General features: G+C 51.6%; 1 protein-coding gene and 1 long non-coding RNA gene across 3 annotated transcripts in view; both read left to right on the top strand.

The window, feature by feature from the left end:
• The window catches only part of LOC108634134, a 4,323-nt gene extending 863 nt beyond the window's left edge, over positions 1 to 3,460 (top strand). The window contains exon 2 of the long non-coding RNA XR_001917386.1: positions 3,035 to 3,460. This is a non-coding gene — a long non-coding RNA (uncharacterized LOC108634134). The remainder of the gene's footprint in view (positions 1 to 3,034) is intronic.
• On the top strand, positions 19,045 to 49,444 carry C28H10orf71 (chromosome 28 C10orf71 homolog). 2 transcript variants are annotated; one of them, XM_018042594.1, is made up of 3 exons: positions 19,045 to 21,890; positions 39,402 to 39,504; positions 44,336 to 49,444. In XM_018042594.1, exon 3 carries the CDS (start codon positions 44,480 to 44,482, stop codon positions 48,767 to 48,769), a length of 4,290 nt encoding a protein of 1,429 aa, XP_017898083.1. In that variant the 5' UTR covers positions 19,045 to 21,890; positions 39,402 to 39,504; positions 44,336 to 44,479; the 3' UTR covers positions 48,770 to 49,444. The 2 variants fall into 2 exon arrangements, with proteins under 2 accessions (XP_017898083.1, XP_017898082.1); XM_018042593.1 differs by lacking the exon at positions 19,045 to 21,890 and adding an exon at positions 23,924 to 24,166.

Here is a 70,880-nt window from a genome sequence, read left to right as displayed (position 1 = left end):
GCATCTTCTTCTTGCTGTGTTATCCTGGACAAGTCACTTGACCTCTCTGAGCCTCATCTCCTAGTCTGTAATGTGGACATAGCCCAGCCTATTTTGCTGAACTGCTGGGGAGGTTAGATGAGACAGTATGTGTGACGCTCCCATCTCCATCCACAGAGCCTGGGCTCATTTCCCAGGACTTTGAACATCTTTTCCGTTTAACCTTTCCCACTGAGAAAGTCTGTTGGAGCTTCAGAGTTCCATCCACTCCAGCCGGGCACCTGGTCACATGGAGTGGTCAGCACAGCCCCATGCTGTCACGGGGACACTCACGCAACCCACGAGGGACTTAAGGGCTCTGGTACCTGCAGCCCACAGACTCCTCCTCTACCTCCCTCCCCTGACTCTGGACTCTGGCCCAGCTGCTCATGGTCAGAACATTCAGATTCCAAGCCTGAAACCAAACCTGTATCCTTTTCATTCACTTGTCAAGCCCTGTCTTTCCTGCAGAAGCCTGCCTATGACCTTCTCAGGGTTAAGCTTATACTAAAGTAGAAACAGAACCAGCATGTGGTAGGGATAGTCTGTGGAAAAGGACTCACCGCCTCCACTACGGAGGCAAGGGGTGCTGGTCCCTGCTGCTGATGTGACCTTGGACAAGTCATTTTTTTCTTTCCGTTTCCTCATCTTTAAAATGGGTATGTGCTGTGCTTAGTCACTCAGTTGTGTCCGACTCTTTGCAAACCCGTGGACTCTAGCCCGCCAGGCTCCTCTCTCCATGGGGATTCTCCCAGCAAGAATACTGGAGTGGATTACCATGCCCTCCTCCAGGGGATCTTCCCAGCCCAGGGAGAGAACCCAGGTCTCCCGCATTGCAGGTGGATGCTTTACTGTCTGAGCTACCAGGGAAGACCTAAAATGGGTATAATTTTACCTAAGTCTCAGAATGACTGTAGCTGATCGTCAACCACCTGGCCTTGCCCCTGTCGTGTATGAGGTGCCCCCCCTCCTCTTGCCCTGAGCCCCAGTTTGCATGAGGACAGCAGTTGGCTCCATCCCCAGGTACAGAAGCAGGCTGGCTCAGGGAGGGCCCAAGACTCAGGAGACCCAGGAATAATAAGGGGCATGACCTCCCCTTCCTGGGTGCTGACAGTCCTCCCAGAGGCTCACCAGAGGGATCTTGCCCCCAAGAGGGGGATTACTAGGGCGACTACTCAGGCCCCCAGCAGGAAATGGGGATGAGTCAACTCAGGACCCCTGAGAGGAGCCTTCTCTGACTTCATATCCATTCCCAGGAAACCCGCAAACCGTTCTTTTGCGTTAATCAGATTTGCAAAGCCGTGGACAACATGGCAACATCACCTTTAGGAAACTCACTTGAGCCTCTTAGCTGCTCTGGCCACAGCGGGAGGTCAAGGGTGCTGTAGGGAGTTGTGTCCCCCAGGCTGCAGTGAGGGGGCAGGGCAGACCTGCTTGAGGGTCTCCTTGGGAAAGGCGAGACGCTGAGGGTGGTCACTGGGTCCACCAGCGCTGTTGAAACCTGTAGCATCTGATGGAGAGGACGCTGGGCTCAGACAGCAGGAGACCCTCAGGGCAGATGGCCGGCACCGGCCTCACTGCGTGCCAGCTCCCTTCTCTCCCGCCCGACTGGCAAGGACGGATCAGATGATGGGGTCTGTGGGGCCTGTCCCCAACGGCGACTGGGCCCGGCAAGTACAGAGAGGAGAGAGCCAGGGTCCTCAGACAAGGAGGCCATTAAAACCAAACATTTAAAATATGACTTCACATATATAAAAAGATATTCAGGCAAATTAAATGCATTTAGGCCAGATGCCTGAGACAGAATCCCAGCTCCACTACCTGGAAGCCCTGTGACCCTGGACTTCTTTAAGCCCTGGTTTCCTGGCTTCTCTGGACTGGATGGTGGCCCCCAAAAGATATGTCAACATTCTAACCCCAGAGCTTGGGACTGTGACCTTTTTTGGGAGGAATCTCTGCAGACATAATGAAGTTAAGAATATAGAGATGAGGAGATCGTCCTAATTACCCAGGGGGGGGGTCTAAATCCAGGGACAAAGTCTCTGACAAGTCTCCTTTTAGAAGCACTCAGAGGAGACAGACAGACACACAGAAAAGAGAAGGCCATCAGAAGACAGAAGCAGAGATTGGAGGGATGCGGCCACAAGCTCAGAACACCTGGAGCCGCCAGAGGCTGGCCAGGCGCTCGAAGGCAGCTCAGCCCTGCCGGCACCTTGAGCCCAGATTTCTGTCCTCCAGGACTGTGAGTGAAGAAGCATCTATGAACCCTCTCTCACCACCAGCTTGTTACAGTGGCCGCAGGAAGTATTCTTCAAAGAAGGAAGACAAAGATCTGACAAGAGAGGTCGACATAGATCGTGTGCATTGTTCCAGACAGTAAGAATCGTGTGCAGTCACGCAAAGAAGCTGTGGACAGTCATTAGGGTGAAGCTGGTGTTGGGAATATCAAGCCGGAAAAGCAGAGTACCAGAATATTCATTTGTAAATGTTTAGGAATCGAATTTTGTTTTTAAAAGCATGCCAAAAAAGGGAAAATAACGATCACCTCCAGGCCATATTATACCATTTCCTTTATTTTCTTCTTTGCTATTTTCTATATTTTCCAAATTTCCTCTCAATGAGTACATGCAGGGTGCTGTGCTGAGTCACTTCAGTCATATCTGACTCTTTGCCACCCTGTGAACTGTAGCCCACCAGGCTCCTCTGTCCACGGGATTCTCCAGGCAAGAATACTGGAGTGGGTTGCCATTCCCTTCTCCAGGGGATCTTCCTGGAACCCACCTCCCTTAAGTCTCCTGCCTTGAAAAGCAGCTTCTTTACCATTAGCGCCACCTGGGAAGCCCCTCAATGAGTATTATTTTACTGTCAGAAAATACAGAGCCATTCTAAAACCTTCTTCCGCAAATGTGACTTAGTTGTGCAAGAGCCCCCGAAGGCCCACTTTCTTTCCACCTATAATCTCATGAGAACCTTACAACAGCCCCACCATAAACTCACCTGTGATTCCATTTTGTAGGTGAGAAAACTATGCTTCAAGAGGTAAACAGTGACTGCAGAGCCAGCCTATGGCCAGAGTTGGGAAAGGAACACAGTCGACCGGTCTTCTGAGCCTTGTGTGAGAAGCCACACTCCCCTAACCCATAGAGACAGCCACTGCTCTGCACTCAGCTCCCTCTCATGACCACAGCCAGGATCTGGCCTGTCCTTCAAGTCAGAATGACTGATCAAAGTCTCAAGTGCCCTCCAGGCAGAGATAAATAACAGAGAGGTAGATCCTGGGATTCTGGTTTTGTATTTTTAAATGGAAGGAGAGATAAATCATTTCTGCTAACTGTTTTTACCTGGCTGCAGGAAATGATGCATCACCATCTTTTAAAAGAAAATTAAGCCTTTAATTCCATGGCACATGTAATAAAATGATACTTCAGCTCTCTGCCTTGAATATATGGCCCGTCGTGTCCTAATTTACTATTTCAATGCTGCCTGAAATGTCCTGAAGTTATTAATGTGGCAATATATTCAAGCACCTAACCTGGCCTTCAAATGCTGTTCAAGCACTCAGTTAACACAATGGATGGCCAGGCGGGAGCCAAAGGGGTCATATCGAGAGGTAGGCCATGCGGGTGGGGTGCACGGCTGACCCTGCTATAGAGGGCTACTGTGAGCCAGAGCCCCATTTTCTTCCTCTTGGAGGTGGAGATTATGATGCCTCCTTCACAGGCGCAAGGGGCCAGGTACAGATCTGTACCTGAGCCCCCAGCTGCACCCAGCGCCCCCAATGCCACTCTCTTTATTCTGATTCTCTCGTGGTCCACAGGAGAGCTGTGGTGCTTCCACACGCATACCAATGCTTAGCATGTGTGCACAAACTCACACGTGGGACAATTCATCCCAAGACTCTGAGCAGGCACATCCCACTGCGCTTAGAAGAACAGGCCTTTATGACCAGGGAACTGCCCAGTGATCCATGCAAAGACATACTGGGGTGAAGTTTCAATGTAAGATAAAGGGCAGGGGCCTGGGGGCTCCAAGGCCCGCGCCGTTCACCTTGTGCGCCTCTCTCCTCTCCTGTGAGTGTGTGATGCTGACCACGTGCTAACGTCAGCTGCCCTCACAAGCCCTCCCCACTGGCACGTGGAGCAGCCGCTGCACGCAGGTGTCTAGGTGGGGCCGCTTGAGTGAGAGCGCTCTTGTTCTGCAGAAACTCCCAGATGGGCTCAAAAGACACTGCTGGGGTCTCTGGGGTCAGGGACTTCAGGTCTTTCAGTGGGCCCCTCAGCAGGGGCGCCGGACCCCCTGGGAGGTTCAGTGCAGCCCCACATCCTCTCCAGGGTAAATCTCATCTGTTTCAGAGACAGAGAGTTGGGACAGTTCATTTAGCTTTTAGCAAACTCACAAGGGGAATAATTGCAGTCCTCTGTCTAAAGGGGAAGATATACATGAAATTCTCCAGTGTGGACCAGATCCCTCAGCAGTGGGCAAAAACCAAGCTCCCTCTGATACCCAGAGCTGGAGGCCTGAGGGAGAGATGACAGCTATAGCTGAGACTGATTTTCTGGAGGAATCAGGATGCTTGGGCAACCAGACAAGTGAGTTGAGCAAACTATTTAGACAACAGTAGCACCTCTCTTGGACTTCCCTGGGGGCTCAGACAGTAAAGAATCCACCTGCAATGAGGGAGACCTGGGTTCAATCCCTGGGTTGGGAAGATCCCCTGGAGGAGGCCATGGCAACCCACTCCAGTATGCTTGCCTGGAGAATCCCCATGGACAGAGGAGCCTGGTGGGCTGCAGTCCGTGGGGTCGCAGAATTGGACACAACTGAATGACTAAGAGTAACATAGCACAGCACCTCTGTCTTGTAAGACTGCTGTGACTGTTAAAATGAATCGATATTGCGATCAGTCACACAGACGCGCTCCTGTTAGCGGTGGAAACCAGCCCACTGCACAGTGGCTTCCTAAAGCTTACGCTGCCCCATCTGAGGCAGACAGTGTGAGTGAGCACTCGACGCCGGGAGTCCCGCTGGGGTCTCCTCTTCCGCATCACTCATAGTCAAGTGCCCAGAGCCAAATTCTACCCCAAATAACCTCCCCACTCTCCTCTCTTCTCTGACCTTCCAGGCCACCTTCTCCCCTCTGAACACCTACAATGTCCTTCGACTGGCCCTGCCCCATCTCATCCTACAACGTTCCCTTTTCCATGCTGCAGTCAGAGAAATCTTTCTTAAATGTATTTATTTTTTCATTGAAGTATAGTTGATGTATAATATTATATAAGGTAAAGGTATACAATAAAGTAATTCACAATTTTAAAGGGTATACTCTATTCATAGTCACTAAAACATACTGGCTACACTGCCCGTGTTGCACAATACTTCCCTGTAGCTTATCTCATGCCTCAGTTTGTGCCTCTTAATCCTCCGCCCCTACATTGCCCCTCCTCCCTTCCCTCCCCCTACTGTAACCGCTAGTCTAGCCTCTATGCCTGTGAGTCTCCTTTTTGGTTATACTCACCAGTTTATTGTATTTTTTATATTCTACAGATAAGTGGTACCATACAGGGCTTGTCTTTTCCTGTCTGGCTTGTCTCATTTAGCATAATACCCTCCAAGTGCATTCACGTTGCTGCAAAAGGCAAGGTTTCATCTTTTATTGCTGAGCAGTGTTCCTGTGTGTGTGTGTGTGTGTGTGTGTGTATGCCACTTCTTTATCCATTCATCTGTTGATGCACACCTACCTTGCTTCCATATCTTAGCAATTGTACATAATGCCGTTATGAAAGCTTCTTCAAATGTTTATCAGATCCTATTGGACCTGTGACTAAACCCACCATTGGCTTCCTATAACACTGAATAAAATGCAAACTCCATGTCCCTGGCCAGCAAGGCTCCACATGGCCTGGTGCTGTCCGCTCTCTACCCTCATCTAGAAATCCCCACCCTCAAGCCCCAAGTGTAAGTTCCATGAAAGCAGAGATCCTGTCTTGTTCACAGCTGTATCCCATTGCCTGACCCGTAGTATTTACCAAACAAATGCTTCTAGAATAAATGGAAGATTCAAAGCCAGACAAACTACCTACAGTGCATTGTACCACTGGATAGGGGAAAATAGACACTAATAAAATAAACCCCTTCAGTTAAGCAAATTTCAGTCCCTCCTCCTAAACTGGGAGCCTGTGGAGCTCAGAAGGCTGGAGAAAAAGTTTGAACACACCCAGCCTGTATCTTCCAGGGGCCAAGGCAGCCTTGGGAGAAAGTGACCCTACAGGGACCACTGTATTCAGCTGCACGGGCTAAGGGTGGCACAAATCCAGGGATGGCACTGACATAGAATGATGCTCCTAGGGTTTTCAGATGGATCGGTGCAGCAGTCCCGGGCCCCCTAACCTGCTCCATCAGGAAGGAGCCGCCTTTGAGTTCCCTCCCTCAGCCCTGCCTCTCTATCCTCAGCTGGCCTCCTCCTTGAGAATTCGCAGACCAGTAAAGCAGAGAACAGCACAAGTGGCGTCCCTGGGCGAGAAGGGAGGGTGGCGCATCAGATGCGTGTCTTCCTGTCTCTGCTGTGTCCTGTCTGTGTGCCCTTGAGCTCATTAATTTTTGGAGCTTCAAGCTCCCAGCACACAGAGATGCTTAGAACAGTTTGTCTGGGCCGAACCAGATACCTGCATGGCAGGGCCGATGGAGAGAGGGCAAAGCCTGTATCGTGTGGCAGAGTCTAGTTGCACCAGAGTGAGGAGCTTCAACAGAAAGCACTCTGTTTTCCTTTATTCGCTATAGCAGCGGCATAAGGTTACCATGACTCTCTCCTACGCATGAGGCCAGTGTGGCTCAGAGGGTCAACGGTTGTCCAAGTGCCCACACTGCCGGCGATGAGCCAGTGACTTACCCTGGCCCTAAAGATGGGCCCAACAGCGCCTGTGAGGCAGCCGTGTTCCCAAGGCTGTTGGGCATAGGAACCCAAGACTCAGGTCTCAAGGACTCAGCTTGCTGCCACGCTCAGGTCTGCAGGTCCAGGCGCTCTTTGCCCCCATCCGACTTCCCCTGCCTTCTAGTCGGCCCTACGGGGTCTGTCCCTGGGTCTACAGTTTAAGGGGAGGAGGGGAGGACTTCTGAAAACAAGATCCCTGGCCCCCATGACTGAGTTTAACTGAGAAGTTCCAGTCTGAAAACTTTGGACACGGTCCTGACAGTCCCGATGACAGCCCAGCTGGGAGGGCGGCTATATTTAGCCACATGCTTGACCTACCGTGTTATCGGGAGCAGAACCAAAAGGCTGGGGAGGGGGGTAGCAGAGAGCGCCTCCACCCCGTACCGCCCCAGCCGCGCAGCCTTAACGATCTGCTCAGCAAAGTTTCCTCTTTCTGAACACATGTTTTCCCCAATGCTGGGAGATTTGTGACTTGCCCGGTGCTTTGGGCCTGGAGGTAGAGGCCAAAAGCAATCAGCTCCGTTTGCAGCAGGAGGAATTTCTGCACAAGGTAGCTAAGAAGCATGTTGGTTGTGGGTTACAAAGCCAAGCTTTCCTCCTGCACCCCCGGGTGCCTGCAACGATAGGAGGGAGTCTGTGCAGACGGCGCTTGGGCCCGGGGAAGAGGGACTGAACTGTGAGCAGGTGAATCTTCATCCCACGTAATCGTGCTCCCCACCTCGTGGAGCTTCTGAAAAGAGCAAATGAAGCAGAACGTGAAAGGCACACAGCGCAGCAAGCTCTGTGCCTCCCCCTCCCCTTCCCCTGACCCTCACACCAGCGAGCTGAGATTCAGCCGATGTATCCCCATTCTACAGACAAAGAAACTGAATGGAACACGCAGAGAAGGGGTTGCCTAAATGCTCAACGGGGGACTCAGCAATAGCTGTGTTGCAGACACATCGGTATTTCCCATCTCTGAATTTGACCTGTGTGTTCAATGGTCCAAGGAAACCAAGGTTGGGGGCAGGTGTGATGGTGCTTACTCCCCAGAAGCAGTCTTACCTCTGCTCTTTGAAGCATCACAAAACTGGCTGGAAGCTGCTCCCGTCAGCAGCACTGCACGAGGCTGCTGAAAGCACTTTTAGCACCTGATTAAAAAGGAGCCTTATTTTCCTGAGCAATTACCAGGCTCGACTCTCATGATCTCATCCCAAAGACAAGGAAGAAAAATGATGCGAGGCTGGCCTCAAGACACTCACCCCACAGAACACTAAATGGCCTGGCCTCCCCCATGTGTGGGGTATGCCAGGCACAGCGTGGGCAGCGACGTCCGGAGCTGCAGGGCAGCAAGCAGGGCTCGCCACAGGGGTGGGCTCTGTCCTTTCCAGCTCCAATGGAGACACTGCACTGGCCTGCAGCCGGCTGTGACCTGACTCCTGGGGGATCTGGGAGTGAAGCAGAAAGAAGAAAGGGACTTGCCTTTCTCGAAGTTCTCTTGTGGGAAGTTATCCCTTTATATCCCCAAACAGCTGTTCCTGGGAGCCCTCTAGTCTCGAGATATATATTAAAGAAAGCAGAGACGTAGGAGGTAACTTTGTGCCCAAAAGCACACAGCCAATAGTTTAGAGAAAAAATGGATTCAAGCCCACGCAGAGCTCTAAACAGCCCCTTGCATTAGACCGTGCTGTCTCGTAGCACCCCCGGGCTGCCTTAAAGAGCAGCTTGGGCCCTGCGCTCACCTAGGCTTCCTCCCTCTGCTCCCAGCATGGGTAACAGGAAGGCTGCCTCACCCTGCGCCTGGCTGAGAACCCTGCCCCATTTGCCCTGTAATTGTGTCACCCCAAGGGCACTGTACACCTGGTCTAAGTTATAACCAAGGTTGTCTCTTACAGCCCATAGTAGCAAGGAGCCATAAAAAGCAAATACCCTATGCTGCCAAAGACGTGGTCAAACAGGCGGGCTTACTCATCACTGGTGGCAGTGGAAAGCAATTTGGCAAGATGTACGCATACAGGGCTTGATAATGTGAATCTCTTCAATCCAATAATCACACATCTGCAAATACATCTTGAGACAATAAATCCAAATAAAAACATCTTGCCTATAAACCTCTTCATTGTAGCATTTCCTAAGGAGCCATATATATTGAAATTCCATAATTTGGAATATCAAGCCATTTAAAATAATATTTCATCTTGGATTGCAAGGACTACATTGTCAAAATGGCCATACAACCCAAAGCGATCTATAGGTTTTATGTAATCCCTATCAAATTACCCATGACATCTTTCGCAGGACTGGAATAAATAACTCTAAAAATTATATGGAGTCACAGAAGATTCCAAATTGCCAAAGCAATCCTGAGGAAAATGAACAAAGCCGGAGACATAATCTTCCCAGACTTCAGAAAATACTGCAAATCTATAGTGATCAAAACAACGTGCTCTTGACACAAAAACAGGCATAAGGATCGATGGAGCCGAACAGAGAGCCCGAGAGTCAACCCGCGTGCCGGCGGTCAGTTACCCTCCAACAGAGGAGGCAAGAATGAAAGACGGAGAAGAGACAGCGTCTTCACCAAGTGGTGTTGGGCAGGCTGGACAGCTACACGGAAATCAATGACGTGAGAGCACCATACACGCCACACACAAAAATAAACCCCAAATGGCTTAAAGACTCACATACAAGACAGGACGCTATAAAGCTCCTGGAAGAGAACGTAGGCAGACACTCTCTGACATAAACAATAGCAGTGCTCTCTTAGGTCAGCCTCCCAAAGCGTTAGAAATAAAAAGCAAAAATAAACAAGTGGGACCTAATCAAACATAAACTTTTGTACAGTAAAGGAAACCATAAATAAGATGCAAAAACAGTCTATGGACTGAGAGAAAATATTCACAAATGATGTGACTGAACAAATATATAAACAGCTCATACAACTCAAACAAACAAAAAAAAACCAACAAATAAATCAAATTGAAAAAAGGGCAGAAGACTTAAATAGACATTTTTTTCCAAAGAAGACATACAGATGGCAACGTGCACATGAGAAGATGCTCAACATCACTAAGTATTAGAGAAATGCAAATTAAACCACAGTGAGGTATCACCTTACACAGCAGTCAGAACAGCCCTCATTGAAAAGCCCACAAGCAATGCATGCTGGGCAGGATGTGGTGAAAAGGGAACCGTCCAGCGCTCTTGGTGGGAAGGCAACCTGGTGCGGCCACTGTGGAAAACAGTATGGAAGGTCCTTAAAAAGCTAGAGTTGCCACATGACCCAGCAACCCCACTTCTGGGCACACACCTGGGAAACAACTCTAGTCTGAAAAGATACATGCACCCAGTTGAATGCGCAGCACTATTTGCAATAGCCAAGAAACAGAAGCAACCCAAACGTCCATCAGCAGATAAACGGAATAAGAACACGCGGTCCACATATTCGGTGGAATCCTACTCAGCCACAAAAAAAGGATGAGATGATGCCACTTCAGCAGCATGGACACACCTAGGGATTATCATGGTAAGTAAGGCAAACAAAGACAAGTATCAAATGATACCACTTATAGTTGGAATCTGAACTATGATACAAATGGTCTTATTTTCAAAACAGAAACAGACTCACAGACAGAGAAAACAAACTGTGGTTACCAAAGGGAGAAGAGGAGGGATAAGTTAGGAGTTTGGGATCAGCTGATACAGACTACTACGTATAAAATATAATATTCAAGCAACAAGGTCCTACCATATAACAGGTAACTATACTCAGTATCTTGCAATAACACAAATCAAATATAATCTGAGAAAGAACTATAATCTGTGTCTATCACAATCACTCAGCTGTACACCAGAATCGAGCACTGTATTGTGAATCAACTATACTTCAACAAAAAATGTTTCAGAAGAATTCATAATATGGAAATAAATGCTTTTGTTACAAAGTTTAATGGCAAAAGAAAGTTAAGAAATTGTCTAGATGGTATGATCACAATTATGTAAAAAAAAAAAGTGAATGAATAAATAGTACATGGGACTTATGGGTAGAGGGTGGTTTTTGCTTTTGTTTTTGACAGACTTAATTTTTAAGAGCAGTTTTCTTTCAGTTCATACCAAGACTGAGTGAAAGGTCTAGGAATCTCCCATATACCCCTACCCAACACAGGCACAGCTCCCCCATGTCAACCTCCCTGAGTGGGTTTTTTCCCCTACTTTCTTTCCTCCACTCCTAAATTGTCAGATTGTCTATAATGAGAAAAATAAATTCTATTAGGAAGGAAGGTAATACAAGAGGAAGTGAGGGCGGGAAGAAAGGCGAGAAGAAGGAGCCCTCATCCCAAAGGGAGAATGCAGACGGCTTCTTAGCCCTTTCAGTTTCCAACACACCTTTTAATTGCACCAGCTGTTGGAATGCCTCACCATTCTAAGTTTGTGGCATCATTTCCCCTTTCTGCATACTGCTCACAGACCATTTTAATGCTTTCTCATCTCCGAAACCATCCTTCAAACACCAAATTCAAGCCAGTCTCTGATGGATGCCTCCTTAGCTCATTCTCGGCTTCCTTGCACCTTAGGCAACTTTTCCTATAGAAGCTGAGCACCAAGGGACCAGCAGCCTGGGAGCCTGGGCAGAGATTCTCTGGCTTTACCACACACACACGTACACACATCTCCCTGGTGATGGTGAAAACGCGACCTGCAATCCCCACCTGCTGCCAGCAGGGAGCTCTGAAATGCTGAGCCTGGGTGGGGGTCAGGCCCGAGCGTGCGTCTCAGGGCCTCCGGTACTCAGAACTACAGCAGCACAGGCATTGAAGGAGTGAGTGGGGGCCCCTGAAAGTCCCTTTTCTGGCACTCTTTGATCTTTGAATTGAGACTAGGTTTTTCCAGGCAGTTTAAGTGTTAGTCACTCAGTCGTGTTCAACTCTTTGCAGCCCCATGGACTATAACCCGCCAGGCTTCTCTGTCCATGGAATTTTCCAGGCAAGAACAATGGAGTGGGCATCTATTCCCTTCTCCAGAGGATCTTCCTGACTCAGGGATCAAACCTGGGTCTCCTGTATTGCAGGCAGATTCTTCACCATCTGAGCCACTAGGGAAGCGCCTGGTCATAGAAGTTCACGTATCAATGCCAGGTATACATTTACAGTGGTGTTTCATTCATTGACCCCTTAGTGCTTTTATCCATTTATTTACTCTTTCACTCTACAAATAATGCTCAGGCACAGAGTCCAGGTAGAAGCCAGACAGCCCAGCCTACAGGCTCTCTCTTGGCCAGCTCCCAACCCAGCAGGTCCTTTTAGGGAGAAGCGGCCCAGGGTGGGGAAACACAGAAGATGGAAAGGGAGAGCCTGGGAGACAAGAAGCCCGGACTTTGCACAGGCTGTCCTGGAGCAGTGGGACTGGGCAGATGGAGGACGCTCCCTTGGGACCTTGTCTGGGGACTGACTTCCAGGAGGCCTGAGGCTGTGTTTGCTTCCCTTGGCGGCCCCCATGCTAGCACAGAGACCCAGCCTGTGCTGAGTGTGACCTGGCAGTGGGTGTGTGTGAGTGCTCAGCTGCTTCAGTCGTGTCCGACCATTTGCGACCCCATGGACTATACCCTGCCAGGCTCCTCTGTCCGCGAAATTCTCCGGTCAAGAATACTGGAGTGGGTTGCCATGCTCTCCTCCAGGGGATCTTCCTGACCCAGGGATTGAACCAGCGTCTCCTGCGTTGCAGTCAGATGCTTTACCCAGTGAGCCACCTGGGAAGCCCTGATCTGGCGAGCAGGGGCTAATTTTACAGGAAGTACAAGAGAACAGCACAATCTGGGCCTGGGGGTGAGTTACACGTGCGCAGGAAGTTGCCCACACCTATCGCCCCAGAGGCACCCAGAGGGGCCACAGCCCTGCTTACCCTGGGCTCTGAGACGCCTCGTGTGGGGCGGACAGCTCCTCTGCACGCACACCCATCTCTTCTCCAAGCCAGCGATGGATTGTTTTCATTTCACTCCAATTGAACTGCGAGACTAAACTGGGCCCAATTTCTGATCAGCGTCATTTCTCTCAGGCTTGCTCAGGGAAGACAAAATCCATTAAGCTCCTGCCTGCTCCCCTATGAGAGGCGCTGAGCTCCCCGTGGCAGCAAGATGGCAGCTCTGGAGGAGGGAGACTCATTTTATGTGGATCAGTGGCTGGCTTATTGTAGGTGCTTAATAAATATTCAATCATAACAATCTTAATTACTGGATTACATCATGTCTGTCTTAGGGTAGGATATAAATAAATAATGCCGTAATAATAATGAGGCTCTAAAGGAGGGCTGCTCGGTTTGAGTTCCCACTTAGACGCAGGCGGTTTTAATAAACTTGGGTGGATTTCCTATTTCATGAAGACATATCTGCTCACAGCAGGTAGATGTTCCTGAAGATAAGCCTTATTCAGTATTAATGCCGGCGGAACGCCTCCTAGTTTACGCGTTCTTCAAGGTTCAATTCAGCTCAACGTGACGCCCAGTTCTCTGAGTGTTTGAGGGTGTCCACTGGCAAGGGGGTTGATGGGCAGGGTGTTCAGGGTCCGGCCCCCCAGCTGGCTTTTGGGGAAACCATCCCTCTCCAGCACACCCTAAGCCATCCCCTGCTCAGAATGGAGTTGCAAACAGTCCTGGCAGGTATGAAAATGATGAAGTTAGCTGGTGGCCAGCAGGAGGGCACATGCCTCGTCTGGAGGGGCAGCCCCGCACACCCTGCCACCCAGTGGTGCCCGACCTTCCATGTGAAAAGTAGTCGGAGATGCTACTGCCACACCCGCCTCCCGAATCTCCCAGGCTTTGAAGGCTGCTAACCACTGCAAGGAGCTCCAGCCAGTCCATTCTGAAGGAGATCAGCCCTGGGAGTTCTTTGGAAGGAATGATGCTAAAGCTGAAACTCCAGTACTTTTGGCCACCTTATGCGAAGAGTTGACTCATTGGAAAAGACCCTGATGCTGGGAGGGATTGGGGGCAGGAGGAGAAGGGGACGACCGAGGATGAGATGGCTGGATGGCATCACTGACTCAATGGATATGAGTCTGAGTGAACTCTGGGAGTTGGTGATGGACAGGGAGGCCTGGCGTGCTGCGATTCATGGGGTCGCAAAGAGTTGGACACGAGTGACTGAACTGAACTGAACTGAACTGAACCAATACAAATTACTTTAGAGCAAAAGCCTCCTGCAGCCTTTTGGGTCCCCTCTGGCCATAGACTGCACTAGGCGACCCTGAGGTCTGGAGCTGAGAATGAGGGGTGTGCAAGGAAGGGTGTGTGCTGCTTCTCCAAGAAGGCCAGGAGAGAGCCAGAAAGCCCCTGGAAGGCTTGTTGGGTGCCCTAGATCTGACCCCAGCTCTGTTATCTGCTGGACTCACCATTTGCCTTCCACAAGTCCCCAGGACCCCGCTCCCTCTGCAGGAAAGCGGGACATGATGAGGCTGCATCCGGAGCCCTCCTCTAAGGGCTGCACAGAGAGCCAGCGCCTTGTAAACAGTGGGATAGCCCTCTGCAGGCCATCCACGCCAACAGAACCCCAACTAGTGGATGCCCGTGTGTGTGTGTGTGTGTGTGTGTGTGTGTGTGTGCTGAGTCGCTCAGTCATGTCCAACTCTTTGCAACCCCATGGGCTGCCAGGCACCTCTGTCCATGGAGATTCTCCAGGCAAGAATACCCATGAAGTTGTGCAGAAACCTTGCAGCTGTCTGAATTTGGGCTGCTGGAAGCTTCTGGAAGCAGTAATAGTCTTGGAGGGTTGAGAGCCAAATGTCAGGTAGTGAGTCTGGAGCGGACATGGTGACCTGCAGAACCGCTCATCTCAGAGCATACAGTCTGACTCAGGTCCAGCCTCCCAGGGCACCTTAGCCAGCTCTGGTCCCACCATGGGTATCTGCTTCCCCCACTCTTCTCTAAAACTGGACAGGAGGATGTGAGAGGACCACCTGTGGAGGAGCCAAGGACAGGCAGGGGCCTTGCCGCCTTGCGTTTCCCAAAAGGAAGCCAGAGCTCCGATGGGATTACAGGTACGAGAGCTGGGCAGCCCCCGTGGTGAGCATGCCCTCCTCACTCTGAGGGCCCGAGGTGACCCTCTGCAGCAAAAGCAATGCCTGGAAGGGGTCCTTAACATGTGCAAGGGTCCAGAAGCAGATCTTACCCCAGCCATGGTTATCACCTCGCAGCACTGGCCGCTGGAGAGTGACCTCCCCAGCCCTTGGGAGAAAGTACACAGCTCTGGGCTTTCTAGAGAAACTGCCCCTGCACTGGGATATTTTTAGCTCCACCATCCCATACATCCATTCCAGGGGCGTTAATGTCACCAGTGAAATTAACCATCCACCTTGGCCAAGCGAAGGTGGCTCCAGCCGGGGGTGTGGGGCGGGGGAACGGAAAGTGTCTCACTAAAACTCTGGACTCAGGTTTCCCTGCAAGTTGGTCCAACCATAATCTCTTGTCAAAAGTAGTAACAGGTTTTCTTCACCCTGTGGCAAATCATCTCAATGAAAAACACACCATCATTTAAAAGAAAATAAAAGGAAAAATCAACACGTGCCCATATTCTGCTGACAAAGCATTATTTGTTGGTTTTGGTATCATTTTGCCTATCGCTGGGCTATCTATTATTTGAGAACTTTTTTCCCTGTAACTACATTATTACAATTTTAAAGTTTTTTCCCATGAATATATATACATTTTCACATTAATTATATAAACTCCATCTTGACTTGATTACTGAATGGAAACACGGAACCATGTGAAGTTGCTCAGGTGTGTCCACCTCTTTGTAACTCCAAGGACTGTAACCTACCAGGATCCTCTGTCCGTGAGATTTTACAGGCAAGAGTACTGGAGTGGGTCGCCATTTCCTTCTCCAGGGGATCTTCCCAACTCAAGGAACGAACCCGGGTCTCTGGAATTGCAGGCAGATGCTTTACCATCTGAGCCACCAGGGAAGCCACTGATTACTTAATGCTCTTACACAATATTTTCTTCTATTTTAATGTGTTAATTTTTAAGTCTAGCCTTAGCCAGTCAAACTCTAAAATTGGGCATTTAGCTGTTTCTGATGCTTTGTGTACCTGCCAACATTTGCAGAGCTGTTGGCCTCGCTAAAGCCACTTTATATCATATAACCCTAAGTGAGGTTACCAGACAGACTGGAGTCTGAGGGACGGGCCAGGCAGGCCCAGGTGCCACCTCCTCAGCCACGTGGTTCTCGGACGGTCTCAGGTCTCGCCCTGGCTCCCGCGGAGCCCGCTGGTGTCCGGCTCCCTGCTGTGTCTCTCCTCTTCGCAGAAGCTCCCACCTTCCCCTCGGCTCACTCTGACCCTCTCATTCTCTCCTTCCTGTCCCAGGGAATTTTCTATTTTCTTAAAATTATGGAACATTTCAAATGTAACACAAGTTCAGAAGACAGTGTAACAAATACCCAACTCTCCCAGCTCTTCAAAAATCTTGTTTCATATACTCCAACTCATTTCTCCATACACTGCATCACTCAGAAATAAGTCCCAGATGTCATATCATTTCATTCTTAAATATTAGCGTGCATGCGTGCTAAGTCACTTCAGTCATATTCAACTCTTCGCAACCCTATGGACCGTAGCCTGCCAGGCTCCTCTGTCCGTGGGATTCTCCAGGCAAGAGTACTGGAATGGGCCACCATGCCCTCCTCCAGGGGATCATCATGACCCAGGGATCAAGCCCGCATCTCTTACATCTCCTGCATTGGAAGGCGAGTACTTTACCGCTAGTGCTACCTGGGAAGCATTGGTGTAGATCTTGATAAATAATAAAGCTGCTTTTTTCAAATACCATTTTCATGTCTAAGACATTAGCAGTAATTCCTGAATAACATCCAATGCCCAGGAAGCATTCAGATTACCGAGTGTCTTACAAATGTTTGCTCTGGAGGGTGTGTTAGAACCAAGAGCCGAAGAGCGTCTGCGTGTGGCGCTTAATCCCTGTGTCTCCAGGTGTCTCATGATCCACAGCTTCCACCTACTTTGACTTCAGTGGCTTATTTGTTAAAGAGTCGGCCGCTTGCCCTGTAGAGTGTTCCATGCCCTGGACTTTGCTGATTGCTTCCTCGTGGTGTCACTTAACAGTCTCCTCCGTCCCTGTTATTCCTATAGTCAGGTAGTTCAGTCCAGAGGCAGAGACTTATTCTGGTTTAGGTTTGTTTTTGTTTGGCAAGAGCACATCATGGGTGTTGTGTGTTTATATAGGAGTCCCTCAGGAATCATCGTCTTGATCATCATTTGTCAGGGGTTTGGAAAATGATAATCTTCCGGTCCTACCTTCCTTCTTTACTGGGGCTTCCCAGGTAGCACTAGCAGTAAAGAATCTGCCTGCCGGGACAGGAGGCGCAAGAGACGAGGGCTCAATCCCTGGGTCGGGAAGATCCCCTGGAGCAGGGAACGGCAACGCCCTCTTCCTCACTCATCACCCGGCTCTTTGGACTACTGGGTGTCATTCACACAGGAAAGTAATGTGACTTTCAACTTTTCAGAAGGATGAACCTGCTCCCTCCATCCTCCAAGAGGACCATGGAGGGTTGTTTGAGTTATTCGGGTTTTGATTTGGGTTTTTTTTCTTTTCAGTATCATTATGAGCTCATGCGTTCAAACATGCTCAACGCTTCAACCTACCCAGGCCTTTATTTGCACTAATGAGACCTGTTCCATCTGTTGCTGTGGGAACCTCTTCAGTTGACTCCTGAGTTATTTTTATATCATCTGCCATCTTTCTCAGCCTGCCTACCTTTGGTGTGACCAGAGGTTTCAGCCTCTTCTTACACATTTTCTGTTAAGAGAACGTGTGTCCTTTTTAATGAGCTATCTTCAGAGACAGAAATGTTGGTAAAGAGGAGAGTCATTGCTATGATGTTGGTTATTATTTTCAGGCCTTTTAAGAAATGCTTTTCTTTTTTTAAGAGAAACTATATCTTGATTTCACACTTTTGCATACTTGATTTTATATAATTTATATTGATATCGAATAAACGTTACCAAGTCTTACTTACCATTTTGCTTTTATATTTGCAGCTCGTTTCTCCGACACTAAAAAATGAGCTTGTTTTCTCATGACACTAACATACTTCCTAATTTGCTTTATCTATATCGATCTATGTTTCTGAGAACAATTTAAGATTTTACTTTACAGTTGATTTTATGTTCAGGTATACCCTCCTTACGAATGTTAGAACAAACTAATGTAGTTTGAAACCATTTGAAATAATTCCCCTTGGTGAAATTATGCCCCTTACACATTAGATTCATTTGTTTCATTTCGCATTCTTTTCAACGGCTGAGTAATACTCCATTGTGTTGTAATATTCCACAGCTTTCTTATCCATTCGTCTGCCGATGGACATCTAGGTTGCTTTCGTGTCCTGGCTATTGTAAACAGTGCTGCTAGCAGACATTTGAATGGGGAGAAGGAAGGAACCATGTAAAGACAGAGGTGAAGTGCTTCAGACAGAGTCCGCAGCTGCAAAGGCCCCGGGGCAGGATAGGATGGGAAATATAAAGCAGAGCAAGGAGGCAGGTGTGGCTGGAGCCAGAGTAAGTGGTGATCCTTACCTCACTTATGCTCTGAGGTCAAACAGTTGTGCTCCCCTGTGCCAGAAGTAGATGCAGGAGAAACCAGAGCCTTCTTCTCCAGCTGCTGCTTGGGGAAAAGGGAGCAGGCAATGCCTAGGGGTGCAGGACAGCAAGAGGGCTCCCTGGGGCTGTGCACCTCAACCCTGCCTCCAGATCCTCCTTCCCCACAGTCAGGCTGCTCTGCAAAACCCAGCCATCACCTCTCTGCATTGTAGGGAGCAGCAGTTCTTCCAGGAAGGCCCTGCTTCCACAGCATCTTAATAATTAAGGCATCAGGGGGACACAATGCAGTCTGGGAAAACAGGGACACCTGATTCTGAGACCAGCTCTACAACCAATTACATGATCTGGGGCAAGGGATTTCTCCTCTTTGACCTTGTTCTCCATCTGGAAAAAGATAGGCATGGCTTCCTCCCAGGGTGGTTGTGAGGATCAAAATACACACAGTATATAAGACAGCTAAATCTTAACAGTATATTCTATTAAAGCCAAAATATTCAAAGTATCACCATTTCAGCACTGGTTCAATACAATATTCAATACAGAGTCCTACTAAGAAGCTTTTTGCGGGCTTTTTGTACTAAGTCTTTGAAATATAAGTATATATTTTACACTCAGAGCATTTCTCAGTTCAGACCAGCTAGGTTTCAAGCACTCACTAGCCACATGTGGTTGGTGGAAACCAAAGCGGGTGGCGTGGCTCAGGTCTGGCACACCATGGCCCAGATCCATCTGCCCCTGCTTTTGCACAGCCCTGTGAGCCGAGAGTGGGCTTCCCAGGTGGCGCTAGTGGTAAAGAACCCACCGTGGCCCAAGGAGCCTGGTGGGCCACAGCCCACAGGGTCTAGTAGCGGCTGTGAGCTGAGAGTGGATTTTATATCTGAAGAGGAGAGAGAATCAAAGCCAGAATATTCTGTGATACGTGAAAATTACGTGAAATTCAAATCTCCGTGTCCATAAGTAACATTTGCCTGGAATGCAACCCCACCTCTTCATCTACAAAGCATCGGCTAACTGCTTTTCATGGCTGAGTAGAGCGCTGACAAAGGCGGTCTGACCCACACAGCCCAAAGCATATACTCTCCAGCCTTTTACAGAAAAAGTTCGCCAGCACGCCCTCCAGGAGCACAGATGGAGCCCAGCTCCTGGCCCCTCACTCGCCTCCTGGCCCGTTTCCAGGTCCCTCCTAGTGGCTAACCTCTCGGCTGGTCACCCTGATTTTGTTGGTGTTTGGTAGTAGTTTAATAGAGTGGATTTACTTCATTTCACAGGACAGTTTCTGTGTTTTTCTTTTAAATCTTTCATTGTGAAGTCCTAAGCCAAGAGTCCCAAAGGAAAGGCCTCAAAGAGAGCTCCCAGACCATGTAGCCCTCAACTGACTTTGACAGCCACCAATCTGGCCATGGTTTGTCAGACGGGGGAGCATCTCTAAGGAAGGATCTTCAGTGACCTGGGCCAGTGGCCTGTTTTCCAGCCACGCGTTACAAACAGTGGCCCCCAAATAAATCCAGTCCTTCTGCGCTGGGCACCATTATCATGCCCCATCCCTTCTCAAAGCCACTAACTCTGAGTTCCTGGTAAGGAGATCCATCTGATGAAAAGGTCTGAAGGTGAGAAGTGTCCTGCTGCAGACACCCCACTCTGCCAGCCGCCCTGAGGACACCCTTTCACTGTGCTGACACTCAGGTACAGAATCCCGCAGTTAACAAAACAAAGCAGTAGCCAAGGAGATGCCCTGGCCAGACTTTACTCTCTCCCCCAGAGGGAGGCAAGCAGAACAGGTGGATGGAAGGAAGCCGTGCTCCCTGCACTTAGGCTTACAGAGTGATTGGCTAGAGCGGCTAGGACGCCTGCAAGGGACTACTGTCCAGACAGGTCAGAAGACGAACCCTCTTCTTCGTCCTCAGAGCCAACCTTAGTCATGTGGCATCCAGGACCTCTGCAAGCCTCAGTGTTCTCATCTGGAAAGAGGGCGCATGAACAGTCATCACATATAGGGAGAAAAGATATCAGACAGTGCCTGCCACATAATGGGTGCTCAGCAAATAGAGGTTCCCCCTTCTTATCTTTCCCTAACTCTCCAGCAGGAAGCAATTCTCGGTGAAGGAACAAAATGGTGCTGGGCCCCAAGACAGAGTACAGCAGGGGGCCCATTTACATAAGGGCTCAGAACGGTGCAGGCCACAGAGCAAAGGCTTTCCGTGTGCACCAGCATTATTATTCTGTTATTGTTATACATGTGATTATTAAGCCTTGGGAAAGTACCAACTTCCTGAAGACATGTATGGAAACAACTCTTAAAGAAGGCTGAGCACTGGAAAACAAAACTTGGACAAGCTGTTCAGCACAACCACATCTCGAGAGCAGAAGGATCAGGGGAGCTGCCTCACATTATGTGCAGAGATGTGAACTTCAAACACCCAGAAGTGGAAACTGGCCTGAAGGACCCATTCCGCATTGCCCTCCTTTACCAGCTTCTCAGTGTTTCTAACTAGTACAGATGAAGAACAGAGCAGATCTGTCCCCAGATTTAGTTAGTGGCACCGCGCACGTCCAGACAGGAGTGAGGCCATTTTCACCCGTGCTGCCAGGCAGCTCCCACGATGCTCCAGAGGTTCTGTGGGGAGCCGGAGGCAGTGAAGTCACCGCAAGGAGTGTTCGCCAGAGCACGCCGCCTGAGGACAGCTTTATTTATGCTCTTGCAGAGTGTACAACCAGGCCTTGTTTTTCTGGATGACCAGGGAGCCGGCTCACATAGCGTTCGTGATTCTACATTTAGAATTGTGTCTTCATTCACATTCTTTCCACGCAGCTCACAGCTCCTGGACTGGGAGAGAGTGGTCACTTTGCCTGGGCCCGTCCCCCCGGAAAGATGCCAGCTGTGGCTCATGCAGACCCTGAGCTCTTGGTGGAGCTTGGACTAAGTCGTCTGGCTGTGTTTTATGCCTGGGGTGGTCCACACCAGTGCCCCACCAGGAGTGAGCCAGACATGGGGTCTCTGGGACAGGGCAGCTGGAGGCACATTCTGGGGGAAATCAGATGCTACAGTGGTCAGCTGTGGTCAGCCTAGCTGGATGGGGTCCCAGGCCAAACTCTGAGAGCTCCTGCTCCCAGGACAGGCTTTTGCCGGGTCAACTGCGTTTTATTGTTCTCTCTCGACCCCTCCTGCTGACGTCATTGACAGAGCTGCCAGCCACTGCCCTGCCCCCAAATGTTTCCTGAACCATCCTTACAGTTCTCTTTTCCCAACCAGCCACTTCAAGCAAACACCATCAGCACCTGCCACACAGCAAAGCTCACCACTTCTAGGATCCTAAACCAGACATGAGGTCATGTTCTCCATCTGTGAAGAATTAAAAGTAAGCTGGGGAAGAAACGTTCTGAGGAGCGGGAGGAAAGTAAGGGGCCCTGTTGAATGGTTTCAGCTCAGGTTACTCGTTCCTCAAAACAAACTCCTCCTTAAAATGGGATTTAGAAATACAACTTTTCCTAAAATCCAGAACAAAATGATTAGGGGCAAAAGCAGATAGCATACAAACTGGCTGTATATTTGTTCCAATGTATAATTGAGGTGGTGGTGGGGGGGGGGTGGATTTAAAAAACTAGAGCTTCAAATCCAGGATTTTTCAGGTATTGCTGTTGACCCCAAAGCTCTGTTTTTAAAAAAATAAGTCAATTTGAATGCTCTTTACCGAAAGATAAGTAAACGATGGTACAGATGGTTGAAGACGTGGCAAAAATCAGGGAAGAAAATAACAAGTGAATGCCTACCATTTGAGAAGCTGTGTAACATAGAAGCATATCTGTACATGAGCTTATTTGATCTTCAACCCCACAGAGCACAGGCCATCTGCCCATCTCAGAGATGAGCAAATCGAGGCACAGAGAGGCTGAGTGATTTGGCGGAAATACAGGGGGCTAGCGCTCTAAATCCCATTTATTGTTTTGTTTTGTTTAATGCTGGTTGATCTCTCAAATCGATTCTTCAGGTTGGCTAGCATTGATTTTGACACTCAGGGAGGTAAGTGGGGTGGGTAGAATCAAGGGGTTCACTGTGGGTGTTCCTCAAAGCATCTCTGAGTGCTGATCAGTGAGCAGGTGCCCCCACAGACAGGTCCTCAAAAGATAAGTTTAGAGGCTCCCAGGAGGAGGAAGGGCTGGATCGTCCTGCTTGTTGGAGGTCTTGACCACTCCATCTGCAGGGCCACGAGGAGCTGTTCTTTGTGACTCGTTTGAACTGAAGTGCATAGACCTGTCTCCCTGGGATCCTGCTACTTGTGGGTTCGAGGCTGGAGGCGGTACCGGGCCTTGAGTTAGGGCTGAGACTGAGATCGCTGGCTGTGAGTAATCCACGGGGTCAGGCAGGGCAGTCCACAAATAGATTCAGAGGTACAGTGCAACACAGCCTTCCAAAGGCTTTGGGCATCCACAGAGCAGGACACCTGTCTGGGACCAGGCACTTCTGCCTTCCCAGGCCCCAGGGAAGGGGAGTGTGAGAAAGGATCTTGAAAAAAAGAAAGAAAGAAATTCCTGCATTAAAACTCTTGTGCTCTCCCAGGGCCAGCTTGGGGGAAGGTAAATAGAGAACCCAGGAAGTGGCATGGTGTGAGCAAAGGCAGGAGGGCTGGAAAAGGTCTTGGGGGGTCGGTCTGTGGGCAGTTTGGGGAACAGGTGACCCCAGGCCAAGATAGGAAGTGGCCATGGGAAGGCAGACATAAGCCCACCTCAGGGCTGGGGAGAGGCCTGCCCTCCAGAGAGGAGGAGGGGAGCTCTAACCTGGCACCTGGGCCTTGCCAACAACCACATCTGCCATGGCCAGGCTCACGCAGTGGGCACTTACCTTACCTCTTCTCTGATTATTTCACATCCTTCAGCAACTCTCATCCTGAAACCCCAGGCTAGCCTTCCCCCAGCCTGCAGCCAGGCATGTTATTTTGCTCCAAAAGCACAGCCCAGGACGGTTCCTTACTCGAGGAATGCAGGCTGCGGTCCTCCGAGCCGATGATGAAACGGGCTATTTCTGCCCCGGGGCATCAGCAGGCCTCTGGGCGCTGGTTCCAAGGCACACACGAGTGTTTATAATGTTTCCCTAAACAAATGTTTTCCTTTGCATCTTGGGAGATTTTTATTTGAATCTCAGCACTAGAATAGTATTAAAAATCAATCTGAATAGAAGTTGGAATCCTGAGTTAGGATCCGGCTAAGAGGCAAGCAATTTCTCACTCCCCAAGTTATCTATTACCCGTGGCCGATCTGGATGTAAAAATAGCTGCTGAGGCTGTTTGTTTAATCTGACTGTTACATGACACCACGCGGGTGTTGCAGTGGGGACTGTTTGCCTCTTCCCCACCAAGAACACCATTTGGTTTCCCCCGGCCGGGTCTCTATTTAGGTACGCTTCCTCAGCTTCCAGTGTCTGGCCAGCTTCTGGTCCCTGATTTTCCTCAGGTGGGCAGGTTTGTGAACATTAAGAGGTCTGGGTCTTGCATCCATTCCCCTCTATCTCTGGGCAGTCTGGCTGACAAGGGAAGAAATTTTGGCTGCTGGGCAAAGCCAGGCTGCTGGAAGAGTCAGGATCCTGTCCGGTTCCTGGGAGGCCCGGAGAACAAGCAGCGCGGCTTGCGGAGAGTGGAAGGTAGGGCCAGATGCCGGTCTGGTTCCCTCGCAGAGGCTGGGAGGCACGAGCTCCCACGGGCCGCAGCGGTGTGCGCTCTGGGCCGGCGGGGCTGGGAGGTTGCCCACCCTGTGCCAGGGCGCTGTGCAGGGCGCTGTGAGTGGCCAGGGCCGTGTCGGGGCTGAGTTTCTCCATGCGCAGCATGTGCCGCGGTGACGGACTGCCGTCTGCACCATGAGGAAACAGAGGATATGCTATAGACGGGTGTGACTTGGTCCTTCCGTGCATCTCTCAGGACACACTGCTCCCACATGGCTGAGTGGGCACAAGTCTTGGGTGTGTCCAGGGCGCTATGTTGTCAAATGGGTGCAACCTTACAGGTTCTAGGGTGGGAGACTGGCTCTCTTGTGTCCCCCACTGCTGGGTCAGGCAGGATCCTACTAGTTGTAACAAAGAGGACACTTGGTCATCAGGACCTCATGGCCCATGGACTCTGAGAGCATGTGTGGCTTCAGCAGGGAAAGCCCCCCAGGCTGTGTGTTCTTCCACCCCAGGGGTCCCCAACCAGACAGGTGGGCTTGCCTGAAGCTATCATCGTATCTTTTTCTCCCTCATGGAGAACTGATCCTTAGACATTGAATACGTGTGTAAAGTTAAATAGACCTTACGTGATTAACCTTAAGAAGTTATTAAGAAGGATTTTTAACACCCCCATGGATATATTGATAATGCAGAGGGCTATGCATGGGGGGCTGAGGGAGAAACTATATGAGAAATCTCTGTAGTTTTCACTTAGTTGCTCAGTTCTGCTGAGAACCTAAAACTGCCCTAGAAAATAAAGGCCATTTTTTAAAAGACTGAATTATGAATCCTTTCTTTCAACATATCTAGCCCAATTATAACAAACAATATTTGAAGTAATATTTTTTAAAACCCAAAATATAGGAGTCCTGGAGGGTAGATTAACGAATGTTTGTGTTAAGTGAGGTCCAATTTTCCAGTATTTGTGTCCCCTTTACTACAGTGGTTGGTAAACCAAGGCTGTGGGCTGGGCACCTGGTTTTATAAATAAAGTTTTATTGGCACGCAGCCATACTCGTTCATTTACATAATGTCTTTGGCTGAAGCTCACAACTGCCCCAGGCTGTGTGGCTGGAAAAAACTAAACCTTTACTACACAGCCCTTCACAGAAAATGTTTGCTGACCCCTGTTGTACCACGCCTTAAGATGGGTTGTTTTCCACACAAACAGCAGTAAGCATTCTAGCTTGTCCAGCCTATGAGCTGGACCCAGCAGAAACAATGACTAGCTCTGGAGCTCCTTGCCCCTCCACGGGGCCCGTCTTTCCAGTCTGGCTGGTACAGGAAATGTTCAGCTTGCCCCTGGGAGAATTAGCTTTGCAGTGGAATAAGGCCTAGGTTGAGCAGGGCAGATTGTGCTTATCGGGATGGTTTATAAATAGACATCTCCGGGTGACCCAAGTCCAGCCTGCATCTGCCCCCTGGTCTTTGAGAGGGAAACAATTGTGCCTGCTCACTGGTGACCAGAAGCTCACTGGGGTGGGAGTGACCGTAGCCTGCTGGCAGGACGGGGGCTGATGGAACGCTGGGTCCTAACAGTATAGGAACCTGGACCCCCTGGGAGCCCAGGATACAAAGGTGTGCAGAGGAGGCGAGGAAAGGCCCGGTGGCCCCGGGGCCCCTGAGGAAGAGTGCGTCCACCCCAATGTCTTTTCCCTGGGATTCCAGCAAGTGATTTGGTGTTTTCTGCCTTTTGCTCCTGACCCTAAGGAAGCCCAGGAGACCCTTACAGAAAGGGGCAGCCCCGCATCTGGAAATAGCCCTATTCCTCCAGTCTATGCCAGAAATCTCAGTACGTGAAACCTGCCAGCCAGGGAGCCCGGCCTGAGCCATCTTCCTCCTCGCCTTTCAGGCCTTCATTCCATCCACCCAGGGTTACTGGAGAGATGAAAAGGGCTTCCAGAGAAGACAGCAGATGGAGGCACAAGTGCTGACATTTCCCCAGCAGGCTGCAGTGGTCTTGGTTTCATCTCCATCTGAGAGTTTAAATCACATTTCGCCAGACCCAGCCAATCTGTAGCCCTATAATGCAATCTCATGTCTCATTTCGTCAGTTGGGAAAACCCAAAACACCTCTTAGTTCCTACCTGATCCCGGGGGTTGCAGGACATGAGTGAGGGTGTGGGAAGGAGAGGACAAAGCTCATTATAAACGCACAGGTCAAGGCCCCAAAATGGAATGTGCGGAGCACCGCTGAGATGCCACCCCCGCGTAGGCCATCCCTAGCCTTCCGAACGTCTCCTGGAGGCGGTGCGCAAGTGAGAAGTACTGGCAGCAATGTCAAGGCTGAGATGGAGTGGCTTCTTGGCTGCCCTCGGTTCCCAGGGCTGAAGAGGGCTTGGTGCGAAGTGCATTCCCTTCCGAGGTGCGGCTGTCAGAGTGTCTACAAATGTGATTCCAAGAGGAGCCAATGGACCACAAATGGCCTTCTCCCTAGGACTTGACGGACTACTCTTTCTCATCGAAGGAGAAAGCAACCTTCTGAACCCCAGCCCATGGACGTGGGGAGAGAACCGTCCCCGTATCCTCCATTCTCAGCTTGGCTATGAACTCTAGCCCAGAGAAGACACTGCACAGTGAAGGGCTTCTGAACCCATGGAGATGCCTGCGCCTGGCATCGGTAGGAACCCTTGGTTCCTTTGGGCCTCTGCACCTGGACACTGTTCCCTGGCCTCAGTGGGTCCCTTCTGTCCCTGAGTGGCCCCTTCCCAGGTGGGCTTGAGCTGCTGAGGACTTCAAGGCTGAGTTAAAAGAAGGGTTTCACCTTAGCCACGTCCCATCTTAAAGCCTTTACCTGAGGCTTGACGAAGAAAGAGCAGAGGGGAAACAGATTCGCTTGAGCAACCAGTGCTTTCTCTACTCTCTGCCCAGTCTGGTGGTCAGTTTCGTGTCTCTGAGCCCTGCCTGCAATGGCCAGGTCATGTGAGAGCTGCCGCTGGGCTTGCGCTGGCCTGGGGCGGCCTGGTCACATGCAGCACTAGCAGCAATTAAGGGGCAGGAACTCAGACCCACTTGCTAAACCCAAGGGCTCAGGGCTGCTCCTTGCCCACAGCGTCCCGCCAAGTTCACCACAGGAATCTGGCTGCGTTACTCTGTATGCAGAATGCTTACATAGATGACCTGGTTTTTTTGTTTGTTTGTTTTTTTCTGACTCATCTAGCAGGCAAGGTTTCTTCAGATTGGTTCCAGTGATAGCTTAAGAGACGCAGGCATGGTTTTCAGGGGAAACAACCGCCATACAAACAGTGATGCTCTTAAGGTTCAGCCAATAAGCATTCAGATGAGGGAGTTAAGCGGTTTGCTCAGGCAGAGGAACCAGTCAGAGGGCAAAGGTGCGAGCTGGTTCCAAGGACAGGCGAGCGCTGGGGGCTCTAGGCAGTCGCTGGCTTGCTTCTCTCACTTTGGTGTCGGGGAAAGGCATTGTCCTCGTGACCTCGTGCCCCTAGCCCTGGCGTGGCGTAGATTGTACGATGAGGACGGTGATGAGACATCGACAGTTACCAGGTGTCGGCCGCCTCACAGACACGGATTCACTGGGTCCTCACAAGGACCCTGGAAGGCGGGTATTACGTTAGTCTCATTTTGCAGATGAGGAAACTGAAGCAGAAAGAGGTTTTGTGGTTTCCCTAGAGCCACTCACAACCAGCACAGCCAAGAACCGTGCCCTAGGAGGTCTGGCCTCGGTCCACGCCCTTCGCACTATGTTATAGCGCCCCCGTCTGGAGGTTAGAAACGTGGCAAGCGGCATCTAGCGAGCACCTACTAGAGTCTTGACATGCTGGAGCTCACGCTGCAAGCCTGTTGGCGGGTGTCAGCACCACAGTGATAGATACGGAATTCCTCCTAAGGGAGGTCTGTTCCCAAACACCCAAGGTCTCTAGTGGTGTAAGCTTCCATTTACTGAATTGTCACTCTGTGTAGGTCTCTTCCGGGCCCTTGACACTTTTCATCTCTACCCTTTATCATCGCCCACAGAGGTGAGGACAGCTGCAGAGAATGAAGGGAGGCTCAGAGAGGTGGAGGGAGCTTCCCCAGGTTGCACAGCGCTGGGAAACGGGACATGCTGCTGCTGCTGCTGCTGCTAAGTCGCTTCAGTCGTGTCCGACTCTGTGCGACCCCATAGACGGCAGCCCACCAGGCTCCCCCGTCCCTGGGATTCTCCAGGCAAGAACACTGGAGTGGGTTGCCATTTCCTTCTCCAATGCATGGAAGTGAAAAGTGAAAGTGAAGTCGCTCAGTCGTGTCCAACTCTTCACGACCCCACGGACTGCAGCCCACCAGGCTCCTCCGCCCATGGGATTTTCCAGGCAAGAGTACTGGAGTGGGGTGCCATAGTCTGACTCTAACCTTTCCACTCCCCTCTGCTGGGTGCTGAGGCTGAAGCCAGCTGGGTGCCTGCATACAGACTGGCAGCAAAGCTCCTTCCCAGCTGCCTTCAAGCAAGCACTGCCTGGAGAGACCACCCTCTTCCCACATCCTGAACCCTGCAGATGGCACTGATCTCTGCCTGTTCTCCTCCCACAGGCAACTGTCCCTTGGAGAAGGAAGCATTTCTGATTCATCTCTGTACCCTGCATATGCACAGCCTGCCCAGAGCCAGGCCTAAAGCCAGGCAGACACAGCCCAAACCAATCATTGACCCCCATGCACATCAAGCGGCCCAAGAGCATATGACTCACCAGTACAACCTCCCAGAAAGAGGTCCAACCTCCAATCACTCGAGGCCTAGGGCAGCAGTGTTCCAAGTGTGGTCCCAAGTGTCCCTGGATGCTCTAGCCCTGCCCCAACATCCTGAGAGAGCATCTCTGGGGTGGGCCCAGAACTCTGTTTAACAAGCCCTCCAGGGCATTCTGAGAAGCAAGGACCACTGTCTTACAAAAGAGGAGAAGAAATTCCTTGTTGATTTCAGCAAGGAGAACTCCAAGAAATTGACTTTTTCCACTTCAGCTCAAGTCATTGTTTTAAATAATCGTGTCTGTCTAAAGAGCACTGTTCAATTTTTTTAGAAGGATCACCTGGATGGCAAATTCTTTGTCTCACTGCTCTAAGCACTTCGTAAGGAACTCTGCGAAGAAGAAGAGATGCTTGTCAGTTCCGTGACTGTGTCCCCAAAGTAGAGAAGTTCTCTTTCCTTCCCTGGATGAGCTGGTCTCATCCAGGGAAGACAGCTGTCACTTACCAACCAGCCGTTTCCCTTCTACGTCCTAGCCTCCAGCAGGAACTGAGGAGAAGGCCAGGGACAGTGGGGCTCTGATGTGTCTATGGGGTTGGGGAGGGATTAGAGAGTCCAAAGGGCTCTGTGGGACACCCCTCCCCCAGCCCGGACACTCGTATCTTCCTGACACTTTAGGGGCCAGGAAGCGGGCACCCTGCTGGATGCTCACCGTGTCCAGCAGTTGCCTTCTCTAGCTTTACTAAAGCAAATGTTCTCTGATGGGGAGAGGAGGTGCTACAAGAAAGACCTCCACCCCTTCCTACCCTGTGGGGACACCAAGGCAGAGGGAGACACCCACCCCATAACCTTCTCGACCTTGGCTGCGCAAGGAGGGCAAAACTGCTTGGCACAGAGATTTGGGTCTGAATCCCAGCTCTGCCGCTCCCTGGCTGTGTGATCTTGGGCAAGTTGCTCAACCTTTCTGTTTCTTGGCTTCTGCACCTCAGATTCCTTTGACACAGGTCCTATCTGACTTGGCCAGTGGTTGGGACCCCTGAGAAAGATGGTGGGTGTGAACTTCATGGCAGTTAGCAGCTCTGCTTCTCTGCCTTTGCCACCCAGCCCTGTGGCACCAATTTACGGACGGGGAAATGAAGTTTGCAGATGGTGAGGGAGCCCTGTGCCTCTCTGCCCTCCTTGTGGTTCCAGGAGCTCTTCCTGGAACTTCTTCTCTCTGCCCAAGCCTGGGACTCCCCTCGGGGCTGCTTTCCAGGGGTGTCCTCCCATATGGCCTGGCTCTCTTCCCAGAGGCTGGAGAGGGGATGGTTACCTGAGGGACATCCCAATCCCAGCAGACCCATGTGCCTCTTCCTCTGGGAGTCTCTGAAGCAGCCTCCTCTCTGGACAAGGCTCTCCAGAGTGGAGTTACAATTGCCCCTGTAACACCCACTTCATAGCCCATAGAGGCTTCCTCAAGGACCAGGCTGTACCTTCCCATCAGCCCCAGGTTACAAAAACAAGGTTGAGGCTCAGACTGAGTGATTCCAAAGCCTAACTGATTCTGCAGCTCTTAAGTGAACAGTCAGGTGTCCATCTACTGAAATGAAAGCCTTGCTGGGTGGCCTGCCAAAGCTGGACTCCCAGGTGGAAAGGGATGCCCAGGACAGAAGACGGGGGATAGGGTGACTGCGGGTCTTAAGATGAGCTCCAGGGAGCCCTGCGGGTAAGAGCCAGGAGTTGGGGGGTGGTGCCAAGCACAGTTTCTCAGCCTGAAGCAGAAGCTTCTGGAGGTGCCTCTTTAAACGTAGGATGCAGAGACCCTATCCCTCTCCAGCAGCCCCAGGTTCAAGCTCCGCATTACCAAGTATTAAACGTCTCTGGATTCAAGGTCTTCCTCTGTAAAAAAAAAAAAACAGGAGTAATTTCTACCTCGCAGAATTGCTCCCTAATTACGTAAGAAATAGGAGGCAATAAAATAGCATATAAAGTGCCTGTCTCATGCCAGGTGCTCTGTAAATGGGGGCTTCCTTCACTCATTCGTTCACGTGTCTAACAAATGAATGCTCCTCTGTTAGACCCAGGTGCTGTGTGGAACGAGGCAGGCAGCAGTGAAGCAGAAAGGCAAGGCCTGGCTGTGGACCCACCGCCCGGGTGCTCTTCTGCTCTCCCTAACAGTGTGAATCCGGTCAGGCCCTAACAGTCACTGTGTTTGGGCCTTGGATCTCTATTTCTCCATCCAAATGAGAACCTAGCTTCACTATAAACAGGGCAACCCCAAACAGAGCCTGATCAGGAATGATCAGATTCTGGTCTAGGACAGTTTAGAAAAAAAAAACCGCTACAGACTATAACTCATTACTGAGCCCTTAAGTCACATACTGCATTGCATATAGGTGTGTTTTGTTTGTTTTGATGAAAGACTACTATGCAATAGGATGGAAATATCAGAGCGGCCCGTGTAAGCAAAGTAAGTTTTGCTTCATGACTTTTCCTTGTTTTATATAATTATATGTCTCTGAGCTGATTGGATGCTGTAATGTAGATATATTTCTTGCTGTGTGTTGAGGGGAAAACGAGTGGGAAACCTCTGCTCCTGGAACATACACAGAGAAAGACTGCCCACACGTTCCCTGTTGCCCAGGAGCCTGCGTGCGGGTCAAGTTCACAGCAGGACGGCTGGGGCTCACAGGGCTCAGTAGGCCTTCTGTGCAGGCAGCCCCCGGGCTGGGGCAGGACCAGGGCCTGGTGAGTCTGGTGGCCCTGAGCATCTCAAGCGGTGGCTGCCTCGGGGGCTAATGCATGACCATTCCTTTCCTCAGCCCCCTCCCACGTAGGAAGCTGCACACACCCCCCGACCAGGGCTGGGGCAGAACTGAGGTTGGTTTTTGTTGCCCCAGTTTCTCAAGCGCGGGTGGAGGTGGAGTGACTTGCCCAGCGTGGCGCTGCTTTGGGATAGGACCTTGCCCTGGTCTCCAGCTCCTTCTGCTGCCCAGAAAAGCCTAGTCTATTCCTACCTCCTGCCACTTCCTACCGTTTCCAGGATACAGGACAGGATGTTCCTGGGCAAGGTGGAAGGAAGGGAGGAAGGAACTAACAAAGGGTGCCCCAAAGGCCTTACTGATGCTCTTCTCCTTTCTCCTGTAAAGCAGTTCTCAGCTGCAGTGACCTTGCCCCAGGGGCCTTGGCGAAGTCGGTGGTGCAGAGGCTGAGAAGCCTTGTCATTAGTACACAGGACAGATCATTAGCTCCAGTTTACAGACAAGAAGCCTAAGGCTCACAGACTCCCTGTAAGTCAGCCAAGGGTGTAGTCAGCAAGCGCAGAGTAGCCCTGGGATCTGGCCCAGATGCCTGATGGGCTCAGCATTTCGGTGGCCCCTGTATTTCTGAAAGAGCTGTATGCCCCCTTCTGGCAGCTCCCCTGCCCTGGCCTGGCAGTGGTCTGGCCCCTGGACTTCGGGTTGCATCTAACAAGGAGGCCAGAGGGTCACTGGGCTGAGCATCAAAACCATTTCTACCAGTTTGGCGCTTCTCGTTTCTTAGCCTTTCATGGCTCCATCAACTCCCCTAAGGCCCCCTCTGGCAGTGGCACGTGGCTGGCACTGACCCCTCTTCCAGGAAGGCACAAAGGAGGCAAGGGCAGAGCTGTTTGGGCCCGGGTCTCTTCTGCCCCTACGTTTACCTTTGATGGCAGCATAGTCACTCCTATAAAGGTAAACTGGGGCACCTCTGAGCTCACAAGAGAGCCCAGTACCCCTCGTCCAAGGGGCATCTGGCCACCGAGGCTGGTCCCCCAGTGTCTGCAGAGAGCTCTCAGTGGAGCCGTGCCAAAAAGCCAGCCAGTGCTGGACCTGAGCTCCTTCCGGTGGAGGGGAGGGTCCAAAGACTGCACTGACTGAGTCAACCCATCTGGCCACCAGGAGCTTTAAGGAGTGGTCCTCAGCAACGCCCGGCCATCAGGAACGATCAGAAACAGTGCTTCTGTTAGCCTTTGTGGAGTGACAGCCCTGCCCAAGGATATAAGAGCAACTGCAAATCCGAGGGGAGCCTGCAGGATGCAGAGGCTCCACAAGCCCATGTTCATGCCTCGTCCCAACTCTGCCTCAGATGCCAGGTCACAGCAGAAATCAGCCATGGAAAATCAGTCAGCGCTACAAAGCAGGGCTTTTGCCCCAGGGAGCAAAACATTGCTCTGCCCGCCCTGGTCACGCAATCAGGAAACAGAAACGGAACTGAAAAGCAGGTTGCTGGAACCCAGCCCATCGCTTCATCTTTCTCCTCCTCTCCCTGCCTCTGTGCCTTACTTCTCTGGTTATCTCCTGCAACTGGATGGCCCCGGGTGTGTGATGCCAGGTACTGGCACCCTCCTGTTGTGGGGAGCACTGGTTGGGTCAGACCCAATCTTCCTTGTGCCTCCAACTCCAGACATGGCCCCAGGTCTGGGCAATGCTCAGAGGTTCCTAAGGAAGCATCCCATCCAGGCACAGTGGACCAGGGACCAAGGCCGGAAGTGGGAGTCACGCTGCGCTGAGTCCCAGAGAGAAAGCGTCTCTGCTCCCCAGCTGTCTCCCGAGGGCAGGCGAACACCCACAGTGGCTGTGACCTGCAGCTCTTTGCACCTGGCAAGCCCAGGCGAGCTGATTTCTTCAGTCACATCCCTAGGATTCCCTGGACTTCTGCATGCTGCCGGGCTTTGAAGCCCCCTGTACACGTGACGTGATTCAGGAAGGATTTGGATGCATGCCAAATTGGCGCTGCTGCTGGGGCCCCCAGGGCCAACCAACCATGTTCCTGGGGTTGGAGGAAGCGGGCCCTGTCCTCTCCCAACACGTAGAAGCCTCAGGGTTCGTGTGAGAACCCTTGGTTTTCCCAGTCTAGCCCCTAGGTTGGGGTTATTTAAGCCAGGCTGAGCCAGGATGCAAGCAGAATCCCCTACCCTGGAGTGCCAAGAACCACACAGTGGAGCCAAATGGTCAAACCAAGTGTGCGATGCCCTGTGTGCAAATCAAAGGTGCAGTTTTCATGGTTAAGAGGCACTGCCCAATGGAAACCAGTCGAAGGCCGTCTAAGCGCAGCCTAGCGCCATCCCTCGGTTCATCCCAGCTCTGCAAGGAGAGGGCGCAGGTCAGCCCTGCCTGGGCTGGATCTCCGGCACTAGAACCCAGAGGCGTGAACAATACTGAGTGGGTGGACGTGGAAACAAGCTTCAAATGTGGCTTCTGAGAGTCCATGTCGGTCTCTATTAGAACACAAATGATCTTGAAGTTTCTGATTTCCATAAGTCCAAAGGAGTTATAAGGAGAGAGCGGTCATCGCATTGGGAACTAGCTAGGGAGGAATCATCAAAGGCCAGGCTGCAGGGCCCTGGAGCCAAAGGCGGGTGTGATACAGCTCCAGCAATCTGTATGGAACAAGCTTCCCAGGGAGCTTCAGTTTCCAGCCGTAAGGAATAAAAGAAGACAGGCTGGCAGTAGTGGGCCCGCCGCCCCGTAGACGCCCACCGCCCCGTAGATGCCCGCCACGTGTCTACAGCCCTTTCCAACCGAGGAAGTTGATTTTGCCATGTAAAACGTAGAACATAGACAAGGACATTCCTCTGAAACAGGAAGACTGTTGGAAAATACACAGAGAGGTCAGGAGCTTGCCCCGAGAATGACCAGCAGGGCACCCCCCAGTGTGAAGTGGTGGAGGCTAGGTGTACAACATCTGTGATTCACAAGCTGGAAGAAGCTAACTGTCATGGTTCACTATACTGAACTGCTCCTCAAGGCAACCCCAAGTCAATGTCTCAGAAAACCACCCAGAAAGAAGATCGAGAAGAATCAATTCCTATCTGTTAGGGCCTTCTGGGTATAATAAAGCCAACCCCTGTCATTTCCACTGGCTTCCTGCTTCCCCCTTTACTGAAAAGTGAAAACACCATTCAATTAAGGTAATTAAATCCACCCAAAGAGCTCAAGCTCAAAAACCACACTACAGGCAAGTGGTCAAACCCAGCAGCCAAGCAAACCCCAGCAGCTTCCTGTGCAAACATGGGAGGAACACAAGGAGAAGGGAAGGGCCTGCCTAGCAGCCGGAGAGCAACCCTCCCAGCTCTCCAGGACCAGCCACCAGAGCCTCCCCAGACAGGAGGGAACCTGTGCCAACCAGCCGAATCGTCACTTCTGCTCATGTTGTTGTCATGAAAAACTGGGCTGTGAAGTTCTTAGGAGGTGAACAGAATGATAAACCATCCTTTTCTCCATGGATCCTCAATTTTCCCTTGAGCTCCAGTCCAGGAGCCAGGCCATGCCCTTCTGGGCCTGAGCCCAGTGATCAGAGGGGCCAGGGCTTCACGCTGGAGAAAGTGTAGGGTGGTCAAGTGGTGAACCTGAGCTGAATCCCAATCCCAGTTCTCTTTTTTACATGCTGTGTGACACCGAGCAACATCTGTACCTACCCAAGGCTTTCTTTCTCTACCTAGAAAATGGTGCTAATAAAGACCTGTTGAACCCATTCCACCAGGGTCACAAGAATCAAACGTGATCATGGATCCCCGAGTGTGTCCTGAACGGCAGAGTAACAGGCAGCGATGAGTCATCCCAGGATTGACTCACTGGACTGGCTTCCTCTGACTGTGATCCGCCTTGGGTACTAAAAGCTGGTGAGGACCTCAGGTTGCCAGATGAAAAAACAAGACGTCCAGTGCAATTTGAATTTCAGATAAATACTGGGTACCTATTTTCAACATAAACATGGGATGATTAATTTTGTAGAGAAATTTGGCTAATATAAAGTATGGCCCAAATATAGGACATACTTATACTAAAATATGTTCAGTGTTCTATCTGAAATTCAGATTTCTCTGAGTATCCTGCATTCTTAATTAGCTCAGTCTGGCAACCCAGCCATGCCAGACCACCAACTGAGACCTCCCTTGCTGCGTCTCGACTCCAAGACCAGCCAGGCTGGGGTCCCAAGCCCACCTCTGTCACTCAGCAACGGTGCGACACGCACTATTCCGAGGCTCTGTTATCTCAGAACTGACTATGCAGCCACATGGAGGAGGAAGGAGCCGGGGCCTCCCCGGGGCACAGTCTGCTCGGGTCCTATGGACCCGCCACACCCGCCAGCCCTGAGTAGCTACGTGCGGCAGTCTGGATCAGGGTCTGGAGGGGGCGCCAGCAGGTTCCCTTTCCCTGGCCACTTCCTGACCTCAGGGCCTGGTGCGTGTAAGGTGGGGCTGCCGGACCTGTCAGGCCTGGGCTGGCTGCCGGCCAGGAGTCCTGTGAGAGACCAGGAGAACATGAGGCCCCAGAGCTTTCGACTCTGCGTTCCCAGGCCGCACACTCGCCGCAAACCTCTGTCATCACTTCCTTGTGGCCCAAGAAGCGAGCTCAGCAACAGCAGCTGAAAGCCTCGACGAATGGCCCCGTGACACAGGCATCCTGTCAGTCAGAGATGAACCAGCCGGGACCTCACCCCCAGGAGCTCAAAGCTTTGTTGGGAAGACGGATTCATAGCAGATAAAGTGGAATAATGCGGTGATTTTTGGTTTTTTTTAGAATTCTATAAGGAATAGGGGAAGAGAGGAGGAAGTGGTCAGAAACCGGTGAATGGGAAACAGAGAGACACATCCCAGGCAGAGGGACCACCAGCCCAAGGGAGTAAGCCAGGGCCAAGCCCAAGGGAGTAAGCCAGGACCAACCCCGAGGGAGTAAGCCCAGGGCACCGCAGGCCAGCAGGAACGGGAGTGAGGGGACTGCTGGCTCGCCCGCCTAGAGGGCCTGGAATGTGAGACATTCGAGAACGAACAAAAGAGAGAGGAAACGATACCTGTGCAAAATGACTCATTCCAGTCCACAGTCGTGCAGCAGCATCCGTCAGGATGATATGGGGAAAAGCATCACATGAGAAAACATTTTGGACGAGTCAGAATTTAGGAGCAGTCATGCAAAGGCTATTTCATTGCTCACGGTGAGAAAAAGCTGATTCATGTGGATGCTCCCACAGATTTGGCTTGTGTGACATATTTTAATTCAAAAGGTGATCCTTGTAAAGAAGACAAAACACTTCTTCAAGTTCAAGTACAATTCTCCCTGCCTCTGGCTACAGCAGCAGTGCACATGCCCCAGGGGCCCCCCGCTTGCCCTCCCTATGGTGGTGTCACCAGAGCCTTCAGCTCCTCCCTGAAGGCTGAACTGGAAAACCCCGTCGATGCATTCCTGCTGGGGACCCCATGTCCCCCGGCACGCTCTGCTGCTTTGCAGGACCCATGCCCAGCGTCCAGCATCTGCAGATGGTGTGTTAGGAGAGCAGTTCTCAGAAGTCTGTCTAGGCGCCAGGGTTGCCTGTATGAGGGCAGATGCCAGCACTTCACCTGCTGACACCCATAATTGGGGCCACACAGAGACCGTGGAGTTGGAAATCGTGTGCAGGGGGTAAGAGGCCTTTCAAAGCTGAGACTTGTGGGACCTGGAAATGGCTCGGCTTAGGGAAGGCATGGAAGAGGGAGAGGGAGCAGTCACAGGGAGTCAGATTTCTGGGACCCTCAGAGGAAGAACTGGCCTGTGGAAAGGTCGTGGGTTCCATACTAAGTGTGTGAGTTTGTGAAGCTGTTCAGGGGACAGAGGCTGGGCCCACACAGGTGACCTGGCCTGGACATGCCATCGATGCATGGAAGCTCGTGGCAACCTCGAGTGTGGCTGAAATCTCCCGGCGAGCCCATCAGGGGAGAGAAGAGGTCCCGGGACCAGGTGCAGAGGAAATGCAGCCGTCCAAGAGAGGAAGATAAGGGATGGACCATTCGGCTGAGATGGAAAGTGCGTACGTCTCCCAAATCAAGATGGGAGAGCTTCCCAGGAAGATAGTGGCCAATGGTCTTGATTGCACCTTAGAAGTTAAGTCAGATGAGGAGCCAAGTTCCCCCTTGGGCAATCCTCTGGGGAAGGGGAGACTAAAGGCAGAGTAAATGAGTCAAGGGAATAATAGGGGGTGAGGAGTCAGGAAGCATTTAAAAGAACAAATTGATTTTGAAGGCATAGACATAAATAGGAACTTACCACACCATGAATAAATATTCATTCTTGTTTCTATATATTCATCAAGGCAGATTCCAAGGCCTTGTTTACAGCATGATTTGACTGTATGCTGTTTTGCCTCATTCGTGTTGCTTGAGGGAAACTGCACTCTTTCACCTGAAAAATGCTCTTATGAGCCAGACTTTTCAGCCACTGAGGTTGGCTTCCTTCAAACAATCAAAAGCAGGGAGGAGTTTTTTGCTGGCCTCTGGAAACGTGCTTCAGCAGCGCTGACAGTGAGTCTGCGGCCCCAGCACAGCGGTGGCTCCCTAACTGTCCACAGGATGAAGGGCAGCATGGCCTTCTGCACCTCTGCCTTGTCCGTATGCGACACGCACTGATTTCACCCTCATCCCCAAGTTGAACCCAGGGGAAGCTGCAAACAGAGGAGCGTGCTCTCTAGTTAGTGACACAAATCTGAGCTTTCCAAATCACCTTAAGACCCAAGGCCACGGGTCCTGCTCAACAGAATTCTCTCTCTCGTTTCTTTTCCGTGTCTGCTAGCCCTCCACTAAAATTCAAATTGAAGACACTCAATTCAGAGCATTGCCACAAACATTTATCCAGCTTCTGTGTTGGTGTGTTTGGTACATGAGGGCAAATAAGACTCCCTTCCTGACTCATGGAATTTTCTAATTGAGGAGCGAATAAAGCAACCATCAGTTCTACGACACATGGGTTGTGATGGGTGACAATATGGCATGAGCTATGGAAGAGTCCAGCACATGGTCAGGACACAAAGGACAGCCTCGGGTGTCAGGGAGGGGGCTAGCCAGATAGTGAGCAGCACAAAGTGCCTCTGGCCATCTCCAAAGAAATGCACTCCACAAATTTGAGCTATTATGATTATTAATATTATTAATAAACTACTGTGGACTGGATTAATATCCAGGAGCTGCAAGATGAAGACAGGCTTCTGGAAGCCCCAGTGGTCTGCATTTACACAGCGCATAGTGAATTTATTTTAACTAGTTCACACTTCATTCTAAATACTCTTAAAATTCTCCTGGGCAGCTTTTGGGTTCTTTTAGCTGTCAAAACAGATATCCAAGTCTTCTGCCAGCAATAAATTGAACACTTCTTCCTTGTGAGTGGATTCAAGTTCAACCACTCTAGTTCTCTTTACTGCAAAACCTGAGTTATTAATTCACAGGGGAAAAGGGCCTTTGGGCCAGTGTAACTAGCAAAAAGTGATTCACTGCTAATTCAATCATATTGAAAATCCCAAAGGCTTGAAACAGGTTCCTTAAGTTTCTTGGGCCAGACACAAATTCATGAACACTGGAAGGGATATAAAACCACCTTGCCTATATTTGGAACTTTGTTGAGTTGAAATGTGAAATTAAAGCTAAAATTGAAAGCCAGTTGTATTACTGACATTTAAAGGTATCTTTTGCACTGAATACCTGCTTGGTTTTTTTGGCCTGAGGGGTTCCAACAAGATTACTTTTCTTCTTCTCTCTAGATGGATAACAATGTCAGCAAATGTCAGTGTGAAAAGAAGTTTTAAAACTACAGATCCTAAAACCCAACAAGGCAGGCACCTGCAGCCCCCACTCCTGTAACAGGTATGGAACTAATTCAAGAGCCGGGCCCTGGAAACCTCTTCAATTTGAGTTACTCCGCTGAAGGTTCCACAGGGTATCTGGGAGATTGGGGGTTGGGAGTGGGGAAGCTGAGGCCAACTTTATGATCATCCCATTGAACCCAGGTCAATCAAGTAAGAGTGGGAGAAAGTATCTGAATAAGCCAGCAAGAGGGAGATCTCTCTTCTCCCTGAGGCAGAAGGAATGTGGTTATTTTCTGAGTACCCTAAATAGCAGTGATCAGCTTTTGTTAACTGTTTGGAATTCTGACACAAACCCTAGATCAGTTTGGGTTTTTGGTCACATGCAACAGAAACAGAAACTAGACAAATAAATCAGAAACAGATAAGAATTAAAAGGAGACAGGAACCCTGGTAGACGCAAGGTGAAGGCTGAAGTTCCAAGCCGGGAAAGGACAAAAAGGAGGTGCTGCAGCTGACAAAGACGGGCCGGGAGCCTTCCTCCTTAAATCGCTCCAGGAGAGAGAGTGCCATAGGCTGCCCTGGGCCTCACATGTGCCCTTGGCTCTGAGAGGTCTCTGCAGGCTCCTTGACTTTCAGCCCCATGAAGGCTGAAGGCCACAAGGGGAGGAAACTTCCCAAAAGGTATCAAGTGCTCTTGCTCAAAGGAGGGGATGGAAGATGAGTGTTTAAGAAATAATAAATATCTGCTAGTAGTAGGTGGTATTTAATTGAGTGGGGGTGTTTACGTAACTCTAAGATTCTAATGTGGATCCCCAAGTATCCTATTTCCACGCCATTGTGGAAGTAGAGAAACCCCAGTGTTACTGAGTTCAGTCATTATTGAGGTCAAAACCTCACCATTCAGGATACCAGAAGACTCCCTGACTCTATTGTTAAGACCTCAAGATACAGAAAACTTGACTTACAGTGGCTGAAGCCACGAAGGGCCCCCAACTCACCCCAGTAACACAGATTCCAGAGGAGGGGGTGGTTCTGGCCCAGGCTCACAGCCCTGCAGGGTCATCAAGGACTCAGGAGTGTTCAAAAGTCCACCAGGCGGTCCTCAGCAAATTGACCTTGAGTCAGCATTGTTTCTCCCTCAGGGTTGCAAAGTGAACACCCCAGTTAGAAGTTGGATTGTGTGTGTGTGTGCATGTGTGTGCGTGTGTGTGTGCACGCGTGTGCGTGTGCATGTGTGTGCGTGCGTGTGTGTGCATGTGTGTGTGATCATGTGTGTGCGTGTGTGCATGTACTCGTGCGTGTGTGCGTGTGTGCGTGTGCATGTGTGTGTGCTTGTGTGCGTGTGCATGTGTGTGTGCGCGTGCGTGTGTGTGATCGTGTGTGTGCGTGTGCACACGTGTGTGCGTGTACTCGTGTGTGTGCGTGTGCATGTGTGTCTGTGTGTGTGTCTGTGTGCGTGCGTGTGTGTGTGTGTGTGTGTGCACTCAGTCGCTCAGTGCTGTCCAACACTGCGATCCCATGGACTGTAGCCTATCAGGCTCGTCTGTCCATGAAATTCTCGAGTCAAGAATACTGGAGTGGGTTGCTCTTTCCTACTCCAGGGGATCAAACAAATACAGTTTTAGGCTTCTTGTGTGCAATAAAGCAAGAAGAAAGGGCGCCCAGAAAGTGGAGACGATGGGGATCGTTCCTTTGATCAGAAGGCAATCATTTCCCCAGACATCAGAATGCTTCCAACCCCTGTGGTCAGAACTAGCTGTGTGGGGGTCTGAGATCTCGAGCATTAGCTCTGCAGGTTTCTGAGCCAAAGTAGAAGAGGGAACGGGGGGATGGGGTGAGGTAGGCCAGGCGAGGGGGCTAGGCCGCTGCTCTCCCCTTTCAAGTGCCTCCTAAACGGCACTCACTGTTCTTTCTGGGGAGCAAGAGCGCCGATGTTCAAGGTACATGAAGGCGGTCTTTTCCACGGCCAGTCAGTGGTGCCTCATCAGCTCATCCAGTTTACTAGAACTTGAGGTCCTTTGGAGAAGGCAATGGCAGCCCACTCCAGTACTCTTGCCTGGAGAATCTCTTGGACAGAGGAGCCTGGTGGGCTGCCGTCCATGGGGTCGCACAGAGTCGGACAGGACTGAAGCGACTTAGCAGTAGCAGCAGAGGTCCTTTGCTTTCTCTGGCAGCCCCAACTCAGCCCTTCGATTCATAAAAAGAAGTCAGCCTGCCAACAAATCATCATTAGAAGCCTACCAGAGCACTGTGGTCAAGAGACAGGAAGCAGAAAACTCTGAGGAAGGCCGGCCTCTGGGATTAGATTGGGCCGCTAGCATGGTGGCATCGGCCGCTGTGGACACCTTCTAGGTGACCTTCTATGAGGAGCCAGGATGGGATGTGGGACTCCTGACATGCGGCCCTGCCACCCTGGTGGAGCATCTTCATTCTCCATCCCCAGCAGACCTGTTCAGGCCCCTTTGCTTACTGTGCAGGCCAGCCAGGCTAGCAGCGGTGTGCCGCCTCTCCAGCTTCCTCTGCCAACATGAAGGGGCAGGCTGAGTGAGTGTTTCCTCTGGCAGCTGAGGCTCACAGCACCCTGCTAGAAGTTCACTGTCCCAAATGCCCCCCGCTGGAGCCCAGTCCAGGGTCTATACCTGCTATTTTATCTAACTTTTCACATACTCGTCCCCGGCCCTGGCCAGGCCTGCTCTAGGCATCGGAGGTGTGTACCCCTGGTAGTGATCAGGCTCCCAGTCAGGAAGCAGCATCCTCGGAAAGAATCCAGAAGGGAACGCAATGATCCACCTCACACATGTTAGGATGGTTACTGTACAAAAATCAGCGACATCATCGACTCAGCGGACATGAGTCTGAGCAAACTCCAGGAGAAAGTGAAGGACGGGGAAGCCTGATGTGCTGTAGTCCACAGAGTCACAAAGAGCGGGACGTAACTGAGTGAACAACCACAACCACAAACTATCAGGAAAAAAAAAAAGCAGAAACTGGAGCTCTTGTGCACCGTTGGCAGGTGCATAAGATGACCCAGCTAACGTGGAAAATAGCGTAACGACTCCTCAAAAAATTAAAACTGGAACGACCATGCGACCCATCAATTCCATCTCGGAGTATGTGCCCCCCAAATTGAAAGCAGGATCTTGAACAGACATTCAGACACCCATGTTCATAGCAGCATCATTCACAATAGCCAAAAAGTGGAAGCAACCTCGGTGTCGACTCCCAGATGAATGGATAAACAAAATGTGCCATATACATACAATGCAACATTATCTCAGAAAGGATGGAAATTCTGATACGTGTTACAGCATGGATGAACCTTGGGGACACGATGCTAAGTGAATAAACTGGTCACAAAAAGATAAACGCTGTCTGGTTCCACTCAAATGGGGTACCTGAGAGTAGTCAAATTCATAGATACAGAAAAAGGAATGGTAGTTTCTAGGGGTTTGGGGAGAAGAGAATGGGGGTTATTATTCAGTGGGTACGGAGTTCAGTTTTGCAAGATGAAACAGTTCTGGAGATGGATGGTGGTGATGACTGCGCTTAATACTATTGGCACGTGCACTTAAAGTGGTTAGGAGAGTAGATTTTGTGTCCTGCATAAGTCACCACAATTTTAAAGGGAAGAAGAAAAGAATGTAAGGAAGGGGCTATAACAGAGGTGTAGGCAGAAACGGGGAGACCCCAGTCGGTGTAGTCATTCAGGAAGTGACAGCCGGGGTTAGGGCACCAGGGAGAGTCAGAGCCCGGGGGAGGGGCCGTAGTTAGAGAAGACTGCAGTGTTGCCCGGACCCCACCCACAGTCAGAGCAGGAAGCAAGCAGAGGGACAGAAATGCCTGGCATGCTGGGTCCCCCTCCGTCCAGGCTCCTACCAGCACCTCCCGCTGGCCACACCCAAGGGCAAGTGGGAGAGTGAAGGGTCCCAGACCAGGCAGGCCGTAGGGTCTGTGCCCTCCTGGGGTGGTTCTGGGACCAGGGCATCAGCAAGCAGACAGTCGAGTGGTTCCTGCACACCTTGTTCCTATAGGCTAAGCAGAGGCTGGTCAAGAAGGAAATACATTTTATTTTAGATTATGCTCAGGACCGCAAAGGAAATAAACCAGGCGCTGTGACAGACGGCGAGGAGGAAACACCCCCATGGAATGCCAGAGAGGTTCTCTCTGCAAAAGTGGCACATGTGGGCTTGAGGCACTGTATTAGTCGGGGTTCTCCAGAGGAGCAGAACCAATATATACACACACACACACATACATGTACCCACACACACACACACACATACACACATACATACATGTACCCACACACACATATACATGTACACACACACACATATACATGTACCCACACACACATACATGTACCCACACACACATATACATGTACACACACATACATGTACCCACACACACACATATATCCTGTTGTGTATATATATATACACCTGTGTGTGTGTGTGTACATGTGTATGTATACACATGTTTATATATGTGTGTGTGTATGTATGTATATGTACATGGAGGGAGAAGGAGCTTATTGTAAGGAACTGGCTCATGTCACGATGGGGCTGGCGAGCCTAATATCTTCAGGCAGGCCAACACGCTGGACCCCAGAGGGGGAGTCGATGTTGCAAGTCCAGTCCAAAGACTAGAAGGAGGATTGCCTGTCACTCAGGGTTTCCTAGCCTTGTGGACAAGGCCCACTCACATGGTGGGGTATGAACTGCTTTACTGGCGTTTGACCAAAACCTGGGCATCGTGGTCCAGCCAGGCTGACACGTAAAATCATCCATCACAGGCACCCTTGCCCATCCACAGCGGCGTGCCATCTTATATGATGCCACTAAGCTGGGTGTCATGTTCATACCCTGCACTTCTTCCCTTTGCAGAGAAAAAGAAATTTCCACTTTGCAATTGCATCTGATCATCAGGAAGCTCTAGTTTTGTGGGAAGAGAGCTGCATCTGACCCTTCTGAAATCACACCCAGAGGTGCCAGCTGGCTGACGGGGACAGGCTTCCTGGCTGGCGGACGATGCAGGGGAGTAAGAAGTGCGCGGATGGCTTCAGCGACTCCTCAAGCATTGGCAGTGTGCTGGATGACGCAGACAAGGAGGTGAGCAGCCTCACGGACCGCGCGTTCCGGAGCTTGTGCATCTCAGAGGACGCGTCCTTCCATGGCTCCGACCTGGCCCTGTCCCCGGATACCACCCGCCAGGTGTTTGGAAATTTTCACCAGGGAATGGTGAGCCACACACACAGGAAAAGCGGCGTCTGGAGTCAGTTACCATCCCAAGGCACTGAGCATGCAGGCTGGGCAGCCACATTCCAACAGCTGCCCAAGTATGTTCAAGGGGAGGAGAAGTACCCCAAAGGCAGCTCCCCACTGACACCAGCCCAGAGGCGACTGGAAGTGCCAGTTTCTGGCCTGAGGAGCAGCAACAAGCCTGTTTCCAAAGTGTCATCTCTGATCAAATCTTTCGACAGGACCGAGAGCCAGCGCTGTGACAGCCGGCCTCCTGCCAGCAAGCCCCCAGCTCTCAAAGATCCCCCCAAATTTGCTCCTCTTCCGGAAAGTGGCGTCAACTTCTGCTTCGATTCTGCCTTTTTGACCGTCAGGAGGGTGCCTGCCGAAGTCTCCAGCACCCATCAGACTAGCCACCAGCCTGGCCGGAAGCACGGAGAGCAGGAAGCCCCTAAGAATCCTGAAATGGCCAGTCACGGCCCCAGCAGCTTCCTCCCAACACCTGAACATGCAGCCAGTTCATTTGAGCCAAAGTTCCCCTCTCCTGCCCACAAGGCAGCCACCAGTGAGCCTGGAAGGGGCCAGGAGTGGGCTCGCAAAGGGACCTTTCTCCATAGTGAGAACAGTGCTTTTGAGTCATGGAATGCCCACCAGCCGAGGCTACCTGAGAGAAAGGATGCTGCTGACGCTGTCCCAGAAAGCAAGGCTCTCAAGCATTATGAGGACACGCCCTTGTTAAGAGAGCCCCCGGCCCCTGAGCACAAAACCTCCCCCTGCCGTGTCCGGGCCAACTGCAGTCAGGAAGAGAACAAGATGGCTGCAGGGACTCTCTCCACATCTGGAACCTGGGTGTCGAGGGATTTGGGACCCCAGATATTTGCTATGGAAGAAAACACTTCCAGCTCACAGGCTGACCCTCCTCCACTGAAACCGACCCACGCCCCCTGGAGGAAACCAAAGTCTGGCAATGGAGGGAAAGACAGTCTGCAAGATGCTTCAAAAGAGAAGAAACAGACCAACTGGAGAGGCCCAGCCTTGTATACAAAGCACAACCCCCAGGCGCAGTTTCCAGAAAAGGATGCTCTTGATATGCCTGTGGAGCCGCACGAGCCTTACAATCCTCCTTTCAACATCAGTAAGCTTCTGACCCCTGTCATACCCACCAAACAGGTCCTGGAATCATCTGAGAGCCAGCCAGTGGAGAGAACCCCTTCACCCCCAGGACAGCTAAATGGATACCAAGAGAAGGAGCCCAGCGAATGTCAGTCCCGGGACAGCTACAAATCTAAAGCCCCCAGCCTGCTGTTCAACCTCAAAGATGTGCGGAAGCATGTCAAGAGCACGTACAGCCCCTCGCCTCTCATGAAAGGCCTGGATGAGAAAACCAGGGGCAAGCAAGAATCCCTGAGCAATGGCGGACTCCTTCCCAATGGGCTCGAGGAAAACCCTCCAGATGAGTTCTCTAAGGAGACACCAGATGACGGCCCTTCTGTGCCACTCGCCAGTACCCAGAAGGACCCCAAAGCTGACCCTGACGCAGCCTCTGCAGACAACTACCTAACTCCCACCTCACCATCAACTATCACCAAAGCCCCCTTCTGTGTCAATGGCGAGGCTGCCGACAGGAACAGCTATGAGAAGGACGATACCAATGGAGAATCCGAGTTGGGTGATGCCAGGCCCAGCTGGCGTTCGGACTCCAGGCAACGCCGCCACAGGAGACATCTGTCCCTGAAGCTTTGCAGAGAAGACCCTGAGGCAGGGAAGGCTGCAGAGACCCCAAAGACCTCTGGCCTAGAGAATGGATTCTTGAGATCCATCTCTCAAGAGACAGAACCCGAGAGAGAGGCAGGACTTCAGAATCCAAACTTCAACCCGAAATTCTCCCCAGGGCCCCTTTCTCCCGAGGAGGAAGATGTGTTTTACAGCGACAGCCAATCTGATTTTACGCCAGGCCTCAAAAGTAAGGCCAAGTTCAGCACCAGCTCTTCAGATCAGTCCTTTGCCTCGTTTGAGGATCAGCAGAAGTCGTGGTTCACTGAGACCCAGCAGGAAGACGGCAGGAACGGCAAGAGTGCAGGTAACGGTGGGAAGGATGAGCAGGAGAAAGTGATGGAGGAAGATGAGCTAGAGAATGGGAGTGCGTGCGTGGAGGAGCACAGCAAGTGGGAATCCTCGCCAGAAGAAGAGGGTTTGCCAGGAGGGAGCCCCGGGAAGGCGCCAAGGGAGGAGGCTGATTTCAGAGGCACTGGGACAGGGGGGAGAAAGCCAGGCACAGCTCTGTCACATGCCAAAGGTCCTGCCCCTTCACCAGCTTCCACTTCAAACAAGCACATACTCTTCGCAATTAAAGACAACACCCTGAGGGCCACCCCCGTGATCAAACCCATCATGCTGCCCCTCCTGAGGTCCATGTCCTCGGAGTCCCCACTGGGCAGTGGCCACAAAGAAGAAGAACCGCCAAGGCCAGGCTGGAGCGGGGATGCTGGTCTCTGTGCCCCTGAGAGCCAGGAAATGCCCAGCACACTGACACCCACCAGTGCCCGGGGCACACACGTGAAGGGGGTGGCCTGTGAGGGGCTGGAGGACCACGAGTGGGTACCCAGCGCCGCCAGGTCGGAGACCTCCCAGGCAGCCCCAAAGTGGTATGTTCCATCTTCTCCATTCACAGGAGAGGGCCAGGGGCTGAAGCCACCCCAAAAGGCCACACAGAAAGTTACGGTGAACAATGGCAAGAGTGGTTCAACAGACCCGGTGAAGCTGGATGCTCCAAGGTGCATCCCTACCATAACTCTGCCGGAAGATGACCCAGAAGACCAGCTACCGCCACAGCAGCTGGGAACCTTTTGGGAAGAGCAGGTGCAAGGCTTCAATAGTCACTTTTTGTCTACCCCCAGAGCAGGGCCCCCAGGGAGAAGATGGGTCACGGGTGAGCTGGCGGCTTCCCCCAATGCCAGCTCCCTGGAGGAGAGTAGTGCATGCTCCCCGGCTGCCAGCAGCTTTTGGGACGATGCTTCCCAGGCCCCCAGTGAGCCTGGCCTGCTGCCAGGGGAGCCTCCACGCAGCAGCCCCTGGGCCAGCCCCAGCCCTGGCAGGGTGGCCCGGAGGGAAGAGTTGACCCATGCCCTCGCGTGGGAGCCTGGCTCCGACCCTCAGCTGGAGCCATCGGCCGAAGACCTCAGGACGCTTTCTCCGAGAGGCTCACTGCTGGACGTGGCCGCCAGCTCAGCCGGCCTCCTGGAGAAGCCAGAGCCTCCTGCTCAGCTGGAGAGGGCGGCCGGCAAGCCACCCGCAGTCCCGCCCAAAACAGAGAAGGCCCTGCGGCGGGCAAAGAAGCTGGCAAGCAAGAGGAGAAAGATCGACCAGCCACAGGAAAAGCATGGGGAACGCCGCGAAGAAAAGCTGAACCCTGAGGACTCGGAGCGGAGGCCACTGTCTCCCGGAGAGAGGCCCCGGCCCAGGCTCCCCGTGGTCCGCGCCCTGCCCCCTCCCGCGCACCGCCACTCCGTGGCAGCCCTTTCAGAGCCAGTCCAGAGGAGGCCCGGGGGGCCCCAGGCCCTGACACCCCAGCCCCCTTACCCTGCCACCCAGAAGGTCCTCCAGGACCCCCAGTCTGGAGAGTACTTTGTCTTCGATCTGCCGCTCCAGGTGAAAATCAAGACCTTCTATGACCCGGAGACAGGCAAATACGTCAAGGTCTCCATCCCATCCTCTGAGCGGGGGTCCCCTGAGCCAACCCCGCCGGACGCCCTTGCTGCTCCCTACGTGCTCTACCCCGGCTTCCGGCCCCTGCCCGTGACGGCTCTGATGCCCCTGCGCTGCTCCTCCCAGCTCTCTGCCCCCACCTTCCTAAGGCAGCGCCCTCACACCACCGAGGCAGCCGGCCTCAGGCCCCAGAGCGTCCACGATGTGGGCCTGCAGCTGCCCTCTGAGGCTCCCAGCAACCCCACCCAGCCCTCTGCAGGCCAGCGCCCCGAGGGGCCTCCCCAGAGTGCAGGGCAGGAGAGGGGAGAGGCTCCAAGCCTGGGCATCATCTCCACCAATGACCTAGAGGACTTTGCCACAGAAGGCATTTCTTGAGAATCATAGTGGACAAACCTGCCCCCGGCCCCGCAACAAAACCAGAAAAGCTACTTCCCTCTCTCCCCGAACAACCACACACACACATACACATACACACATCAACTCATACTCAGCTGTTTGAGATCCCTAAAATTTGTGAGGAAGCCGGGATCCTGAGCAAACCCAACCTGAGGGGCTCACCTCCCTGGGAGGGCGCTGCTCTGCTCACATAAGTAGAGTCCCTTCAGAGCTCCTGGATCTCAGACTCCTCTTCCTTTCTCCTTCCCTCCCTGCCTCCCTGTCCTTCTCCCCTGACCCTGGCACCCATGTGTGTCCAGCCTGATTCCTAACAAGCCTTCCCTTCAGCATCCCACCCACTCCTCCTCAAGGGCCGACTCACAGCCTGAGCACAACTAAGGCCCCCAGAAACCCTGTACCCCGCTGAGCCCTGGCTGGCAAGCACATGGCCCAGCACATCCCCTTCTAGGTCGGGTCATACAGGGGCCACCCCACCTTCGCTCAGACCCAGCAGCCCTTCCGGCTCACCCTAGTGGGGAAACAGCTGAGGAGCAACCCAAGGCCATCTTGCAGAAATATTTATTTGAATAGAATGGGTTTTCCTTACTGAAGAAACTTTCCTCTGAAGGCTATTTTCTGATCATCTTGTAAAAAGTGAAACAAGTTTGCAGATGAGGCGTTGTCCCTGGACTCTTTTATCTTTCTTCTGTGGGCAGTGACGGGTCTGTGAGTAAAGAGTCGTGCCCTCCAGGTTTGCCATCACGATTGGGTGGCCACCCAGGTTCTCCACTCAGAGCACAGTGGCCTTGGCACTCACCCGTCACAGTCCCTGTGTCCCTGCCTTCTCGGGCAGGCCCTCCCCTAGCACTGGGCCAGCAAAGGTGAGGGAGACCCTACCCACCATCGAGGGTGACTGGGACCCATGTCAGGCCCTGACAGTCCCGATGTGATCACTGGTACCTGCGCCCTGCGCTCAAAAGGAGATCACACTCCTCCCGAGTCCCTCTGGGATTTGGAGGAAAGAATCTGAATCAATTCAGGGTAACAGGGTGCAGTGACCACCTCTGTGCTGCAGAGCAGTGAGGGTCTGTAAGCCGATGCCCACTGTGGACAACGTGTTGGGAAAGAAGCAGGCCAGCCTCGTGGGCCTCTACCCAGGGCTTCCGTGGAAGCTTCTTAATTTTTGCGCTGTGGGAAAGACGGGGGCTAGAGTGCCTGCGTTCCGCTTAGAAGGGGCAGCTGTCGTGACAGCTGTCGGGACTGCACTGCTCACGCCCTAGGGGACCACACAGACTGCATTGCCCTGGACCTTTTAGCAAACATGCCATTTCTAGGCTAGGAAGACGGGGAGGCCCCCAGCTCACCGTGTCCCAGACTCACACAGATACTGGTTCTTTAAACATATTCTGGGTTATGATTTGGATTCACAGTTTTATATAACTGCTTGTTTTCCACAAAAATGCAATCGCACCCGAATTTCATTGTGAAAATGCTCCACCAGCCCCCCGGCCCCAGCCCAGTGCCAGAAGCCTTGTCTACACCTGTGAGTCAGCTGATTGGTTAGCCGGGAACTCAGGCAGGCCATTGTCTGAGAAATCCGGTTCCCACGAGCCACTCACTGCGATGCCAGTGAAGAGAACAAAGTTGTGATCTTGGCTCTGCCAACAAATCACCAAGCCTGCTCTCGCCTGTTTCCCTCTTACTCAAATAGGAAAGATAGCACCTCATTTCAAAGTTCTTAGGACCCAGGAAAAGAATTACCTAACAAGAGTCCCCCACTTAAAAAATAACCATAGTTACAGTAACCATGTCCCCACAAAGGGAAATGTACTTTTCATAAGGAGAGTTCAAATGTGGGCCCCAGGCTTCCCCAGTTGCTCAGTGGTAAAGAATCCCGCTGCAGTGCAGGAGACGCAGGAGATGCCGGTGTGATCCCTGGTTGGGAAGGTCCTCTAGAGGAGGGCAGGGCAGCCCACTCCAGTGTTCCTGCCTGGAGAACCTCATGCACAGAGGAGGCTGGCGGGCTACGGTCCGTAAGGTCAAAGGGGTTGGACACGGCTGAAGCAACTGAACACAAACACACGTTTGGACGCCAGTCACCTTCTGTCTGAGGAGCAATGTGAGCAGGGCCGTTGATGGAGCGAGAAACATAAAGACAGATACGTGGAGATCAAGATCAGCTCCCCAGTCCTCTCTGCCCCTGTGGATGTAAAAGAGGAAGCGTGTCTGGCAGAACGCAGCATCCACTCGTAAACCCAGAGTAAGGGTTCCTTCCTTGCACATCTGGCCCCCCAGCAAGTCAGCTGGATGGGAGGCCTCCAGCACTCACCGCAAAGTACCTAAGTTCCTTAGAAGCAGATAATGCCTCCAGAGACAGGGGTCACTGGAGACCAACTCATCTGCAGGTCGATTCCTTCTGATTCTGTTTGGGGCTGGGGGCAGCCCAGCCCCCCTCCCTCCTCCCCTCCTCCCCCACCCTCACTCTTCCCCTATTCGTATATTCTTTTTTTTCCTCTCTCTCTTTACATTTCCAGAGTTCCTGCTCTGTGCCAGGTGTTTCACTGGGCACCAAAGATACCATGATAATGAGATCTGATCTCTGTGCCCAGGGAATTCAAATCTGACAGAGAAGATAGACAAGCCCACATGGTAAGGGATTTAGCACGGTGGTCTGAAGGGCATCCGGCTCAGCCTGGAGGGAAAAGGGGTCTTCTGTGGGAAGGACACCTGATCTGAGCCAGGAAGTACAAAGCGGTGCATCAGCTTATGCGGAAACAAGGATTTCCCCATCTTTGATCTATCCGACAAAGATGACATGTACTAAATACTAATCCATCTGTCTTGCCATATCAAAATGTACTGGCTTAGCCAGTGGTTCACTAGCGTTTCTAATCAGCATGAGCATAGAACCAAGGGTAGCCTGGTAGAATAGACCTTTGCTGATATGGCCAACATATCATGAGACGGTTGGATGCTGATATGTCCATCATATCCTGAGATAGTTGGATGGCATCGCTGACTTGATGGACATGAGTTTGGGTAAACTCCAGGAGTTGGTGATGGACAGGGAAGCCTGGTGTGCTGCAGTCCATGGGGTCACAGAGAATAGGACACGACTGAGCGACTGAACTGAACTGATATGTTCCCCAGCTTCTGAATTGACGCTTCACTCACCTGAGTTGCCCAGAAAAGGCACTACTTCTACCATCATGTTTACAGAATAGCGGTGAGAATGGTGAGCATACTGTTTACGGAAGCTGTAGGTAAAGGCCGTGCCTGCATCTTCTGTCCAGTGCCCTGCCCCTTTACTATGACAGAAGGCTCTTCTAGGTGTCTCCCAGGGAGGAACAAGAGTGCGGAGCTCCTTGAGGGAATGATCAAAGGTCCTAGGGCTCTTCAGTGGAGAATGAACCAGCGCTCACAATGCCCATCACACAGGCTGCGCCAGCCCCTGACAGAGGAGACGGGAGCTTGGCCTCAGACCTCACCACACGCCTATGAGAGGGACCTTCATTAGCTTTACTGGCGAAAGGGAAGCAGAGCTCGGAGGTGTGGAGCAGCTTCCCACAGCCAACAGCCACAGAGTGAGGCTCTCACTCACACGTCCAGCTCTCTCACTTCGGGCTGGGCACCCAAACCCTCAATCATGAGTCTCTAAGTGTGGTCCATGGACCGGGAACCTCCGCTCGACCAGGGCACTTGTTAGAAATCCAGACTCTCCATCTGCGTCTCCAAAAGATTCCCTAGTGATTCGTTCGCATGTCAGACTTTGAGAAGTGCTAGCAGCCCCTGTTTGGCCTGGAAAGGAGAAGATTTAGGGGAAACAAGTTGATATCTCCTTGTCTTTCAATATAACTATGGGTGAAGAAAGAGACAGCTACATGTCTGGGTGGGAGTTGAGGGGGCTGCTGACTCACACCAACTGTGAGAAAGGCGTCTCTGATGATGACAGCTGTCTCCACATTTGGCACGAGTAGCTTGGGGAGAACTAAGCTCACTGTCACTAGAGATGTTCAGTAGAAGCTGATGACCCCTCTCCCAAGACTGGGATGGATGCAGAAGTCAAAAGGGACCTAATGCCAGCTTCTGAGGCCCCGGATTACATGTGGGGCTGCAGCGAGCTGGTGTCATGAACCCAAAGTCTACTCGGAGGCTGGCCACATGAAAGAATTCCTTCACTCATGTGAATTCTTTCAAATGAGTGAGACAATTGCATATAAATGAGGGGAGCACAGGGCAAAATCTGGACTCTATGCACGTGGAAAGCCTTTCGGCCCAGATAACAAACCCGCTCTCTGTGGACACAACTGTCTTACGCGGTCCTCCCACATCACTGGCGTCAGTGAAGCCCCGTCTCTGCTCTTCCTTGTGCTGATATCCCATCATGTATCTGTGTTAGGGAGATATCTGAGAGCCCTCCATCTAGCCAGGTGACCCACTGCACAGGGAAGTGTGATTTCAAAAGGTCTGCACATCTGTCCTGATCCACACGTTAACTACGCTGGCACTGCCGACTTTGTTAACTTCCCAGAGGATGGATCCTTTCTGTTGGAAACCTTTTGACCATGTTCAATATCACTAATCACTGGGGACACACAAGTCAAAGCCGTAATGTGGTGTCACTTCAGACCCATTAGGAGAGTGACTATAAAATTAAAAATTAAAAAAACAGAAAACAAGTGTTGGTGAGGATGTGGAAAAAATTCAAAACTTTGTGTATTACTGGTGGCGATGTAAAATTGTGCAGCTGCTGTGAAAAGCAGTGAAGGCAGGCCCTCAAAAAGTTAAACAGAATTACTACGTCATCTGAAAATTTCATTCCCCTGTACAAAATTATCAAAAGTATACCGATCTCGAAGAGATATTTGTATACCTGGATTCATAGCAGCATTGTTCACGTTATCCAAAAAGTGGGGCCAATCCAAATGTTAGTCAACAGATGCACAAACAAAATGTGATATAGACATACAGCTGAGTATTATTCACCCTTTAAAAGGAGGGAAATCCTGTCACATGCTACAACATGGATAAACCTTGAGGACATTGAGCTGAGTACAATGAGCCAGTAGGACAAACACTTCATGATCCCACCTTTATGAAGCACCTGAGTAGTCAAACTCATAGAGACAGAGAGTAGAATGCCGACAGCCAGGGACTGAGGACGGGGTGGGGTGGGTGGGGAGCTCGGCTCCTGCCCCTCAAGGAGGTCCTCATCTTCCCGGCTCCTGCCCCCCAGGCAGGTCCTCATCTTCCCGGCTCCTGCCCCCCAGGCAGGTCCTCATCTTCCCGGCTCCTGCCTCCCGAGCAGGTCCTCACCTTCCCGGCTCCTGCCCCCCAAGCAGGTCCTCACCTTCCCGGCTCCTGCCCCCCATTCAGGTCCTCATCTTCCTGGCTCCTGCCCCCCAGGCAGGTCCTCATCTTCCCGGCTCCTGCCTCCCAAGCAGGTCCTCATCTTCCCGGCTCCTGCCTCCCAAGCAGGTCCTCATCTTCCCGGCTCCTGCCTCCCAAGCAGGTCCTCAACTTCTTGGCTCCTGCCTCCCAAGCAGGTCCTCATCTTCCTGGCTCCCACACTCTGCAGCCCACGCTTCCCCTGGTGGCTGAGCCACAGCTCTGGTCACCGTCCCGGCCGCTCTCAATCTCCTGCCCCCAATTCAGTCAGACCCCACGTCTGTCGATCCCACCTCCAGGTATCTATCGCCGCACCAGCCATCTGCACCCCACCACCCCTTGCCCCCACTCAGAGCCCTCACTGCCACCACTCCCGGCACGACTCCCTTCCAAGCCCCCACTCCCCTCGGGTGGCCCGAGGTCCCACCTAATGCCCAGGGCTCCCTGCTCAGCCAGTAATGAGTCGGGCTCCAGGGCAGGGTGTGCAAGGCTACCCCACGCTGCGGGACGCCAGCCTTTCCGGCTCCATCTCCTGCCTGTGCTGACGGCTCCCTTGGACTCCCACCACCTTGAGCTTCTGTGAGTTGGCCATATGGGCCATTCCCAGCCCCTCTGCGTGCTCGTTGGCCCCGCCCACCGGCCTGCGCCCAGCAGAGTGGAGTTGGTGTATGAGTTCAAGGCCAAGTCAGAGGGCGCCATGCCGCTTCCACAGGTTCCCTGGAGTGCTCTGTGAGTCCCCAGCTGCCACAGAGCAGTCCACATACTGGGCCACTCTGCTATCGTAAAGCCCACCCTGGCCCATATCAAGATGGCTTAGAAAGACCCCGAGACGATAGCAGGAAGAGAGAGAGAGCCCCGCCCTCCTGTTTCAGCTCCAGCCTGTGGCTGTCCAAGCCAGAACCACCTGACCAAGCCATTCCCAGATTCCCGACACACAAAACTGGGAGAGATACTAAAATAGCGAGGGCTGTCGTTTGGAGCCTCTAAGCATCAGAGTAGCTTATGACACAGCAGCGGACAACTGGAGCCCTCTCTCCCAGCCTCCCTTGCCTCTCCAGCTCACCCTCTCCCTGGGCCCTCTGGACCCTCAGCCGCTCCCCACCAACCTGCCCTTGCCCACTCCTGCCCTGGGGTCTTCCCCTAGACCCCATCTCCTCTAGAAGGACACCCCTGATGCCCCAGCTCGTCACTGTGCACCTCATTTTCCAAGTTCATGAGCATTGACTTCCCCACCACAGCCGCTGTTATCATTGCCTCACTGTCTTTCTTGCCCACCCAACCGTCAGGTTTGGAGGGAGGGGTCTTGCCTGCCCACCTTCTCACTGCATCCCCAGCAGCTAGCGTGGTGCCAGGTCCAAGGCAGGCCACAGGTAAACATTACTGAAACTCCATGGAGTTCTTCTTCAAAATTCTATTTAAAGTATTTTGGGAGACGCGATCAATGCCATCTTGATCTTCTTTCCTCATTTTCCAGATTGTCAATACCAACTAGAAGAGTTAAGCCACTACCACACCAGAGCAGGCGCTCTGCTGGCCTCTCCTGTGATATGGGCAGCCAAGGAAGGAGACTGTGGCCCCCCAAATGGGGCCTCAGGCCCCCAAGGCCCGGAACAGATGCTCCACAATGTAACACATAAGTTGGCATTCACATTTAGCTAATGTTCTTTGATGAGAAATTTCAGGCCTGCCAACAAAAGGAGGCCAAAGGGCTTGTCCAGGACTGACAACAACATCCAAAACCCAAGCCAGAACCAAGTTATTCTCTGATCTCGGGACGCTAAAGGGATGAGGACATTAGACAAACCCCATTAAGTGAAAGTGGCGAATGTTCCTGAATTCTGTTTATTGATACAGGGAGGACTCGGCATCAGACCACAGTCTCCTGAAGTATTTCATCATGTCTGGCTGCCAGGTGGTAAGGCCAGGTTTGTACAGATGTGGGTTTAACCTGTAAGTCATCTAAAAAAATCAAAGGTGCTCTCCTTCAAGACAAGAAGGATAGTTTCAGCTGGTTATCTTTCTTCTCATTTCCCCTCAATCCAATGAAACTAATTGTAGTTCCATAGACAGAGAAATTAATATTATTACAAGAAAATAAAATGGCTCTAAAATATAAATAGCATCACCACCTAAGGTGTCCACACATCCATTTTAACTCTGTAAGGAGAATTTGAAAATTATCAAGCATGGAAGAGCTTTAGAAAATTCTAATGGAGACATTGTTTGACATCTTCACCTCTCAGTGAATTTCTCTATGAGTTTTTGAAACCAGGTAACTCTGAAGGTTGATAGGAAGCCAAACCAGCCACAAAGAGATTTTTCATATTCCCAAAAGTTCCAACAGCTTCCTTTTGAGCATGTTCTTGGGGCTTCAAAAATTTAATACTAGCTGATCCCAGCTAAGCACATTTGCTAAAGGAACCCTGACCACATTATCTTTGCTGACGGGAAATCCACCCCGGGGGAGACCTTTAGGTCTTATTCTTGGCATGGCAGATGGGGAGGGGGACAGGGCAGAAGCCAGGAGGGAAAGAGGAGCCATATTCGATCCTCTCCAAAAGTGCCTACAGCATACGTGAATCTAATCTGAATCCCCCAGGCTATTGGCAGAAGGTGCTAAGAGAAAGGGCTTTTCTAAGTAAAGCTGAGCTCATATTGGCGGCCTTAGTCTGAAGTAACTCTCAGTGCAACTCCCTTCTCTCTGCTGCTTGAGCAGGGAACCCAGCTAATCAGAAAATATGTGTCTCTCCAAGGACATTGGAGACCTCTGCCTTCTCTTAGTACAAAACCAGGTTTTCATAGAGACAAAAATTAGGGTAAAATAAAATAAATTATAAATCAATAGAGTTATAATAGAGTTCAATAAATCAATTGAACTAAATTATAGTTCAGTCAATCGAACCATAAAATATGAAATATTCCTATAACAATATCATATAGAAAGAAGTATGAATAAACTTAAACTACATATAGAAACACAGATGACTCTTACGGCTAAATATTCACAGCAATAAGATCAAGCCATAGAAGAAAAAAACTTGAATGAAACTGAATTGGTTATTATCAATCAAATTAGAATAAGGAGTGGAGACGCTTCATAATGATGAAGGGGCCAATTGTTCAAGAAGACATAATGCTCCTAACTGTATGCGTCTAATAACAGAGCCGCAGTGAAATGGGTAAAGGGTAGCATGACCCAACAGATGGACAAAGTTAAACATTCTGACAATCCCAAGTGTCACCAAGGACACAGTGCAATGAGACTCCTCACTCGCTACTCGTGAGACTAGAACTTGGTACAAACACCGTGTTAGTTATCTATTACTGCATAATGAAATAACACAAAACAAAATCTTTTTAGAAAATTAATAGTTTAAAACAACAAACCTTTATTTTCTTGTGATATTGTGGGTCAGGAATGTGGGAGTGGCTCAATGTCCCCCTTGACACGGAGTCAAGCGGTCCTGTGAGCTGTATATGTCTGGCCTTCCTCAGTCAAGTAGTCTGAGGGAAGAAGGAAGATGCCCGCTCCCACCCCCTCCCCAGGAAAGGGAGCCCTACAGACCTGCCACCCACACAAGCAGCGGGCAAACCACCACCTGTGCCCACCCCACAGAGGCTCCTCCCAGGCCCTGCTGAGAAGAGGCCCCCATCTGTCCAGAGCTAAGGCCCAGGCCTGGAATCAGGGTCCACACGCCCACTGGCCCACTTGCAATCGAGGAAGTGGGCTCATAACAGAAAGACCAAACACCAAAACAACAGTCTTTTGTAGAGACGAAAGCCTTTATTACAGGGAGGCCAAGCAAGGAGACAGGAGGCAAAGCTCCACTCCGTCTCCCCCATCAGCTTTTTGAGTAGGTATCTATCGTGGGAGTAGGGAATAGGAGGGAGTCGGAGGTAGGCAATGCCTCTTGGAGGGGTAAAGGGAAGTTTCAAGAGTCCTCCGTGCAGGCATGACTGTTTTTCCTATCTCTGCAGGGAACACAGTACACATTCAGGAGGCTTCTGTGCGTTACCCATGGTAGACTTTTAGCCTGTGACATCCAAAGCTCACTGATGGGTTATTCTGGTCCTTCAAAGCGTCTGCACAGGTAGACTGGAAGAAAGCCATTAGCAGGCTGCTTCCTCATCTGAGGCTTCTTAGGGGTGCTGTAAAGCACGAGGTCACGGTTCATCAGCTCTCTTTTATGTTGTGGCCATGGAGGTGGTCCTTCATTTTTCCCCTTGTTTCACGTTTAGTGCCTGAGCAGTCCACTCTGACCCTCAGTATCTTTATCTGTAAAGTGGAGACCTTTTCAATTCCAGATTCCTATGATGGTAATGAAGACTGGGTACTTTAGTATGCAGAAAGCACTTAGCCCATTGCCCAGCACCCACTAAGTGCTCATCAGCCTGGTTCCCTGGGCCACAGCCCCTCATTGCTTAGTAGAGGTCTGTGGGTGGCCTTACAGACTCAGGGCTTGGTAGTAGCCAGCTCCAGACTGGGTGAGGGATCTTGCTCACTGCACCCACATCTCCCATTCCTGAATGCTGAGGATGTCATTGTTTGTGGGTTTCCTCTCACCAAGCAAGCCTGAAAAAACTGCAAGAGGAAAACCTCCAGGAACACAGGGCCTCGTGGTACCTGGGGGACGGCTCCTGATTTTGCTGCAACTGCAGTTCAGGCCCAAGTTTAATAAAGGATAATTCCTAGACTGAAGGACTGAAGGGGAATTGGATTCAGTTGACAAAGCAAATGCAGCTTAATTGGAAAAAAGTTGCTCCTCCCTCCTTGTGCCAAGTCCAAGACCAGAATCCTAGAAGCAAGCCTGGTAGGAATCGTCATGGCCTCTGGGAGTGAAGGAGGGAAGGGAAGGCTTGTCTGCTTGGAGTCCTGGCACGGGCCCACGGGCACAGTCGGGACGACCCTCTCCCTGAGAACAGAGGCCTGTCAGAGCCTGTCCGAAGCCCCTGCACCGAGAGGGACGGGGCTGAGGGAAGTGACAAAGCTCCCAAATGCACATAGGAAGTGACAGACAGGAGTGTGGATGTGAGCATCAGGAGGCAGACCTCCAACCACGAAGCGAAGGCCAAGGTGCCTTGCAGTCCAGAAAAGAGGTCGGGGCAGCTTAACAGGCCAGCAGGGCCTGCAGCCAGCCAAGCCTGGGCAGGACGGGAAGGTCACAGTCACAGCCGGCTGGAAAAAGAAAGGCTGGCACCTCTGCAGGGTCCGTGGAGGAACTGTCAGAAGGACAGAGGAATGAGAGCTTCCTGCCACTGCTCGTGCCCATGGACTGGTCAGACAGGAGGCCCAGCACCCTCTATGGGGCCCCAGGATGAAGCTGCATCCCTGCTGGGCCACCGGCCCTGGCTGGCCTGTGGGGGAGGCCACAGAGTCAGTCCGGATACCTATGATGACAACAGATGTTTCTAAGTCGAGGCGCTTTCCTGATGTCAATCATGGGGGGAAATGTGGGTCCTTCCAGCCACAGCCCCTGTCCCAGGGGAACCACATGAAAAGTCCAGACCAGAGCCACCAGCCAAGCTGTCCTCAACTTCCTGACCCACTGAACCCATGAGGTGTGATCAAGCATCAGCATCTTAAGCCACGAATTCTAAGGTGATTTGTCACTCAGCAAGAGATCACCAAAACAGCGCAAGCTTCCAGCTGGGACCCTCTGTGCTCCGCTGCGCTAGAGAGGACAGAGGAAGAGTGCTGTGCTTGGGTTAAAGGAGGCAGACCCCTCGGGCAGGCGTGGATGAGGCGGCTGGCCAGGAAGAGAGCAGAAAGGAAACCTGGCCGGGCACAAGCTCCGGCAGCAGCCCTCCTTACCTCAAAGGGCTGGGCTCACTGTCTGGAGCCTGGTGAGTGCCTTTCAGGTAGGCTATTATGATCGCCATTGTACTGCAGAAAAACCTGAAGCCAGACAGGTCAGGACACACACACAGAGCAGAGCTGGGATCCAAACCCCAGGTCTGTGCTCCCGCAAAGCCCACTGCAAAGAGCTGCTTTGCCAACACCATGGATCCCCAAGGGAGAGAGCCCAACCACACTGTCCAGCTGGCAAGTGTACGGGAGGGGTGGGGAAGGGTCCTGAAAGCGGAGCACCCCATCCTGGCTCCTCCGCGCCCCCCACCCCAAGCAGAAGCAACCCCATCCATCCACCGAAACATGCTCCTCCCCACAAACCCATCCCTGCCCACCGGCCTCATCGCTGCAGCCCTACACAGACCTTCAAAGGAACAAGAGGGGCTCACTTTATGGTCTGTTTAGCTCTCAGCATCAGACAGAGAACAGGCACAGAGACGCGCCGTGCCTCAGCAGGCTACACTGCAGATGAGAGTCCCGCAGCCTGGGGCTTAGTCTTGGGATCTGCAGGATTCGCGCAAGGCCCAGAGGCAGAGCTGTCATCTAGGGACACTGCAGCAGAAGGTCAGGCTGACCCAAAGCTAGAAAGCTCCACTCCTGGGACCCAGGTTGGGTGGGCAGCAATAGCGAGACAGGCAATGAAGAGCCTTAGACTGCGGGGCTGTCTATGCAGCCAATGACCCTTACCCCCAGGTCTGCTACAGGGCCTCTCCCCAGCTTCCAAAGTCTCCTAAGAATGTGGGGTTAGAAGATGGTGCTGGGATTAGGCAGAGAGGGATGCTCAGAGGGTGACCGGATGCTAAGTTTCCCTAAGTGGGATGGGGGAGAGGAAAGCACGAAGAGATCCCCAGACTCCCTTCTCCCAGAGTCCCTGGTAGCGATGAGGCTGAGCTGAGCCTGCGGGTGTGTCTGAGCTAGGAAGGGAGGCAACCCAAGGTGGCAGAGCCACCAGGGGACCTGGGCTGCTGGGTGAGGCGGGCCAAGGAGGGGATAGGCTCCTGCACCCACAAACCTCCTCATTCCAAATTCACCCCACCAGTAAACAGAGAGGAAACTTCCCCATAAAGAGGGACTCCAACCGCTGCCGTTACTAATCACTGGCAATAAAATTGCTAAATAAAGACGAAAGACAATGATAAATCTACAGGAGGGCTGCCCAACAGAACAATTAGGCTTGGGAGACAAGCATTCATTCACAGGCGTCATCACTAGGCATGTATTATTAATAAAATAGACACTGAGCTCAGTAGATAATGAAAGGAAAGGAGACCCCAGCCCCCACCACCCCTATAAGGCCTCCCACCAGCCCTCAACCTTGGCAATGAGCTCTAACTGTCATGAGCTCCCTGAGACTGGTGAGGCTGTCAGATGATGCCCCGGCCTGGGGAAGGCATGCCCTCTGCTTCTCTCCATCCTGGGGACAGGCACGGCTCCCTCAGTTTCTCCTGCCGACTCATACCTGGGTCCAGCTCCTCCATTCCAAGTTTCAATATCTCCCCTCCTATAAGGAGAGGAGACCGTGACCCAGTGGCTCAACGGTAAAGAATCCACCTACAATGCAGGAAACCTGGGTTCGATCCCTGGGTTGTGAAGATCCCCTGGAGAAGGAAATGGCTACCCACTCCAGTAATCTTGCCTGGAAAATCCCACAGACAGAGGAGCCTGATAGGTTACAGTTCATGGGGTTGCAAAAAGTCAGACACGAGTGAGCAACTAACACTTTCAACACTTTCACTCTTATTGTTACATAACGAATTATCCCCAAATTAAGCAGCTTGAAACATTTACTATCTCAAAATTCCGTGAGTTAAGAATTGGCCCAGCTTAGCCGGTATCTGGCTCAAGGTTGCCATCAAGCTTCGGCCAGGGCTGCAGTCTCATCTGATGACTGCTGGGGAAGGGTTTCTCCAAGCTTGTCCGGGGGGCTGGGGGCGGGGGGCCTCTGGTCCTCCCAGCTGTTGGCCTCTCTTGGTTTCTCACCGCTTGGCCCTCTTCACAGGGTGGCCTCACCGTTCCCTCACTGGCGTTCCCAAGGCCCACAGTCAGCAGCCCCCAGATGGGAGCTGCTATCTTTTCATAGCCTCACCTGGGAAGCCACACCCCACAACTTCTCCTGTTCTTTTGAAACGAGTTAGTGTAGGCAGTCCACACTCCAGGGAAGGGGATTACCCAGGAGGCAGGGATCACTGGGCTTCCCTGGCGGCTCAGATGGTAAAGAATCTGCCTGCAATGCAGGAGACTCAGGTTTGATAACTGGGTTGGGAAATTCCTCTGGAAAAGGGAACAGCAACTGACTCCAGTATTCTTGCCTAGAGAATCCCATGGATGGAAGAGCCTGGTGGGCTGCGGTCCATAGGGTCACAAACAGTCGGACACGACTGAGTGACTAACACTTCCGCTTTCAGAGATCATGGGGGGTCATTCATAAAGTCCTTGCCATACCTCATCCATACGGGTGAGTGGGTGTCGGGGGTTGGTGACAAGATAGGGCTGAGAGGCAGAGGGGCCTGCCAGCTCAGAGGAAGTACAGAGCCAAAGAAGGTGAAAGGAAGGAGGGAGGGACGGAAGGGAGGAAAGGGGGGAAGATGTTTTCCCCCAAGCTGTGTTTGCATCTCCGCCAGCAGCACAACATGCTGAGAAAGTGACGAGGAATCGGGGGATTCGTGTCAACCCCGCACCAGCTCCTTAGTTCCCCCATTAAACATAGCGATGCAGATACAAAAAAACAGGGAAGGTGAAGAGGATCCTTGCAGAAAGTGGGGCAGCGACGTGCGGTCAGCAGTCCTGCTCTGGCTGTCCTGCCCCCGCTCTCTTCTCTCTCAGCACTCCTCCACCCATGCCCCCCACCCCTGCCCCCACGAGAAGGGGTGGCCCATGGAGAAACAAGAACCCAGCAAGAGAGCATCTTTCCAGGACAGGAACAAGCCAGCCGAATGTGGGTGGCAGTGGGCCCCTCTGCCCTCAGGACCCCGTCACACGGTTGCTCTGCCTGGCTCCTGGGAGGAAGGAGCTCAGAACGACCAGCGCTGGGGAGCCAGCTCAGAATAGACCTCTAGGGAAGGAGATGTGGGCATTATTGGAAGCAAGAGAGTGGGTGTGCCACCCATCTCCGTGAGTAACTGATGACCACGTGAGCTGTGAAGGAAGGGCGGAGCCAGGGCTCCAGAAACTAGCAGAGCCAGGGTGGCACACTGCCTCGGTGGGCCCCGAAGATGGGACGCGAGGATCCCAGAAGCCCTTGGAACTGCACACACTTTCTTCCACATCTTATTCTCTTTTCACCACCTACCCACACACCTCCCAGGGAGTTTTCCTCACCGTGTTGGATCAGCAGGAGAACCAGCTCAGGCTGCAAGACTGAATCAGACCCAAGTGCCAGACGCACCAGAGGGGTGGTGTGCTGCCTGGCTCCCAGCCAGCCTCCAGCCCACTCTGCTCTACCGACGGTCTCCCCTGCCCTCTGCTTTCCGCCCAGGCGGGGGAACGGGCAGGCGGCGGGAAGCAGGAGGAAGGGGGGAGGAATAATTACTGCCCCGCTCTCTTGCCAGGAGACTGCGGCGGGCGGCGGCTGGATCCCTCTTCTGAGGCCCGGTGCTCCTGCCCGTCAGTCCCCTCTAGGGGAAAGCAGAGCCCACTGGTTGCAGCGCCCTCTGGTCAGGCCCAGGGGTGGGAATGGCTCTCCACTGTTACCAGCCCTTCAGGTCTTCCACCACATCTTGTTGGCCTTCTTTTATCACACCTACATGCTTGAGAATGGTCCCTCCCATAAGGGCTCCCCCATCACCCATGGGAGTGTGCCAGCTGGGCCCTGACTGATGGAGATGAGCTGGAATCAGTCAAAATGTGGGAGCTGATGGATCAGGTGGAATGATAACCAGGCAGAAAAGGAGGCAGGCCCTGGGGGTGGGGGGCATGGGCTGAGCCACATGGGGTATCTGATGGCTGTGCAGGAGTGTCTAGCTGCCTTGGTGGGCAGTGAAAACTCCAGGGAACACTGTAGCTCCATGCTTGGAATAATAGTCTGCTCACAGGGAGGGGCATGATGCCTGCAGCAGCCTTGGAGAAGGGGAAAGTGGGGTGCCTGGCTCCCCATGTGAGCACACAGGGAATCCAGCTGTCTGCCTTGGAGTGGGCAAGGCTGAGGGAGCCTAGGGAAGGTGCTCCCTCCAATCTGCTGACCCACATTGCTTCAGCAGGACGCTCCTCCCCTCCAGCAAGGCAGGAGGGCTCACAACGCCTTGGAGTTCACCAGAGAACACACCTCTGCTTGGAGACTGTAGCAGTAGGGAAGGAAGCGTAGCGAAAGGCAGAGCCAGGGCTTTGCCATCAGAGGACCCCACGTAAAAACTCCAGCCCCACCAATCACCAGCTGTTTCACTCTGGTTGTTACTTAGACCTCTGAGCCTCACTTTTTTCAGACGAAAAATTAGAAAAACAACAGTAAATTTATGTGAGCATCAGAAATGATAAGTGAGAAGCATCTGATAGAATGCCTGGCACATGGACAGTATCCATTAATTATCATTATTTTTATAACAAAAGATAAAGTCAATCCAACAGCCCTTCATATTCTGATGCCACCCTGCATCTCCTACAGGGTGGAGCTGACCCTGGCTCACATGGGCCCTCCTGCCTGCCCTCAGCCTACGTCCCCCACTCCTCTCCCTCCACCCCAGTGCTCCGCGGCTTTGCTCTTCTCACTTGGGTCTGCGTTGACTCTTGACATGAAGACATCAACTTTCCCACAGGCAGAATTTCCAGCCATTATACTGAAGCCTCTGAATCAGATTTCTCACGCTAAGACATGAGAACAGCCAATGGAGCACCAGCTGATGAGTGGACAGGTTAAGTTAGTCAAGGTGTAGTACCCACACAGCTATCCGTACAGCAGTGTTTGTGTTATGCAGACTATTGGCTTCTATTATCTTTTAAAAAAGTGCAATGGAGATCAAGTTGCTAAGTGGAACTAGCAGGAAATGATCAAAATCGTTAGGCACCTTGCCACCCACAATGCTGTGCTTTCACACTGGTGTTGATTGGGCCAGTCTGGACACTGGGTGCTTATCTGTGTAAGGAATAAGCCAGTTGAAGTGCATTTGCTAAACGCTGAGAGGAAACATGGAGAGAAGCTTCTAGAGGCTGAGTGCATCAGTGGAGGAAATGCAGGCACGTGGACTGAGAATTAGCTTCAGAAGAACATTCCAGAAGCAGAACCATATATGCTAATATGGAATGTTTCCCAAAATATATACTTAAGAGAAAAAAGCAAATATCAAACAGTATGTGTGATATGCTGCTACTTATGTGACAAGAGGATACATACATATTAATATCTCTGGACAGATATAAAGAACCAGATAGCAGAGGGCATCTCTACATAGAGAAACCAGAGGAGGGAAGAAGACATAATTTACCCCATTTTTTTCTTACCATGTGATTGTAGATGATAATGATTTATGTGCATAAAAAATTCATGCAGCCATATGGTCTGTGTATAGCTTGCCATAGATTTCTTAGCCAAAGCAAACAGGCTGGCATTCCATCTCTTCTTGACAAATTATGCCAAAAAGTGAATAAGACATCACCAAAGTCAACTTCACTTCTCCTGCTCATTTCTTTCCAGAATCCCTATCAGCAAGGCTTTTTCACATTAAAAGATGTTCAACAGACTCATGAAAAAATGTTCAACACCAGTAATCATTAGGGAAATGTAAATCATGAGTATGTACTCAAAAGACTTGAGAGAAGGGTCTAAAAGAGACATTTTCACACCCATATTCATAGCAGCCATATTCACAGTAGCCAAAAAGTGGAAGCAACCCAAGTGTCCGCTGATGCGTGAATGGATAAGCAAGACGTGGTCTGCACACACAGTGGAACAATGTTCAGCCCTACAAAGGAAATAAACTGACTCTACAACATGGATGAACTGTGAAGAGATCATGCTGGGTGAAATCAGCCCGTTACAAAAGGATAAACACCGCATGATTCCACTTACATGAGATGCTTTGAGTAGTCAAACTCATAGAGACAAAAGATAGAATGGTGGTTTCCCGGGACTAGGGGGAGAGAGAAATGGGGGTCGTTGAACGGGCAGAGTCTCAGTCATGCAAAACAAAAAATGTCTGCAGACAGTTTGCACAGGTATTATGTTAAGAATATGTGAACTTACTTAACATTACTGACTGTACACTGAAAAAGGTTAAGGTGATAAATTTCATGCTGTGCGTACTTAACTACAATCGAAAATAAAATAAATTTCCTCTGTCTTATAAATGTCAATGCAGTTAGCTGACAGAGCCCCTTAGAAGTTACGTTACACACAGTTAACGATTGTTGTTTAGTAGCTAAGTCGTGTCCGACACTTTCGTGACCCCGTGGACTGTAGTCTGCCAGGCTTCTCTGTCCATGGGATTTCACAGGCAAGAAAACTGGAGTGGGTTGCCGTTTCCTTCTTCAGGGGATTTTCCCGACCCAGGAATAGAACCCAAGTCTCCTGCTTTGCCAGGAAGCTTCTTTACTGCTGAGCCATCAGGGAAACCCAGTTAATATTTACTCACTCCCTCTAGCTGATGTTTTAAATCATGATGACTAGCACACCATGTTGAACGCTCGATTTTTAAAAAGCATATGGCCACTCTATGACCCCAGATACAGAGCAGCCTGAAATGACAGGGAACAGAAGTATAAGGGTGGGGGACAGACCAGTGGTTGCCAGGTTAGGGTGGAGGGAGAGTCTCTTAGGGGCGATGGTGAGTTCTGTATCCTGATTGTAGGAGATGTTTACACGAAAATATACATGTGATAAAATGCCCATATCCTTCCCCATAAAACGCCAGCATATGTAGAAACAGGTAAAACCCAAATCAGGTCTGTATTTTCGAGTATTATCCCAACGTCAATGTCCTGGCTTTGACCTTTGTCCTGGGGTTATGTCAACATTTTCTCTGGCGGAAATGGTGGCAGGGACGAGAAAGCTCTGCACTGTGTTTGCAGCATGCGTGTGAGTCTAAAATTATCTAATAATATAAAGACATTTTATTTTTTCTCACTATTTTAAAACAATTTTTTTGGAGTATTGTTGCTTTACAATGTTGTGTAATTTTCTGCTGTACAGCAAAGTGAATCAGCCTTACATGTCCTAATATCCCCTCCTCTTGGATTTCCTTCCCATTTAGGTCACCAGAGAGCATTAGGTAGAGTTCCCTGCGTTCTGTAGTAGGTTCTCATTAGCTATCTATTTTACACAACGTGGTATATGCATATATGTCTTTCAGTCCCAACCTCCCAACTCATCCCACTCCCTCTGACCCCCCTTGGGGTCCATAAGTTTCTTCTCTACATCTGTGTCTCTGTCTCCACTTTGCAAACAGGTTCCATCTGAACAAAAAGAACAGGGTTTTTTAAGAATTCTGTATCCAGTATTTGGAGAATGGGTGATATTTTGTAGCTCTCCAGAAACAGAACCTACTTTATAAGAGGTAAGAGGTCCACAGGACTCCCATGTAACTTGGGTAGAAACAAAGCCCGTCTACACCGCGTGTTGGGTGTCCTGGTTCATTGCGCTCTTGTGTCCCTTGTCCCTTCCACCTATAGGGCCTTCTCCCTCAGCCCAGAGGGTTGTTCCACCCTCTTTGTCATCATTTTCTGGGAGAGCTCACAGCCCTCCTGGGCAGCAGTAACCCCCGTGTTCCAGGCACAGTGCCCCCACAGCTAAGCCTCACTGTCTCCATTGTACAGATGAGGACACTGAGGCTTGGAGATGACAAGAGGCTTGCCAAGGTCCCACAGACAGTGGGTGGATTCAAAGCTATCCCCGAGCTGGCCTCCTGTCCCCCTTACGGGCCACCTCAGCTGCCACCTGCAGACTGGCCTCTGGCAGCAGGTGCAAGGCAAGCCGATGGGGACAGGGCGCTACTTCAAGGATGAGGGCTGAGCAGCTGTTCTCTGAATCCTGGTGGCCTGGGGCCACGCAGCTCTTATGTTCCCCGTTAGATAAAGTGCTCCACTTAGGAGAAGCTCTCTCCCGGCTACGGGGCCATTAGCGCGCTGACTCCTGGAAAAACCATTTGGCCAGTGCTGACAGATGTGGCCATTACAGAGCCGCTTAGCCCCTCTCCCTGCCCCGCCCAGACCTCGGCAGGGGAGGGGGCCCAGGAGCAGGCAGAGCCCAGGGGAGGGTCTGCAGGGCTCACTTCCGGGCCACCCACCTCCCTTGCTGCTCTTAGGCTGCGTTTCGCCCAGCCCACGCTGCTGCAGCGGGAGGCGGCTTCAGGCAGAACGGTTTCCATGTGCTGCAAACGGCCTTGTTATCCTGAGAGTTGTTCACAAACCGCCTTCACGTGCATCATCTCCCTTGATCCTCACCAGAGCCCTAGGAAGTCAAAATTAGGATAATTACTTCCTCTGTACAGTTAAGAAATGAGGCACAGGAAAGTTAAACAGCTTGCCCAAGGTCACCAAGCTAATAGAAGGGCTTGACCTCAGGCCCCTGATTCCCAGATCAGTGGTGCTTCGTCCACCACACACTGCCGTGATCCTGTGGGGGTGTTCCCGTGGACGGGGAGCTCAAACAGCCTCAAAGCGGGGTCTCCAGGGCCGGGGGTAGAACACAGGTTCTGTCTGCCCAGCAGAGGCGTCAGGCTGCCAGAGGCGCAGCTTTGCCCCCCAGCAGCAACTTCCCTGTTGGTAGAACCCGGGCAGCCCTTGCCCTGGCGGTCCCCTGGCTTGGGTCGTTTCATCCTACACCTCCCACGCTCTCTGGACCTTTTGCTCAAGCTGGATGAGTGTCCCCACCCCCCCGCGTGGTGCAGCCACTTGACAGCTGGCAAATCTCCTCTTCTCTCCAGCAGCACAAGCTTCTCTGCACAGAGGCTGCTGTGACATCTGGGGCCCCCAGCTGTTCCAGACCAGGGCTCCACAGCCAGCGCCGCAGCCTCAGCACTGTCTGATACTGCATCTGGGTCCCTGACCCTGCGCTACAGCCAGGAGGCAGCCAGCAGAGTCAAGCAACCAGTGACCGGTGGGAGGGGGCAGTGCCCACATCCAAAGGAAGAGCTCTACAGAGCAATGGCCCATCTCCTGCACAGAGCAGGTGCAGAAAACAAGGAGCTTTGTTCTGCAGAGGCCGTCCTCCCAGCCCAGAGGCCTGAGAGCAGATGGCAGACAGCAGCAGCAAGAGAAGGCTCAATGCTGAGGCCCAACCTCCAGAGGCCTCTCTGACAGAGTGCAAAGAGAGCACCCTAGGGTGTTGGGTATGTATGCTCTTGGATGATGCTGCCCTCCACGAAGATGCCTCGCTTTCCCCTGAAGGGACTCAGAAAAAGGTGGCTTATAAATACCTGTCCAGGTAGGGTACAGAACTTTTCTCCAGAATATCCTTCCTGGTGGGTAAGAGGATAGATCCTGGTTCATCCAAGCCTGTCACCCTGCCTCCTGCCACAGGACGAAGGGAACATGTGGGCCTGGCTTGTTCAGGAGAACACTTGCTGCTAGGGAAAAGATGCTGCTCTTCACACAGACAGGAGACCCCTGGGGCCTGATGCCCCACCAACACTTAGCTCACTACCCACCGTAGACAGCAGTAAGTGGTGCAGGGACCGTGAAGCGAAAGCCGCTCAGTCGTGTCCAACTCTTTGTGACCCCACAGACTGAGGCCCACCAGGCTCCTCTGTCCATGGAATTCTCCAGGCAAGAATACAGTAGTGGGTTGCCATGCCCTTCTCCTGGGGATATTCCCAACCCAGGATGGAACCTGGGTCTCCTGCACTGCAGGCGGATTCTTTACCATCTATACTACCAGGGGGTCTAAATTCTGAATCAATTCTGAGCTTTATTATCATCAGGATGGGGTTCTGGACAAGGACAGGCAGTGAGGATAGCTCAGGGGACACCTAGCAAGTCACAGCCCCAGGATCCATGACCTTCTTGGGCGCAGGGCTGGGCACCCCTCATCTTTATGTTTGTACACAAGTTCACCACCAAGCTGTTTAGCCGAGTCCCGGAGAAAATTCTTCAAATGCTGGACTCTCTGAAGTCTGGCTATGTCCGGGAGTGGAGCCCAGAAGTGGAGCTATCATTTTTTTAAAGAATATTATAAGTCCTTTATAGCACCTGTCTCTAAAGAGCATAAATATCCTCCTTGAGGTTAAAGTGTCTAAATGAGTTGGTTTTTTCACATCTGAGCCCTGCTCTACCACTGGTGTGCTCTCCAAGGAGTGGGCATATTTCCAGTGTCCACCCAGATGGCATGTCCCAGAGCAAGGCCAGGACCATGGCAATTGATATCTGATAGGACCAGAGGTGGACACCCAAGCCATTCTCCTTTCCTCTCCCCTAAACCCCCCACACCTGACCCTCAGCACCCAGCTCCTACTCCAGGCTCCCATGCAAGCTCTGGGATCCCAAGACCCAGATGGCAAGATACCAGGCTCTCAGCCATAGATGTGTCTGCAGAGGAACTGGGGTTTGCCAACCCCACTTCCTAGGAAATCATGTGAGCTCTGGGAGAGTATGACCTCCAGGAGAAGGCACATCCTCAGGCTCTGAGAGCCAACCAACCCTGTTTCCTTCTTGAGAATATGAGGTTTTTACCCCCAAAAGGTCTTCAAACCCTTGAGATGCGTGAGGCTCAGTCGAAGAAGAGCTAGTGTTTACACTGCACTCCCTCTGTGTCAGGCAGCACTTAGCAGTCGATTCATGTAAACTTCAAAGAAACCTGCGACGCTGGAGCCATAATTCTTCCCACTTTACAGGAGAGAACCAAAGCACAGAGAGGTTAAGTGACCTGCTTAGAGCCACGCAGTCAGTAAGAGCTGGGATTCTGAACAGGTAAAACAAGCTGTTAACCACTTCAGTCAGGTTCTGAATTCATCC

This window comes from Capra hircus, chromosome 28, assembly GCF_001704415.2.
Source record: "Capra hircus breed San Clemente chromosome 28, ASM170441v1, whole genome shotgun sequence".
Taxonomy (NCBI): domain Eukaryota; kingdom Metazoa; phylum Chordata; class Mammalia; order Artiodactyla; family Bovidae; genus Capra; species Capra hircus.
The sequence above is the reverse complement of the archived record's forward strand: the minus strand, read 5'-3'. Positions and strand labels throughout refer to the sequence as shown.

What these genes read in the sequence shown, in the direction of transcription:
- C28H10orf71 (XM_018042594.1), top strand. Translation starts at nt 44,480, where the DNA reads ATGCAGGGGAGTAAGAAGTGCGCGGATGGCTTCAGCGACTCCTCAAGC.